Genomic DNA, 72,089 nt, shown 5'->3' on the forward strand with positions numbered 1-72,089 from the left:
AGAAGAACACGAAACATTGTTACTTGGACTCTTTTCAGTATTAACTTTGTGTTGTGCTACCGCTTTTTAAAAATGCAAACAATTCAATAACTGGATGCTTTTAACATTTTCGCTTCCAAAAATATGATATATCAGAATTAACTTCTTAAAGACTTTGTACGAACAATGAAATCACGCGCAAGTAAAGGGCCCTCCACCGAACAATGCTTCTGAAAAAAACAACACTTTATTGTGTATTAGATCATTTTTTAGGAATTAAATGTGATGTGTAAAAAAAAAAATAAAATTTCAAACGAAAACACCTGTTATATTTTTAGTTTTCTTGCAGATCATTGTTTAAAACATTGAATGAACTAAACGCGAATCTAAATATGTTTAGAATTGTGTTTTAACTCCCAACAAGTAAGTATTTAGGTTTAAAACACATTCCATTTTATGTATTGAAATTCGACAAGTGAAAAATTTAAATGCATTAAAAAAGTGAATGTGCTTAGAAATGTGTCTATCATCTATAATCACGTATTTACGGGGCAATCAAAACACAGGAAATCAATAAATATTTACATCCACTGAATATTTTTCCCTTTATTTCTTATGAATACCTTTGCAATTAATCAGTGCATGAACAACACTGAGCAAGCCAAGTGTGTAGTTTTCTTTAAACAATGGCTGTTCCATCAGTTTTACATGCAATGACATATTCATTTTAAAAAACAATAGTTAAGAAATTTAATTTTACTTTGAATGATTAATATATTTTGATACAGGTGTAAATATAAACAATAAAATGCTTTCTTTGGTTGTTAGTACGGAAATTACTCAGGAATGTCGTAGCTATTGCAGAAAAAAATACATAACCCGCGTAAGCATTTTATTTAAATAAATTCGCACCTGTCAGTCACTATTTTGTATCAGAAATTATACTGTGATCTTTGAATTCGCCCCATTTAAAACTCGCCCACCTTTGAGTAGGGCGAAGGGGGCGAAAATAAAAAGGGGAACGAAAATTTCCCTGTATACAGTATATAATAACAATATGTTTGTGTGTTTCTGAAAAAATTCCTATGATCTAGAAACTGTACTCACTGGTTACTAGTTATAAATAAATGACAATAATTTGAATATATGTAATGTACGTTTACAACTTTATTCAATTGTTACAAATAAATATGCTTCAATTGATTAAAAATCCTGAGAAGTGAGAGTGATAATGGTTTCCAGCAATGTGGGAAAACCCACTTCCTGTGGTTCTGAAATTCAGGTTTACTTTGTCTCCCTTTGAAAGCTCCAGTAACGTATTTTCCGATCTTTTGATCCATAAACCTTCAGTTCCGATGAACAGGTACCCGGAGATTTGGCCGTTCTTCATGATATTTATCCGTACGTAGTCCTTGCCATTTGCGGAGGATGGGGTTGGAATGCTTACAGTGACCACGAAGAAGTATGACCCGGGTACGGGGGCGGTAAAGATACCAGTCTTGCCGTTGTAGGCTCCTCCCTTATTGGTGAGAACTTTGTCAAAAATGAGAGTTCCAATGGTGGGTTTGATATTTTGTGAAGCAGTCGCCATAAATGCCACATGTTGAGCTAAAATAACAGACAAGTCATTTATACTGAATATTAAAATTATAATAACTTGCAAGTTTCGAGATTTTATAGTTCTTCAATGATAATACATAGAGGCAATTTAATGTTTTAAAAACACCTAAGATTATACATGTTTATAATGTCAAGAAGTGCTAATTTTGATGATTATATCTAGCTATACTTTGTTTGTTTGATACTTAAACAAAAGAACCGCCATAGTCTTTTTGATGAGGACGCTTACTTGATGGTACATTCCTTTTCTTAAATGTATGTAGATTCTTGAATTATTTTAAAGGAAAGTGTCTGTTTGTAAGAATACCTTTACTTTAGGAATCACTGTCTAGTTTCATGGGTGTGCCAGGCGCATCAAAGATAGTTGGAAATGCGGGATAATTTGCATATTGGGCGAAGCATTCAATAGTCCCCGCCCACTAACGTCAGAATGCACAAAATTAACATTTGGCCTTTCACATGGTGCAAATTTACATTCAGGTTTATTTATCAAGAAATCAACTTAATTTCAAAGAGTTATTACAGGAAAAAAAACTAGAAATGTAAATACATCTTCAAACTCGGTTAAAAAATATTTTCGAAATGATAAGTGTAAAAAAAAAAAGTTATGATAGACCGGCATTTCGATAATGTATCTTATCCAATATAAACTAGAGGTATTGTGAGCAATGAGCTCACTAAATGATACCCCCTGCCTCCGATCCCATATGGTTATAATGGCAAACTCCATGTTTTGCTGTGGCCGGGAAACCCAAAATATGTGTCGGATCAAAAAGTAAAATAGGAGGTCACAATGGCAATATGTAATAAGGATTTTGTGAAGGTTTCATTAATTTCACAAAGTGGTATAACAGGAGTTGCGGATAAGAGATGGGTACCCCAAAGCGTAATAGACAGACGGACGTACAGACGGACGGACGGACATACCGATTACTATATACCCTCCCACTTTACAAGCGGGGATATAATGAATGCCCATCCCCCTCCGTAACGTACTATAATCTCGAAACTTGCGTATAAGTGGTTTGCTTACTGAGTATATCATAAAAATGTAGAAAACTATGAGTAATAAAAGAATTAAACAAACTTACATGGTTGTGATCGCTCAGTGCACGTGGATGCGACTTTTGACTCCAAAACATTTAGTCTTTCTTTAAGACACAAATTATACCCCTTAAGTTCACTCAAGTCCGAAGAACCGCAGCATACCGTCACCACCAAAGCTAGACAAACACTAAGAAAAAAATTGATTTGAAGCATATTGTTTGGTAAGTAACACTTTGAAAAAAATCTAAAATCTTTGGCCTTAAATATATGACTATATTGCATGGCTTTTATAGGTACACTGTACATGTAATACTATATATAGTACATGTATATCATAATGATGGATTCTCGTGTTGAAACAACGAAACCTGATATCCAAAGTGCCACATCTAAACAAAGGTGACAATTTACATCACAAGAACGTTTAACGTTATTGTCCCCCGCTTTCGCGAAAGCGAGGGGACATTAAATCTCATTCGTCTGTCCGTCTGTCCGTCCGTCACAAAAACTTTAACCTTGCCCATATCTTTTGATTTAGTGGAGCTATGACTTTCATATCTCACAGGTGTATTCCTTGTGACAAGACCTTTCTTTGGGTACCACCAAATTTGACCTTTTGACCTTCACCTTGGAGTTTGACCCACTTTTACTCAAAAATTCCAAACTTTTACTTTGGCCATTTCTTTTGAATGGTAGGTACTAGGACTTTCATATTTCACATATGTATTCATTGTTTGCAAGACTTTTTATTGGATACCAACAACTTTGACCTTTTGACCTTGACCTTGGATATTTCCTTACTTATGAAAAAAACTTTAACCTTGACCATAACTTTTGACTGGTAAGTACTAGGGCTTTCATACTTCATACATATAATTCATGTGAGAAGACCTTTCATTGAATACCAAGAACTTTGCCCCTTGGACCTTGACCTTGGAGTTTGACCTACTTTTCAAAAACATTGACCTTGGCAACAACTTTTGAACAGTAAATACCAGGACTTTCATATTTCACATATGTATTTGTTGTGGCAAGACCTTTCATTTGATTCCAACAGCCTTGACCTTTTGACCTTGACCTTGGAAATTTTTTGTACTTATGAGAAAACTCTAACCTTGACCATAACTTTTGAATGGTAAGGGCTAGGGCTTTCATACTTCACATATGTAATCCTTCTGAGAAGACTTTTCATTGGATACTAAGAATGTAACCCTTTGACCTTGACCTTGGAGTTCAGTGATAATTTCTAAATAGATGACTTATGATAGCGCATTCATATTAGACACAAAATGTCATTAAAAAATGACATATCACCCAAAAAGACACCGAGAGCGGGGGACCACAATTCTTTGAATTTGCTTGTTTTTATAAAGTTTTCAACATTTCTTTTAGTGGCAAAATCATAATCAATTTCCATTTAGAAATATATGTATGTAGTGAATATATATAGAACCATGTAAATCATCAATCAGATTAAAATCAGATCTTTAACATGCACTATACAAATCGAAAAAAAAAATCTTCAAATCAGTGCCCAAAAGGTTGATCTTTCTTTAAAAATTAACTGTCCAAGACCCAAAGCCCATTTTCAAACATGATGAATAGAGACCTAATGCTTTCATATAGGCCTACGGTTTCCTCTGAGGACCAATGTATTGAAAAGCAGACTTAGTGAAAATGTTATGTTTTTGAATTTTAATTGAAGTAAATGGGAGTACTTGAGAACCTTCTGCAAGGAAATAAAATACGAGGCAACCACTCGACCCAAAAGTAAACAAAAAAACCTTGTTTATAATTTTTGTTCTGAAACAGTTCTTTCATTTTTTTAATTTAAATTGGGGTCTGTGCAAGGTTTTTGGTCATTTATAAAATGTTCAACTAAAACTGGGCAATTTACCTTTGTCAAAGGGCCCTAAGTGAAGCTTGTTCTTTTGCCTTGATGTTATTGACAATTTTCAAAAATTAAAATTTATCTGCAAAATGCTTTTAAAAAATCGGTAAGAGTTATCTATCTTATCAGAGAACCGGGATTTAAAATTCCGTACGTGTAAATTGGTAGAGTTAGCTCCCATAATCACTGCTAAACAACTTGCAGCGAACAAAATCGATTTTTCTGTGGAAAAAGAGACTGATATGTTATTTTACATTATGTAATATTATTCTCTCATTATAAATCATGTTACCATTATCGGACTTTCATTGGACTTCTTGTAAATTTCGGTCAATGTTATGAACAATGATGCCCGAATTATCTCCATCAGTAAACCGCCCACTATGAATTGGTGAATGGGTAAGTAAATTTAAATTAAAACAGCATAACCCACTAATGTAAAATTGCGTTTTAGAATAGATCTGTGTGTTGGGTTGCTGTTTTTATGTGCTGCTTCTGCTATATAATTAGGGGACATGCAGTTTATCGTGTATTGAACATCCTTATTTGCTTCTAAATATAGCTTTATTGCGGGAACTGGTGTTTCTATCACAAATTTCTGTAAGTTGCCTGTTGTTGACAAAAATATTATGAAAATATAAGGTTAATATTTGATATGTTATGAGAAGAATAAAATTGTTGTTGAATGAAATCCATGGAATGATGGACCTTTATCTTGTTTATCAAAATAATGATTATTTCTTTGTTATGCTTTCGAATATAGGTAAGCATCAAGGATGCCTCTTGGTGTGTTCATTGAAGCAAAATATAAAATAAGCCTTGCAGTTATTGAAATAGTCAGAATTTAATAGAAAACTCTTTATAAAAATAACAATATCGTTTTTATTCTGTAGGTAGATGATGATCAGTATATCGATGTCTCATCCAAAATGTATGTAACAGCTTCAGTTATGAGAAGTTCACCCAGACTATGATAAGAGGGGCCAGGCAGGGTAATCCAGTAGAATGTTGGTGACAGCTATCCTCTGCTCCTTCATCCTTGGCGTTGTGGTGACACTGATCGTTCAGTTCCTCATCTTCAAGTATCACCTGAGTCACACCCCAGTGGAACCAATCAAACATCGGCCACAGTTCACCGACTTCAAACTACCAAAGGTGCAGACTAACTATATAAAACTCACAATAAGATTAAAATACAATTGAATTTTAAAAATATTTAAGACATTTTACTAGATAGCTTGAGATTTAATATAGTCAAAAGTGATTAAAAGAGATATATTGGTGTAAAACAATATAATTTCTATGAATAAAAGTCTTACTTATGAGAGCGCATGTTAGACTTGATTAAAACATATTGCGTTCATCCACAAAAGGGAACTTGGTTACATGCTAAGCATGGTCATTCATTGCAAACAATTTTTTAAACAAAAGTTAAGTAATCTTGCAGTCAGGAGTGTTCATTTTAGAAATTGTAGGACATTTAAAGATACATTTATACATATATAAAAATATGTCAAATCATATAATAAAAAAATGTTTTTGTTTTAAGGAATTGTTGAATGCAGCAAATGAAAGTAAAAAGAAAGAGAAGAAAGAGAGTTGTCTGGCCTTTAATCTGATCATCAGTTTCTTGTTTAGAGAACTGAAGGATAAAAAACTAATGAGAAGGTAAGATTCTGGTTTTGTATATTATACATGTATGACTTATTTTTCAATTATGTGGTGCCTCATTTTGAACAAGGGTATAAAAAATGAAATAGTGCACTTATGTGGATTAGAAATTATTTAGACTGATTGAGTTTGATCTATGTTTTACTCTAGTAATTGCCTGTATCCAAAAATTATTCATTTTGAGAAATTAAGAATATATACTTAAAACATTCATAACATACTGTGTACCGTAAAGTGATACTTCAAAAGCTGAGATTAAATGATGTGACCTTAGAAGACTCTGAATGAGCAATGTGGAATTCAATATCTTTATGCAGAAACATTCAATGCTAGAGAGGAATTGTATTATAACTTGAAACTTTTAAAACAGATGGGTAATCAAGAAAATGAACGCAGAGTTTGCCGAACTGATGCAAAAAACAGCTGGTAGAATCCTGGAACAAATAACAGTAAGCCTGACTTTAATATGAAATTTCACCATAGCAACAATATGTAAATAAAGATATGCATATGAGGATAACAAAAAACTTTAATTCTATGAAAGTAAGAGGGATGATGAAACTTAAAGAGAACTTGAATGTCTTTATAATTGTAGCACATCTATCCTATTTTTTTTCTTTTTGTTATACGAATTATAAGAACCTTTTTTCATGTTTTTTTTTATTTGTCAAAACAGGTTCAAGAATTCAATTTGGGCCCTTCATTCCCAGTCATCAAGTCAGTAACTGTCAAAGATACCCAAATAGAAAATGATGCAATCGATGTAAGTTACCTTAATCACTGCCCATATAATTGTTAAATAAATATATCTGTTCACTGCTCTTTTCTTTTAATCAGCAAATGGATTTATAATTAGCCCTTTTTACTGGTTTACAGAAATTAGATGTAGAAGTTGACCTAGATTATAAAGGAGGATTCCAGTTAGCCCTGGGAATTGACCTAGTTCTTGGGAAGCATGTGTCTCTGTCGGTCACTGTTACAAACCTTCGGGGGCGGGCCAGACTACAGTTCTCGCACAAGCCGTACACTCACTGGTCCTTCTCCTTCTACGAGGAGCCCCAGATAGATTTCCAAGTGGAGTCCAAATATGGAGGGAGGGCCACCCCACAGCTTACTTCACTTATAATCACACAAGTAAGGGGTGAAATTTGCAGGATATATAGACATATTTAATTCATTGTAATTTTGTGAGAGTTAATAAAACTATTCGTAGACAGCATGGGTGTAATGAGTTCTCACTACTGGTATTTTAATATCGAAAAATAATTTCAGAAATTTGTAAGGTTAAATTATATGTCAAATGTAATGTGCTTATGAGTACAGTAAATCATAATTATCTCAATTCAATGGAACCAAGCATCAGCGGATTCGAAATATTAGGGTTTGAATACATGAAGAAAATGTAGTTTGGATTTCCAGTGGATTTTGACAAAAAATTAATAGTATTTGATATACTTGTAGCAATGTTTTAAATCCATTATAGTTCACTTAATTTTGCTGTTGGAAAGCTACTTGACAGTGTAATATAATAATATAATTTTCCTGAAATGCAGCCATACAGTATAATTTTTTCTGTAGATAAAAAGAACCATAAGGAAGAAGCACACTCTGCCTAACTACAAGTTTAGGATGAAGCCATTCTTCACTCCCCCACCACCCCGAGTGCCACAGAAGGACCTTTTTGTGAATGGCACAAAAATAGGTCAAGGGAAACTGACTGTGACCATCAAGAGCTGTTCACGGTTGATTGATGTTCCAGCAGACTCCATGCTCTACTGCACATTATCCATTGGTAAGGAAGGCGCTTTACTGCATGGCTATATAACAATGGTAGAATTGTAATTTGAACAGAATAAAACCTTGCTGTTTATAGTGACAACATGAATTTTATGGGGATTTTAAAGAACAATTATTCAATTTTGGGCAAGGGATAAGAACCATTAGTCATTTCAAAAGTTTAACATTAGGTTTAATATTCACACTATGACACATTAACATCATGTTTGCATCACATATGTTTCAAATTTACACACATATTATACATGTATGTTATTAGATAGCTGTCCATGGTTGGAGTTGCTTGAAAAGAAGAAGAAGATCTGGGTTATACAAGATGTAGAAATAATAAAGGGCTCAGCAGAATCAGCAGGACTCAGCTTAAAAGAGGTATGTATAAAAATAGGGCATGGAAAATATTCAGATCTCTCACTGAAACCTTCCTCAAAACATGCATTAATGAATTGTATTTCAAAATTAAAGTAATTTTTAGATCATGGGGAGTTTAGTATGTAACTGAAAGAGATGCTGCCAGGTCCTTTGTTGCTAATAGTGATATTAAAAGTGAAGTTACTAGAATATGTTAATATAAATCCAATTTTTTTTATCCTTACAACAATCAGGCTTGGTGATTATAATTTTACTCCTTAGTTGGCTAAATCATCATATTGACCTTGAAAACAGCAGTAATTGTATATTGTAAATCTGACTTTTCTGTTCTGGCCACAGGATTTTTTACTGGACAAGTATGAGGATGCTGTTTTGGTGGACTTTGTAACTCCTGGTTCTCCTGCTGACCAATCAGACATTAGAAAGGTAACAACCAATCAATTTATCAAACCAAACTGACCAATCAGACATTAGAAAGGTAACAGCCAATCATTTTATCAAACCAAACTGACCAATCAGATATTAGAAAGGTAATAACCAATTATTTTATCAAACCCTTCTGACCAATCAGACATTAGAGAGGTAACAACCAATCATTTTATCAAACCTTACTGACCAATCAGAAATTAGATAGGTAACAACCAATCAATTTATAATGTTTATGAGAAATGCGAAGAACATGTTGCTGTTATATTGCTTGATGCACCAGGCGATAAGCTGTACATAGCATATCAGCTGCATCATTCCATTCCACCAAGCTAAAACTAAGCTTTAACTTTGGCAGTAATAAGAGTCATTCCTACATTGACAATTTATATTAGAAACATACTGTCAAATAAGTGAGCATTAATGCTGTAATGAGACTTCAATTCTCCCATTTGATATTCGCTGGTACTCATTGTAATGAAAAATGGAATCATGTTTCCAACAAAGAATATATCTGAATACTTAATTGAATTATGATAATTTTTTTCCAGGGAGATGTTTTGACATTTGTTAACCATGTGAAGGTTACAACATCTAAGCAAGCTGCCAAACTATTCAAGAATGCTGGAGAGAGGTATCGTACAAAAACAGAGAATCAATTTTTCTTGTTTTCACATTGAAATGTTTTATTGTAAAAACCTAAACACATGTAGATATCAAAATTTAATAACTGAAAGTGATTCCATTTCTGTGAAAAGTTAATTTTATTTTTTAGGTTTCTGGTAAGAATAGAAAGAGCAAAGATGAAAAATCATCCACCTGTTGACCTTCAAATTATAGAAGATAATATTAGTCTTAAGGTCAGTTGAATTTTCTGTAATACTTAATTAATAAACTTTATTTTAAAACCCCACTGCCTTTGGTATTGCACAATTTGACATCTATCTTTATATAGAGCATTATGTATTCTAGATTCTTGCCAGTGTTTTAATTCTTGATATAATTTTGCCTTGATATTTTGCTTTGCAGTGTCATGTGACATATGTACATTAAAATTTAATATTTGGTTTCAGGATTTTCCCCAGAGTGAAAATCAGAAAACCTCTGAGAGCTCTGAAGACTTTGTCAACATCAGTATAAACCCTCACCAGGGAGAGAAGTCTTCATTCACCCTCCCCTCCCCTTCCAGCAGCCCACAGAAAAGAGTTCTAGACCTGGTAAACACCGGCCTGGGAAAAGGGAAGAATCTTCTGAGAGGGAGGCAGAAAAGTAACACAATTAATGAGGCCCCTGCCACCTTAAAGCCTGCACCACAAACCAGTCCTAAGCCAGTCAGGAGGAATGCATCGGATAAGAACCTGTCTGCTCTGGGAACATCCCCTTCTGGATCCTCCTTGTCTGAGGTGGTGGATCTAAAGGGGCGGAGTCAAAGTGATGCATCATCTTTGAGGGTATGTTTACAGTCTGATGGGGTTTTATTTGGGTAAACTGATAGGTTTGTTTAAAGTGTAAATTTAAAAAAAGTTTTTATATACAAAAAGAAATTGAAATTTAAGTAAGAGTGTTCATCTAACATTGTAGTGGTGGAAACACTATACTAATATTTAACAATTAACATGATTAAAAACCAGGACATTTTAAGCGGATTTTATTGATTGTATTGATACATACATGTATATTTCTTATAATGTTTTAAGTACATGTTTAGTGTGCCTTTCCGACTTCACAGGTTTGGGTCGTGTGTTTTCATTCTGTCACTGAACATAATTATGTCAAACTTTGTACAGTTAATTTGAAAACAAAATATTTTTCCATATAACTGTTTCTTTTACAGTCTCTGGAATCAGCTGATGTACAACTTAATGAAGACACTGAAGATGAAGATGACACTACTGATGTCATTCAAACAATAGAAATTCCCTCAAGCCAAGTAAGATTTGTGCTGTCATTTGAATAAATGGTCAGAAGCTTCAGTTTGCTCTATTTCACATCTAAAGTCCTACAAGAAAATGTTGGAAAGCAATTTAGATAACATATAAAGTAGAAGGCAATATTTATCAACTTCTTTGGAATTTTTCAAGGTATCATACATAATTAATGACAGTGGTATTGGTTTAATAAATAGAGATCATTTTATTAGTATGTTTTGTACATGTGTTAATCAAACAGTGAAAGTAACTGCTCATGTCTAAATGATTGACTATTGTTTTATAGATTATTGTTTAATGTTACAAATATTTTTTGTTATTATAGAATCCAGCTTGGAATGAAACATTCACTTTTAATGTTGGTGGGGGTCAATGTCTGTGTGTAAGTGTAAAGAAAAAGACAAAACAAAGTCATTAAACCCTCAAAGGTCTATCCCATAAAATTCTAAAAACTAAGAGAAAGTTTTATATAAAACTCCACCACTTAACATTGAAATTCTTCTTCAACTACACTGCAACGTGCCTGTTGAAAGTGGTTTTCGGGGGGTGAAATTTTCAATGTTACACTCAACTACATGTTTTATTATATTATATGATGTTTTATACAAATACATGTAACAGTTTGCATAAATTCTGCGCAGGGGAATATCACCCTCGTCATAGCAATGTTGAGTGTTGCTACACTGGAGGGCGCCATTATTCAGCAAGTAATAGTGTTCATGTCTAAATGATTCAACTAATTTTGTAAAATATTATAATATCCACTGGTTTAATGTTAGGGAAATATTTTTAGTTTATGATTAATTGGAATTTCCTTGTCTTGGATTCATAAAAAAAACAAATGAAACATTGAATGTTGGTGCTCATATGAGAAATTCATTAGAAATAATTTCTTTGAATGATGTGTGTCTTTAAGGAAAAACTATACCGAAAAAAAGGTGTGATATTACTGTGAACTAAAACATAAGTCATCAAACCCTCGAAAATTTTTAAATCTTCCATGTTTAAAATAATTCTTCAGATTAAATGTATTTTGCATTTATTTTTATCATGTTTCTTATAATTGCTTAGAATGACAATACATTGAGATAAGAACGGCAGTGCAATAAATTTTCGCAGCAGTAGGCTTCGTAGTAATCAGCATGAGGTCGTGTAATTCGGTTGTAAAAATTAGTGATATATCAACTTGATAGATTTTTTCGATGTTTTTTGTGAAACTATATGGATTATTTTAGTGAAAATTAGTACAGGTTAGTTGTGATGAAGCAGTGTACTATTTAAATAAATGAAATTAATCCAAACTGGCAAAAATATACTGCTATTGTTGGAGAAGTTAATTTTTTTTTATTGTATTTTCTGACATAAAATATGTTTACCTATGGAGAAAACTTATGTATCAAAACCAAATAAAAAATAAAATTTTATAAGTTTTAATGTAGTCACTTTAATCAATTATTCAGTGAATTTTGATTAATTTTCATTCTCTCACTCCTGGACATCTGAATAAAAATTTTAACATATTATTTTATAGCTAGACTTTATGAAATAAAAATTATTTTAAGTAACCCACAGAGGCCAGGGCTGGGGCTTTTGTGATTTGAAAAAATGGATAAAAAACCAGACATTTACAAACTCCAGCTGAAAAATTTCAAATCTCCAGTTGTGATTGTTATTTTGTACATGTATATATTTAATATGAATTGCTCAGTTGTAGTTGAATTCTGGTGTACTGGCCAAAACTGTGGAGATTAATTGTCAGATAATACAGTATGATTTTTTTATGGGCTAAGCAGAAAATTTGCATGTAGGCATTTTTACAAAGAAAAAATTTGTGATATCATGTAATTTACCTACATTAATTAATTTCACTGCAATTTTTAAGCTACATGATCTATGAAAATACAGTAAAATTCATTCAGTACGAACAAGGATATTGCGAATTCATGGAATAGCAAAGTTATTTGGATCCCCAGCTACATGTATATAAATTTGATGAATTCCTTATATGGATGTAATGAATTATGGTTCTAGTGAAGTAATTTCATAGGTCCTATTGACTTTGCTATAACCGAGTTTTACATGAAAATTAGTACAGTGTATTTCAATTTATTTATGATGCCAGGGTAATTTTAAAAAATCATATTATATTATTGATTAATCTTTAATAATGCTTTCATTTTGTCTGCCTCAAATAAGAATCAAATATGAGTAAAATAAAAAATAAAACTCCTTTTTCAGTCGGAACAAGTTCTCCTCCTATTCAGGTCACCCGGGATTTGACCCCAATCTGTGTTTTGGTGACATCACTCTGACCTTCTGTCACAGTCCAAATGATCTGAAGGAGAAAGACCTAAAACATTTAACTAGAAAGCTCCCAGAGGCAGTGCCAAAAAATCTGAGAAATGAGGGAAAATCGCCTGTGTGTAGAAAGGAAGGGATCCCAGCGAGTGGACTTAAAAAGTAAGGAAGATAATTCATCATTTGTGAGAGATAAGCAGGCTATCATACCTGTAAAAAGTGCATGGTGATGTTTTTCATGTTCTTTGACTGTACCATGATTTTAAAATTTTACTTTATTGTTGGTGTCCAAGTTCATGGGTTACTCATTGATACATGGTAGATTCAATGAACCAATATATTTACAAAATAAATGTTTGTTGGAATCTGAATTTGTGGGTAAGAGTAACCCAAAAATCCACAAATATTGGCCTTCCAAGAACATGATTCCACAGTAAATAATTGATTTTGTGATTTGAATTAAAATGCCCATGTAGTATGGAAGAAATTAAATATCTTGCATGAACATGATGTAGTAAGCTTAAACTAAAACCTCAAAGGTTGTACATGTATAATGGCAGTTATGTATAGGAAAAGTAACATTTGCTATGTTGCCTTATGTTCTTATTTGTATGCATGTATTTGAGCATTACAAAGTATCATATCTATATATGCAGGATTGAAAAAGGAAGACATGATTTAATACTCACAAACTTTGAAACAGCTACCTTTTGCAACTACTGTGGGAAGAAGGTAAAATCTTTTTACTGAGGACATGTGAAAAAAAATTATCAATATTTTAATATCTACAGTAGAATAAAATAATAGAATAATTTTTTTTTAGTTCGGATGTTGGATAAGCATAAATAATTCTTTTTCTTTTGTTAGATTTGGTTGAAACAAGCCTTTTTGTGTTCCCTCTGCAAAAGGAATTGTCACAAAAAATGTGCAGAAAAATATCAAATGGAGACAATTTGTACTGAGTAAGTTTATTAATTTAGCTCATTTGAGCCAAATAAAAGGCTCAATATGCAAAAAAGAAGGTAAAATGTGTAAGTTACCCTGAAAACATGACTGTATATACATATATATATCTTTACATTTATATGAGTGGTAAAAAGTTATTTTCATAATGTAAGGTCAGATAAAACATGGTAGAACATAAATGTTGTAAAAATGAATGAAAATTGAATCATTTACCGTTTCTATCTAGGACTGGACCAATGAAGCGATTGGATCCCAAGACAATCTGGAAACCTTTACAGATCAAGTCAGAGAGCAAAAAGAATGCCCCAGATAACAACCCCAAATTTCTCAGCAAATTTACACAGAAAAAGCCAAGTAAGATTTGCAGACCATTTCATTTTTACATTTACTATAACTAATTTTTTTGTTTAGGTTTATCAAATGTCTCTATTTTAATTAAATTTTTATTCATACAGAAAACAATCTTGAAAATTTATCTTTTACATGTATAAAAATATAATTTTAGATATTTTTTAAAATCCAATTTTGATTGAAAGTTCTTGATATTTAAATATTCTAGAATTTATAGATTGAATTTAAATTTTGGTAATCAATTACAAAATCAAAACTTCTTACCATCTATAGGACGAAGAAGAAATGAATCCTGGGTCCATGTCAGTCATCCACTAGTAATCAATTTTTGGCTTTTTCAGCATCTAAGCCACAGTCCTCCCCCCACAAACCAACCACCCCCACTCATCCCCTCCCCTTCACCTTGTCTCCAAGCAACAGTCCCACCTTTGCACGCAGACGCAATTCAGCGCCTAACACAGACCGTTTGACAAATGAGAGCACAGTTTCACAGTCTGGTGATTCCATCTCAATGACACAAACACAATCATCTGGGTCACTTAAGAGCTTTGTCACAAATTTACCCAATCGCCAATCTGATGAACTAAGCATAAAGGTAATTACTTATAAAATCTTAATGGGATATGATAAATGTTAGGTGGATCATTAAGGGCGAAACGATTACACGTGTAAACGGCGACGTTTCGATTATATGCTCTAAACGTTTACAGTTTGAGTAAACGTTTACACGAAGGTCATTATCAATGTCTATCAGAAATAAAGTTTAACACAAAAAAAATTGTTTTATTTCATAATTTACAAAAGAAACAATCAATGTGACTTTGCCCGAGCGAGAGTTGTCTGATTTTATTTAATTTTTGTAACCAGTAGAGGTCGCTAAACCGGCTATCAAGATGGCGACTTCCATGAAAATACATGTGAGAATTATTTTTTAAACAAAGATATGTGCGTTTTTTGTTCCTTATAAAGCAGACAGAGGTATTTTTTTGTAAAACCAGATAAAAGTAAAGGCGCAGCCTCTGACTTTTTAAAGAATACAATTTTCGAAGAGAATGTAAGCCAATGAAAAATGAGTTTTACTCGATTTGAAATTACAAAAATTAAATAGGAATTCTCGCTCGGGCAAAGTCTCGAGACATAGAAATAAAGAAACACCGTCTTTGGCCATTTGATAAGCAACAATTAAACCGGAAACATATTGAATGAAAATTTGTACGGGTAATATAATTAATTCCGATTTCCGAGTTGCTAATACTAGCGATGTTTTACGACACTTGGAATATAAAACTTGATATATTTTGATTAAATAAATATAATACATTTTTCACAAGTCTTTGAAAAGTTTCAATATGCTAAGGTCCTGTTTTACTTTTTTAATTAAAAGATCCATCTGTACAATTATGTTTTCTACGTCCGGTAACCAAATAAACCAAGCAAACAATTTAATGCGCCTCAAATTCTTACGGTTAAATCACAATGACCAACAATAAATTTGTAATAACAGCTCATACTTATATTAAAGTGAAAGAATTGATTATTAAATTCGAGTTTCATGAATGAGTAGCCATAAAAATCCAACATAGAATATTTCCCGTTTAAACGGTACCGTTTCGTTTACTGCTATCCGTTTAAACGTTTACAAAATTCAGTAAACGTTTCACCCTTATGGATCATTCATGCATGTAAGATATACTTTATCATTTGATCGGTTCATAACTGTCATTTGATCAGTTCATAACTATTAATATGGTCCGTATTTTAATCATTGTGATGAAATGAAATAAGCATCCTTTGCATTGGGACTGTTAATTTTCTTCTTATCCAAACTTTTTGAGGATTTTTTCGAATAACATGAAATTCTATTTTTAAACTTTTCAATGAGTTTTACTTGGTTATAAATGACCTACATTGACATAAAAATATCTAATTCTTTTGTTGACATATTTTACAGTAAGCTTTTAATTTGTGCTATTTTCCAATTGTGTTATATTTACACACTTAAAAGCCACTATATTTCATCTTCTCTTTTCATCCATGTGCTGAGCTTTAAAATTTCAACTTGGTTTAGTCTAAAAACAGAAAAACTCGCAAATACAACTATTGAACATTTGCATAGTTTGTGTATAGTCATAAGGTTTATGTATTACTTTGACATGCATTTAGATGGACGGACCATCAAGTTTGGTGTGATGAGCAATTAATCAGAAATATAAATATTTTTCTATGGAAAACCGAAATGGTGTGTCATGTCAGGCTACAGAAAGAAATTGATGAGGAATCTGAAAATAAAAATGAGTTAACAAAAGTATGCAGAACTCTCTTTGGACATCAAATTAAAAAAAAGAAAAAGCTGGAAGCCATGGTAATGTTGCTTACTGTCAGTATTCCAACCTAAAAAGAAAAGCAGAGAAAAAATACTTGTCATCTGTTTGATAAAGAGATGTGAATAATTTTCTAGGGAATGTTTTAACTGATACGTGATCTACAGGCAAAAATTATTTATTACAGGTATTTAAACTACAGAAAGAAATTGATGAGGAATCTGAAAATAAAAATGAGTTGACAAAAGTGCTAGAGGAATCCATTGACGCATCTCAGAAGGAATTGTTACGCCATCAAATCAAAAAATCGGACGTGAAAGTAGAAGCCATGATGATGGTGATGTTGCATTACTGTGCAGGACTGCAGTATTGCCTGGACCAAGAACAGGAAGAAAAGCAGAAAAAAGCCAGCACTGACTTGTCATCTGCTGGTCGTGATAAAGGGGATGATAAGAATCAGGTTGAGGGCAGTGGCTTGAAGCTTACTGAGGTCCTGAAAGCAGAGGGAGATAATTATAGTGAAAAAATTAATGGCATTTTAAAAAAATCTTCTTCTATATCAGTGGAAGTAGATGAAACTCATGTTCATCCACAGGTAGTGTAGATTCTAGTTTGAAAATGTGGCCAAAAGAAGTTTTACATGAATATATAGGAAAAACTTTAAAAATTTCCTGAGATGGAAGGTGACTCAGTGTTCATGGGAAATGCTTTTGGTTTGGAACAAGATTGTGGATGTTCTGTTCAAATGCAGGGGGAAGGCGTAGTAAAGACAACAAAAGCTGACACTGACAGTCCAAAAAGATTTACATATGAATATACTGGGAAAATCTTTATAAATCTTCTTGAAGCACTCAGAGGAATTTGTAGATGAGGAGGACATTCTAGCAGATGTCATTAATACTGTTACAGAAATCATTGAAAAATCTGAAGGGGAGACAGATTCTAGTGACTTTGAGGATACAATCAAACACTCCACTGATTAACTGAAATGGCAAGTATCGTAAGGTTAAAAAAAAGATTCTACTGATTTATACAATGCATTTTTTGTTGTTGATATGTTGGAAATGGTTATGTTTGAAGTCAAGTACATGTATATTCTAATTATGAAAGTTAGCTACATGTGCTCTGTGACACAAAGGGTAAAAAATAAGAAGACAACACTGAACACATCTTAAAAGTTAACTTCGTTCAAACAGTAGGAGTTCACTGTTGCTTTATAAAATCTCCATAATTTCTACAAATTAATACTTCATCATGTAAACAGCAGTGACAAATATGATGGCATAAAAATATGTGCACTGTATAAGTCTATTTGTTTTAAACGTGCATAAAATTAAACATTGATTTATTTGAATTTAAAGAGCATGTGAGAAATATCTGTGTTTTATTTCTTGTGATTTTGAAAGCTTATTGTGATATTGAGAATTGTGATTTGTTAACAGCCATAATGTAGCCTTTTGGAGTACCCCAAAGTTAAAATTGCTTTTTAATGCATATTTCTTGATATTTAGATTGTATTAAAATCTTCATGATTTTGATATATATTTACACAATAAACAATTTTAATTTAATGAAAGCCAATAATTTTTCATTTGCATACACACAATTTTAAGTTAAATTATTAAATTCTTTCAATTGTTTGGAACTAGATCAACAATCTTTTAGATTTTGTTTTGGGAAAACTTCAAAGTCCAGTATAAAGCTAATTTCACTTTTATTTTGTTATCAAAGAATTGCTATGATTGTCACTAGAAATTTTAAGACTGTTGCTTTTGATATTCAAACATTTATTAACAGATTGAGTTTCAATTAAAATGTGTGAAGTGATGGAACTCCAAGGCAAAATCATATCTACTTCAGTCACAGAAGCTCAGTATTATTTTTCTATATCATATAGATTATTTTGACATCACCAGCCAGTATAATTTTCATGAAGTACTTCAAATACTCACATTCCTTACAAATTTGTACAGTTACAGAACCTATAAGTTTGTACTTAAGTATATTTGTTATTGTTGAATTAATTTCTTCATGTTCTTACTATGTGTTCTATTTAAGGTTTCTTTTTATTGATAATCTACTGAATTTTGATTTAATAGTTCAAATATGGTTTCATAAGACAGCTTTTGTACACACTGCCCAATATTAGTCAGACAGAGAGTGCAATATACATGTACAATCAGATACATAGAACAAAGTCAAAATTTAATTTCTGAACCACGAAAAAAAGTTCAGTATTCAAAACAAGAATTTTTAATTATTTTTTTATCTACTGTACCAAAGATTCTGTACCCACCTGTCGTTTATAGGATGATAATTTAATTTTAAAGACTTTATTTGTTGATGCTGCTTGGAAATGGAAATTTTCAATTATTAGCTCACCTGAGCCGAAGGCTCAAGTGAGCTTTTCTGATCACATTTTGTCCGGCGTCCGTCTGTCTTTCTAGCTGTCTGTCTGTCTGTAAACTTTTCACATTTTTGACTTCTTCTCAAGAACCACTGAGCCAATTTCAACCAAACTTGCCACAAAGCATCCTTAGATGAAGGGGATTCAAGTTTGTTCAAATGAAGGGCCACGCCCTTATTCAAGGGGAGATAATTGGGAATTAATGAAAATTTGGTGGTATGTTTTAAAAATCTTCTTCTCAAGAACCACTATGCCAGGAAAGATGAAACTTATGGGGAAACATCCTCAGGTAGTGTAGATTCAAGTTTGTTCAAATCATGACCCCTGGTGGTAGGGCGGGGCCACAATGGCCGACCAAATTTTTACATAGAAATATATAGGAAAATTCTTTAAAAATCTTCTTCTCAAGAATAGCAAAGCCATAATTGATGATATTTATATGGAAGCATCCTCAGGTAATGTAGATTCAAATTTATTCAAATCATGACCTCCGGGGGTAGGGCGGAGCCACAATGGCCAACCAAAGTTTTACATAGACATATATAGGAAAATTCTTTCCGTCCGCCTGTCTGTCTGTCCATCTGTCTGTAAACAATTTTTCAAAACACTACTCCTCTGACAGTTTTGGTCTGATTTCAGTATAACTTGGCACACAAGTAGACTACACTAAGATACATAAAATAGTGCATTGGTTTTTGATTTCAATGAACGGTGTTGCCATGGTTACTAAAAATAGAATTTTCTGTGAAATTCCTTTAAAACACTACTCCTCCTACAGTTTTGATCTGATTTCAGTATAACTTGGCACACAAGTAGAATACACTAAGATACATAAAATAGTGCATCGGTTTTTTATTACGATGAACGGTGTTGCCATGGTTACTAAAAATAGAAATTTCTGTGAAATTCCTTTAAAACGCTACTCCTCCTATAGTTTTGATCTGATTTCAATATAACTTGGCACACAAGTAGACACTAAGATACATAAAATAGTGCATCAGTTTATGATTTCGATGAACAGTGTTGCCATGATTACTAAAAATAGAATTTTCTGTGAAATTCCTTTAAAACACTATTCCATCTATAGTTTTGGTCTGATGGCAATGGCTTCTTTTCTCATTCTTTGTTGTAAGTACAAACCAGTAGAGCTACAGTCTCGACAGAGACTTCTGGTTACTTTTTCCTAGCCACAGTGCTCAGGTGAGCGATGTGGCCCATGGGCCTCTTGTTAAATGAAAGTGTAGTTTATTCTAAGTAGACATATATTATGAGTGATGTACTATTTACCATATGAAAGTGCATTTTTACCTTTTTTTGTCCCTTTAGCCCCCACTTCTTATTGCACAACCGGGGGTAATTAAAAAATAAAGAGGTTAGAATGGACACAAATATTTGCAAGTGTGAAAGAGCGAAAACTATTTGTTTTGTTTTACATGTTCCATAGATACTTAAAAGAAAGAGTAATTAAAAGTGTTGGGTTTAGCTCTAGAGATGTTCATGGTTTACACTCATTGCTTTCCTGTCATTGATATTAAACTTTGTGCAATATAAATGATGTAATTAGTAAAGAAAATTATGTATATTTTTGTTTTTTTTTTCTGTTATGTTTATATACAAATTATTTAATTATACTTTTCTTGTTATAATGTTTTTAATATGTGTTTGGTTACTACAGTATGTGTGTAGGAGAGAAAATGTGCTTATTGATGTTATTATTTTTTTTGCCTCGTTTTCAGTGAAAAACAAATCATATTACTGGCATATTAATCAGAATTATTATATGACATTCCTTAATTTGACCTTTGATCTCTGTTGTGACAGTACATTTTATTCCTGTTTTTCATTTTGAATTAAATCTGTTAGAAATGTATGGATCTTTTTTCAATACAGGAAAACGCTGAATATCATTGAAATTGAATGCATTTACTTGTCTGTCTCACGTTTTAAAAGAAGTTAAAAATAAACAACTTTTAAGAACACTTGTTTTTTGTTGCATAGTTTTATTTATTCCACAAGAATGTTGGTCATTTAAGATATTAATAAACTATCATAGAGTTGAAGTTTGTATTAAGATATCATATCACACCCCAAACGTGTACCAAAGTCGGGAGACTACAACATGGTAAATTTTATTTTCCCGTTAAGGTTGTACTCTGATAAGAGAGATAACTCTTAATGACATAAGTATCTATTATTCCTTTACAGATTTAAAATTTGCCAGCCGAAGTGTCTTTTTTTGCCCAATTTTTGCCCCGCAAGCTATGTTTATGATTGTTTGTATTTTACTAAAAAAAAACAACATCTCTTTTGGAAAATATAAAGGTTCAAGCAACATTTTATATGAGTGAGCAGAGAGTTTATGAACCTTAAGTACCACAAATGTTATCTTAATAATTTAATTATAAATGTATGAGATTGTGTGAATATAACCATTTGAAGAGTAGCGAGGACTAGAAAACACAAGGGAGTGATAAAAAGCTGCTCACCCAGTTAAGCTGTAGAAAATCATAAAAAATAAATCTACTTTGTCCCAGAGGCTTTGATTTTAGCATGTATTTCTTCACCCTTGCACTATCTTGAATTACTATTCATTGCAATTACTACTACTTCTTGTGCTCAGGTTTGTAAGGGCTAAATGAAAAGAAATTTCAACGAGTATTCGAGTACTTGTATTCGACTTTCGCTCTGTCACTGAATCGTTGCTTTCTCACATTTCTACTCTGAATTTTTATACCCCCCGCTTGAAAAGTGGGAGGATATACTGTTATCGGTATGTCCGTCCGTCCGTCCGTCCGTCCGTCTGTCTGTTACGCTTTGGAGTACCCATCTCTTATCCGCAACTCCTCTTATACCACTGAGTGAAAGAACTATATGCGGTATATTGCATATATTTGCCCCCACAATAAATTGTATGAGAAATATAAATTAACAGAAAATATTATAGTGTCAAAGCAGTGTACTCACAATTTTTGTTTTTATGACGTCACAAACTAGTCTGATTTTATATCCTTTTTCAGAAAGAGGACAAAATGGACAAAATTTCAACAATTTTAGCTTTAAAATTTATAGAGCGCAAGTTTGTTCAGGAACAATATTGACATATTTCATTGATGTTATCATTCTACACATTATATCAAAATATTAATCCTGAACACACATGCGCTCGGTGACTTTTACTCAAAATATCGACGAAATATGTACATTTTTCTGTAAAATTCATAAAAAACTGAAATTTACGTCATGTTTGTGACGTCATTACGTGCATATGGCGTCATTACTTATGAAAATATTCAGTGCTTTGAAGTCAGCATATACTCCCCAGTTTAAGAACTAAATTAAATATATCTCCATCAAAGTTTGATTTGGGGGGCAAATATTGGTTATTACCGAATAAAGTTCTTTAATGAAACTTTCACAGAATCTTTATTATATATTGCCATTGTGCACCTCCTATTTTACTTTTGATCCGACACATATTTTGGGTTTCCCGGCCACAACAAAACATGGACTTTGCCATTATAACCATATGGGAGGTGGGGGGGGGGGTTATCATTTACATGTAGTGAGCTCAATGCTCACAGTACCTCTAGTCTGAATAATAATTTAATATTTTTCAATAATACACAACAAAATTTCTAATTTTTAAAAGTATATTAAGGATAAAGTTTACTTAATTCGAATTTATAAGGGAGGGGAACGTTACTCTGTCTAAGATGACAAGATTCATATCGAATCAGTATCTTAAAAATACGATGTTTATAAGAGAGAGAGCGAGAAACGTTCATCAAATGCCTTATTGTAACAAATAGTTTGAAACGTAGAGAAAGAAACGTTCCTCAAAGATCTAAAGATCACTAAAAAGTGAACTGACGGAGGCATTTTTCAGACCAAAATGACTTCAAATTTAAAAACTGGGTTAAAAAGGAATGTTGATTTTCTCTTTTTGATTTGAATTGTGTTCTTTGGAAAAGTGAAAAGATGTTATGGGGTTTATGTCTCTCGGTTGATTTGAAACGCAAGAACTCTACGTATTACTGAGTATCTAAAACGAGAGAGCTACAGCCTACTGACAAATACGTTGATGGTACAAGAACTCAATAATTAAGTTATTTTTTCTATGGTCGATAAACAGTTTATCTTCGGTATCTCGAACTCCGATATCTCGAATACAATGGACATGTCGAAGTGATTTGAAATTCCCAAACATATTCTTTAAGTATTCTACCCTTGATTTTATGGTACTGCAATTGCAATTTTGCAATGCACAGGCACGTAGCATCGTTTTTGAAAGTGGGGGGGGGCAACCTGAGAAAATTTTTTTTTACTTACCTGAAAAAGTTGACAAGCAAAGAAAAAAAAAACCAAAAAAAAAAAAAAACAAATATTAAAGTTGCCCAAAGTCGAAAATCCTATTTCGTCGGGGGGGGGGGGGGGGGGGGGTAGTGGCTAACTTTTTTCAAGACCAAGCCCCCCTGGCCCCCCCCTGATACTACGTGCCTGATGCAATCTATCGTATAAATCGAATGTTGACTGCTGTCTTTTAAATGTTCCGAGTTGCTATGCCATATACATTATTTTCAACTGACGTGTCCATGGTTTTTTACCAGATCATAGCAAAGTGCATTGGTAGGAATGACTTCTTAATGAGAGGACGCTCAATTGTTCATATATTGCACCTGATCCGACATAAATAAAACATCTGAGTTTGGTAGGCCTATCGTTTTGCTATGCTTCCTTTGTATCTGTTAATAATAGGATACTGGTAGCTTCGAACAAACATTAAAGAACAGGGGTGGGGGTTATTGCCTGACAGTTAAATTTTTTTGTATGGGTGATTAATTTTTAAAAGAAACAATAATTAACCTGACCTAAGTCGATAAAACATAAGTAGCAACTGTTCCTTTGCAATGCGCTCGGCACTATAAAGTGAAAATTGTGGGGTTTTTTGGACGACACATTAACGTTTGGGACCCGCCCTCAGCAGACGTTGGAACAAAAAGAACCTCACTGATTGTCCAGTGAAGGTATACGTTTGAAGCCATGCACCGGTACATTGTTACGTCTTTATATGAGTGAACATTTCTCAAACGCGATGTAAAACAACATATAGCACAAATAAATCATTTTTTAATCTGAATTAGTGAATATCTGGGATCAGATAATGTTTTGCATGTCGAGGGGCTTTGTTTCTTGCAACATATTAGATTTATAAATCAACCGATCAACATTAACAAAACGAACTAACAAACATTTTATGTATGTTTGCTAAGTACAATTAAAAAACTGAAAATCACATTGTAGGCACTGTTTAATGGGGCAAACCACATCACCATCGTGTAATATCAGGTATATGAAGGAAAGATAAAAAAGAACTTTACATAAAACTTATTCTTTTGCTGCTAAATTTGTCCATTCAACATTTCAAAATTTGACAAACCATTAGTAAACCATACATGTATTATAAAATCAAGATTTTCTTCTGCGTTGAATGCCTCTGTGTAATACGAAGTCTATAATTTCTATGATGGACAGAAAACTGGCTCCCAGAAACAGACCCATGGTTCCCCCGATGTCACCTTCAAAATAACGAAATAATGGAATATCTATAGACTGTCTAGTTTGAGATACCTAACAAACCACAAAATTAACAAAACGATTTCAGAGGGAATAGGTGATTCAACCGAAATTTAATAAAAGTGAAAATTGATTTTGGTCATAATTATACGGAATGTAAATAAACTCAATCAGTTATCTGGTAATTGAAATTGACAAAGATATTGATCATTAGAGATCTCCTGTGACGTAAGAGATACAGAAATTATTTGATAAATTTTTCTGACTAAAAGAATTTCTATCTCTGAAGACACATTTACCTCACTCTGATTCAAGATGATTTCATTTATCGTAATTAACAATACTAACATTAATAATTAAAATCCAAAGGGAATCAATCATGCAAGTTAAACCATCCGCTCGCGTGTTACAATGAACTTATACTAGATTGATTAAACGTTTTTAAAAGAGTTACAGAGATTTTGATTATGCAAAAATAATTCCAATCCGTTATAATTTAGAGTAGACAGGGAAAGACAAAAAGTTTTTAAAAAATGAATTGTAATAAATTTAAAGAAACTTAAAATAACAATATACACATTATATATATATATATATATATATATATATATATATATATATATATATATATATATATATATATATATATATTCCAGTTTAAGAGTAAAAAAGGACTGTGTAGCAGACACTAATACAGTCATGTAAACGACTTTAAAAATGAAACTGTCTCAATGTAAAGCCAACTTACACCAAAGTGAAAACATGTTGTAAGCAATCTGCTGATGTATTTTTTCATAACTCATCTCTCGATAGAAAATATTTATCTGCAAAAGGTTGTCCCTGTAAAATAATAACAAATTAATTTTTTTAAGAAGCCGCAAATTAAAACGAAAAACAACAATGGTTTGTGTTTCAAGTAGGATACCTGATAAAACTGCTATCGATCTTCAAAGACGTCTTAAATTCTCTCATATGAACTACGATGCTTTTGAATGTAGATAAGAGCTGGGCGTCTCTGCTTCCGATCACATCAGAAAATCTAACGGTGTCTAGAATTGACGTGAAGCTTTCATTCAAATCGGTGATAACTTCTGTAAAGTTGGTTAAATATTCAGTTTTATTGAGAAACTCGTAATATTCCCACGAATCTTCGTCGTATATAATATTCTCCCAAATATCTTTAGAAATAAACTGTAATCTGGTTATCCAATCCGTCAGGGATGTTTGTCTGTTTTTTAACATTTGAAAATAAAATTGGAATTCTGTTAGAATACTATCCGTTGTGTTAGAAAGAAACATTTGCGATACTTCCAGCTTTGTTGCATTTCCATTTAAGTAACGCTCCAAGTTACTGTTCATGTTTTCTATTGGTTTCAACATATCCTCATCAAAATCAGCGTTTTCAGAATGTATTGAGTATATACTTTGATTGAGGTTTTGAAACAGCAGCTGAAATTCATTCCACAAAACTTCAAAGTTTTCAAGTTTCTCTTCAAGTATCCTTTTAGGTCTATCTATAATTTCATAGTAAAATAAACTTCGTGCAAACACCCAGTTGCGCATGGAAAATCGAAAATCTTCAACACAAAGTCCCAATTCTGTCTCATTTACCACTCCACTGTAATAAGCGACTTCTGCTAAATCTTTACATAAATATAACGCTTTCACTGTGCTATTCAGATGTCTTTCATATCGTTCTGTTGATTGATTTGCATACAAATTGTGATTCAAAGAATCTTTCATTAATATTTTAGGGGCTGCATAATCATTATGATCCCGAGGTGTGTCCATAAATTGATAATTAAATATTTTCGCCCCTGTATTGTAAGCATTGTTTAAAGATGTATAGTTTACCATGACCCTTTCGATGATTTCAATTCTATTATCTATCTTATCTTTCAAGTTTTCATAGAGAAAAAGTCGAAAAGAATCATTCTGAAATTTTGGATCAGTGAGTTTTCGAATAGTTTTCTCGATTTCTAATATATACTCTGCATATGCTAGCGGAACAATGTGCATATGACGTTCTTCCATTGCATCACGTGCTCTCATAAAGTTTTTCTCCATTATGTAGATTTGATATTTGTATAGATAATCCTTAAAGTCAAAATGGCTTTTTATATCTGTGAACATCGTGTTTATCTTATTCAATAAATCATCCACCATTTTCACAAGCCTATTGTACACGTATGAAACTTGTTCAGTATTTGTTGTCAAGTTAAGGAAAAAATGTTTCACTTCTGATATTTTTGAATCTTCATATCTAGACGTGACTTCCCTGGCTTTTAAAAGATCCTCTGCCAAATTAACGGTGTCATTAGAAGATAAATATTTTCTGAGATTGTAGTCTGACGTTGTACCATATGATAAATCCGTTTCGAACACACGGAACTTACATGAAACGGGACAAGAACATAGTTTATGAAATAATGTTGGAAAGGTTTCTGAAAAGACAACAAACATAATCAAAATGTTAACATTTTTTCCTAATGAACAATATTTGATTAATTTATACGATCTGTAAAGAAAGCACAAAAACACTTACCTATGACGTTTTTAAGACACCCATAGTACTGATCTAGGTTGCACACAGGTGGTTCTCCTGAAATACAGCAAAATTAATGACCTTTTTAATTAGTCGTTTCAAAAAAAATTCCAAACACATGCAACAACTGTTTTAAAAGACACATGAATTTAAAATAGCTGATATAAAACTTCGGATATCATACCTTTAGTAACTACAATGTAAGCGCAATGAATAGTTACTTTGTTCAAGTTAGCAAAGCATTTCTGATTACCATTTTTGTGGGGCATGTACAAGGCCCGACATCCACAGATTTTCTTCGCTCTTTTCGTCAAACAGTCCAACCGGCAGGCATCCGTACTATAGAAATCTATGTACTCCAATGTCTTCTCTTGACAAGTACCGTGAGGTTCTGGAAGGTTCTCCAACTATAGCAACAAATAGTTCCTGTTGTTTATTATCTATTATCAAAAAGTCTTTCAGCTTCTTATCTTTCAATAATTATGAAGAAAACAAACGGTATTAAAGCTCAAAAGTCTATTAAATAATACAATTCGGGAGCAGAGTAAACATGGACCTATGAAAAAATCCGAGGTGGGGTCAGGTGCCATGGAGAAGTAAGCACCCCCTGTCCACTGGTCACGCCAGCGGTATGTTTAATGTTTAAGGACAGATGATACAAACAATTTTTTTCTTTGAAAAAGATTTAATATCATGTCACAAGTTTAGAAATGTGGATGATTCTTAGAAATTTTTCTCCTAAGAACTGGAATATTAAAAAGACTTGGAAAATATTAGTAATATTTCAATGAAAAAACAAATATAGACAAAACACATTCAGTAAAGGTTTACAGGTGAAAACAAATTTCAGAATATGTTAACATGGTGCTAAAAGTGTAATATAAACTTAAGAAAAATATACCAAGCCAGGTGAATTTTATTAGGAAAAGCTAAATGGTAAAAATCAGCCTATGTGATATTGCTAATTTTTTGTAATTTTGATCTTCCTCTTAAAATTCACCTGGCTTGGTATATTTTTCTCAAGTTTATATTACACTTTTAGCACCATGTTAACATATTCTGAAATTTGTTTTCACCTGTAAACCTTTACTGAATGTGATCTGTCTATATATGAAATATTACTAATATTTTCCAGGTCTATTTCATTTTCCAGTTCTTTGGAGAATAAATTTAAAAACTTTTCTAAACTTGTGACATGATATTAAATCTTTTTCAAAGAAAAAATTTGTTTGTATCATCTGTCCTTAATGTCAATGAAACCCTTACAAAATAGACCGTTTAATCACATTAGGTAACAACAATATGTTCTATACATATAATTATTAAGGAAACATACTATATATATGTAATTATTTAAAAATTTATACGTTAATATTCATCTTTTGATTCATTGAAAAAGTTTTCGGAAGCTATCTTTGTCGAGAAATCTACACTAAATTTAATGTTTACTATTTATATACAACTACAATAAAAAAATTATTGTTTTACTTATTTAGCCTCCTCGACACCGGACCCTCTTTTTGGAATTACCAAGGTACAGTGTTTTTGCCCATTAAAAAAAGTGTATTATTGTTGTTTTTTTAATCGGGTACTGTTCGTTATCTTCATCACCTTTTACGTACATTGTAAGTATTCAAAGAAACAAGATACATTTATTAATTAATTCACATGCAGTTAAAATGTGTTTTCTTTGAAGCATTTACCTCTATGACTTTCATTCCCACAAAGACCCTAGATCCAGGTGAAATGGCCTGACCAAGAGCGTGTACCATTGGGATATCCTTATGGTCGTGTATGAGCATTTTTATCCCTGCGGCGTCGTGGGGGCCCGGCATGTACTCATACTGCTCAATGTTTAGCGTCAGACGTAGACCATTCTCAATACCTGATCGGATACAGGTAAGACAATTAGATGTAATAAGAATGTCAAATGTAATGTTAGGAAAGTAAAGATACAGAATTAGGAGACCTATTGACAAAGAGTGTAACAAGGATGGATTTCTGAATGCAATTTTTATACAATTGTTGCTCTATTTACTAATTAAACACCAGAATTTGCTCTTTTTAATATTTGAAAAATATTCATGTTTGTACGGTATGGCATTAATCAGAATCATTTTTGAAAAATCTGACAGTGAATAAATTCCTCCATGCTTGAGTTACTATATCCCTCATTTGAAAATATCAAATGCATATGAATTGAATTAAGAGGAAGAAATCTTAATTCAAAAATATATTGGAAGGACCATCTTTAAAAGCCATATCATAAAAGCTTAACAAAATCCTTAAGATTATTACCTGGTGAGGACACCTTATCCTCGCTGCTTTTAAAAGTATAACAGACGCCATGATCTGTGACGTATTGTTCAAAGTCGTCTGCTGTCAATGTTTGACCCATCCAAACTATCCTTTAAAATAAAAAGAATAGTATTGTCCACCCCTTTTACTTTCCTTCTGACAAAATTAGAAATTTGTCTCTGTTGAAATTTGTCCTACAGACATCTATTTTACAAGGCAGGGGGTCGTAACATAAAGGCTACGTAAATCTAAGACCGTGCTTAAGTAGGACTTAAGTACAGTCTAAAACTTAAGACCATAACTAGAAGCGTGCTAAGATTTGGCAATCTTAGCAAAACTTAGGCGGCCAGTAGAGGTGACTTAAATATATATGTTAAATTTCTTTTACATATATTTGGAATTATTTAATGTTGACTTTCGATGTTAAAACAGTCCTCCTCTATTCATATTATGCGTTATAGAAAACAATTATCTATATTTGATGCCGATTTAAGAATTTTAGTTTTTCGTCGGGGGGGGGGGGATTAGTGGGGCCTAGGTTATAGAAAAAAATTGAACACAGTAATAAATCATGGATCATTCTGTTCACTTTGAAAATATGAGATGAAATAATTTTTTTAAAAGAGAAAAGAAAGAGGATGATGACCAAAACAGTGATAAAAAGTATATGTAAAGTAGAATAAATGTAGAACATGATAAGCGCGGATTTAGACAGGGCTCACTATAGTTCCAGAGAGGGGGGAGGGAGAGAGAGGGAGGGAGAGAGTTCATAAGTGGAGACATACGAAAAATATCCCCCGAATTTTTTTTTGCAGCCTTGATTAAATTGCAAATGAGTAGATCATAAAACTTATGCAGTCTTTGCTACTGAAATGCATGGCCTGATACATAAAGGGGGGGCAAAATGTTTTGAACCTTTTTAGAGTTTCAATTTCAAGTAGATATACGGTCGATTATCTTGTTATGTTTGCGAGCATAACGAAACAAGTGAACATTTGTCAAAACAAAAGAGTAACAAAAAGTAAACTGAAAACATCTCAAGTGATCGATAAAACAATATAGTCGTACATTTACGATGAACCACGAATAGCCACGGTGTGACCGTGCAGTATATTTGTTTTCAAATATTCCGAATGATTTATAACAGAATCATCATTTTAATACGAGATCTAATCTAACATAACTAAATCCGATATGTAAAGACGTCAACTTTAATATACATGTATATTTAATTTAAACCCTAACTGGATCACTTTTAACAATATATCTACATAAAATGAAAAACCATAGGTTGACTCGTATGAAATATTTTTAACATACGTTTGACTTAGCTAAGACATAGCTAAGTTCGCTTTATGTTACGGTTTAAGACATACTTAAGTAGTACTTAGACAGGTCCTAAGATTGTGCCTAAAACGTACTTACGACCACTTAAAACTTAGCAAGCTTTATGTTACGAGCCCCAGATGACCCTGTTAAGTCTTCTTCCCGTTTGCATCACTGTTTGTTAGCTTCAACTTTTCATTTTCATCCCCTGATATGTAATGTAGTGGAAAGGGCAAAGACATAAACATATTTTTCTTTATACAACAAGTTAAATTTGATTAAAAAAAATTTACCCTATGCAATTTCAAAGTTAAGCCACAATCAACAACATAACTACAATGTTCATACATGCAGCTTTGTAATATATAATACTCCCTTTCTCTTCCTTACTTGAACAAGAAATCCTTGCGTTTATGTGCGCCTTGTAAATAGAGATCCTTTAGAGTTGTATTCCCAGCAGAGTATTTTTTAAGACTCTCTGAATTAAAATTTTCAGGTTCAGTAAACATATCTTCGATCAATTTATACCGACCTGCTTCAGCTGCTAAAGTCGCCCTGTAAGGAACAAAAAGCAAGCTTTGTAAGCAGTGTTTCCTGGTTTTTAAGAGTCATTCTCTGTAAAAACCAAAGAATCCAAGGGGGCCGAAAAAACGAATGTCTCCGAAATACGTAATTTTTTGTATTTAGAGTGTACTCAGGTGTCTAACTGAGAAAACCACCTTAGTTCATGTTTCGGGGTGTCCGTTGCCATGGCAACCGTAACTAACACAAATATGGCCATTTTGACAGGTTCTATTTCATGAAATATAGCATTTTTAACCCCCATATTTCCTTTAAACACGAAAAATATGACCACTTTCAATTATATAATTTATTTTATGCATTCTTATATAATTAAAATAATTAGGAATTAAATCTTTTGCCTGAGGCGTTTCAAGCTGATAGAAGGCTAAAAATATCAAATTTCATGATTTTTTCAAAATGCAGAAAAACCCATTTTACCCTCTATTTCAATTACATTTATCTTTAAATTCCAAGATAGGTTTTTAAAATGTCTTATTTATTCAAAATATCTGTACTATGGTCTGTCATTTCATCTAGTTTTCAAACGTGTGTTTTTCAGATAACTCAAGTAATATCAAATTGAAAATGCCCCCTAATCCCAAATTTCCTCAAATACAGACTGGAAAGCTGTTACATATACATTAAGATGGTGTTAGTTTTTTTTTCTCTTTTGAAGACATTTATATAAAAAAAAAAACAACCTTATGATAGAATTTAATGATAGAAATGAATAGAAATGAACCATTTCAGGAGAGGATAGCAACGAAGATGTGGTTACCATGGTAACCATTCTCAGAAATAAATAAAAGTTATGTTTTTTTAAATCAAAATTAATGACACTGGTGTATAATATTTTATCAATCATTCTTCTTACCCATTTCAAAAATGAATAGAAGATAGTGTTAACATAAAAGTAATAAATAAATGTAAGTAATGGATATTTAACCCCCCCCCTTTTACACCCCCTAATCGAAGATTCGAGGCTATCTAGTTTTTGTCCTGCACGTCCATCTGTCTGTTGCAAAAACTATAACTTTGATCGTAACTTTTTAGTGGTTGGGGCTATGGCTTTCATATCCCACAGGTGTGTAGATAGTTTTCAGTAGGCCAAAATTAATAAGTTATTTGCCGTTGGTCGCCATAGTTGGGGTCAAACTAGATATATTCCTTCATTATTCAATCAACTTTAACTTTTTATACTGGCATTGTTTTTCTTAAAAAATATACATTTGTTAGAGCTTCCATAATTTCATAATATTTATTCCATAAAGATTTTCCCCCTTATAATTCTGTAACAACCTATTACATTTAATTGGTACAATAACGGAAAAATTTCCAGTTTGACCATAGGCACTTGGGGTATGGACCCCCCCCCCCTTTTCCATTTTTTTTCTTTTTTTGAAATCAGAATTCAAGTCATCCTTTTCCTCTTTTTCTATTCTAATATGCACTATATGTTATCAAAAATGCAACTCTTTTGTCTCTACAAGCTGTTTTTAAAAATACCGTTTTCCACTGATACATATCTTTATATGTATCAGTGGAAAACGGCTTTTTTAAAAACAGCTTGTAGAGACAAAAGAGTTGCATTTTTGATAACATATAGTGCATATTAGAATAGAAAAAGAGGAAAAAGATTACTTGAATCCTGATTTAAAAAGAAAAAAAATGGAAAAGGGGGGGGGGGGGGAGGTCCATACCCCAAGTGCCTATGAGTTTGACCACCATCTTGGCGGCCAACGGGAAATAACTTTTTTTAATTTAGGTCTACCGAAATCTATCAATTCCTTGTGACAAGACCTTTCTGTGGGTACCATCCAATTTGACCTCTTGAACTTGATATTTGACCCACTTTTACAAAAAATTATCACACTTTAACCTTTGCCATAACATTTGAACAGTTGGTGCTAGGGCTTTTATTCTTCATATGTGTATTCATTGTGACATGAACTTTCAATGGACATAAATATTAGACATTTTTACCTTGACCTTAGAGCTTAAACCACTTTAACTTTAACCATAGCCAAAGTCATAACTTTTTCACAGTTAGAACTAGTCTATGTGTTCCTTGTGAAAAGACCTATTCTTGGAGTTTGTTATGCATTTGAAAATTCAAGTTATTCAACCATCAATATTACCTGCCATAGGGGGATCAGTGTTTCACAAACATATTTAGCTGTTAATGAAAAAAAGACTAGGGGTTAACAACTGTTTGATGACTCATATTTTCAGGAATTTAAGCCATAATAATACAAGTAAAGTCACATTAACATCAACTTTCATTTTTCTGTCAGTTTTATGAAAATTCAACATGCAATTGATAATGTGTGACACACAGGAATAAGATGAACATATACATTCAATGAGATGAACTTTATACACAAATTATATTTTATTTAAGATACTACATTATTGAAATACTGTAAAAAATGATTTGATCATTTGAAGAGTATTGAAAGCAATGCACTATACGAAAATCAAACATGATTTTGTTTCTTCATATACACTTTTGATGTAGAGAAATGATTTTTAAAGAAAGTGAATTTAACAGTTGTACAATATGAAAGTGAAGTATTCAAAATATAGACTATTACATAGTAAACAAATATAATTCATATAAATATTTCAATCTGCATTACTGTGAAATCACAAATTTTCATGGGGGTTTCATTTTTGTTTTTGAGACTCACAAAATCATGTCCATCACCAAATGTTAAATGATACATACAAACAAAAGTACTTGATAATTCTTAATCCATGAAATACAGCATACAAATCAGTTACCATGATGAAAACAAATCTTATTTTGTTTGATGAATTATTCATCAATAATCTTCCCTCTGATTTTACTTATTTCAGTTTCTTTTTTGGCTTCCCAATCATCATTTTCTGTTATCTTGTTTTTCCTGCTCATTCTGGAGAAAAAAGATGTTATTTGCTGCACGGAGAGAATCTCTTCATACGAAAAGCGCCTTGTACCATCTGCTCTTCTTTCATACATCATAGACTCAGAAAGTAGAAAGGGATCCTCCTTTTTTCCAGTTTGGAGTCCAACATTAAATTTTTGGAGCAAAAACTCTCGCTGATTTTCATTAAATCTCTTTGAACATCTCTCTTCTTTCAGAGCCCAACCTAAAGTCAAATCACTCTCTGAGGTCCGTATCTCTGTGTCTGCAGTCAAAGATAATTTCAAGCTTAGCTGTTCAGAACTGGTTATTTTCTTGATGTATTTTGTTTTGGTAATATCAGATATGGAGCTGGAACTCAGTTCCAATTCAAGGCTACATTTTCCAATTAAGAGGTGGTTGGATAACTCATCTGTTGAATTAAACGCTGCAACACATCCCTCATTTGGACACTGAAAGGTCTCTGGCTTTGGGGTTATGCTGTTGGTTTTTACAATATGAAAACCGACATCCTCTGGTTTCTCCAAAGTTGTTAAAGGCATTGGAGTAATTCTGGGAATGGCAGCATTTGGGACTAATAAGCCTACAATTAAAGAATAATACATGTACAAGAAGAATTTTTAGTGACTCCTCCCTATTTTTGTCTTTTCTTGGTTATCTCCCCTTGGGAAGAGACTTGCCCCTTCATTTTAACAAATTAAAATTCCCTTTTAATCAAGGATGCTTTGTATCAAGTTTGGTTAAAATTGGCACATTAGTTCTTAAATCTTGAGTAGAAGCAGAAAATAAGAAAAGATATGTAATCATTTACATGAAATGTTCCTATAATTTCAAATTCATGCATCAATGATAAAATTTTAAACATTTACTGTTGATGATTTGTTTATGAGAAGCGTTATATTTACAATGTTTACCTGAGCCAATACCATATGCTTTCCAAACACGTAAGCCCCCTTCCTCAAATGCAAAGTTGGAATAAGAGCTAATGGCAGGTATGGGCTTGAATGATGTCTTCTGTGAAGCAATTTCTGAAACACTAACCCTGTACTTCACATTCTTCGCCGTTTTCTCAATTGCCTAAAATGAATAAATGATTTTAGTTTTCTCTTTTTGAGGTTACTTAAATATTTGAATGGTAATAATTTTTAAGTATCATGAATTTCAGCAAAGAAATTATCTTATTAGAAAATCATTGAGATTTCTAACCTCTTTCATTGAATGTGCTGTTAGAACATCATGTCCCTGATTTACAAAGCGGCGGATAGCTGCCTTCAAAGTTGCTCCAGTCCTGTCACAGGGGCCCTTGCCGTTTTGTGCTTCGCAGAAGTTGAAGGAGCGGACCTTGCCATAAGACTTGAGGACAGCCATCATCTCTGTAGACTTATAGCAGCCTGCATTGTCAGACCAGAGATGGAAAGATGAAATTGATGCATCAATTGACTGAATGTTGTCCATTACATCAATGATGATGGCTGCTGTTGTCATGCTGTCCTGTGATATCTGGCTCTGAAATATATGAACAAAGCCTACACTCTCAATGCAAGTTTCTGTCTTGTGGAAAGCCATTGTTATGTGCCAAGGTAGACCCCTTTTCCCGAACCAATCACTCTGGTCTTCCCTGTATTTTCTTGGTAAATATTTCATTGACCAATCACATATCAAAAGCACTTCATTGGACTGCATTGTGTTAAAGAGATCAGACTTTGCTACATCCTGGTTTCTGCACCGAATAAGATGGCGTTTCAGGTTTGTGATACTTCGAGTAGCATTTTGGAGTTTGAAAAGTAAATCACTCAGAAAATCCATCAAGCCATGATTGTTGGAACACTGGATGGTCTTCATCAAAGAAGAAATTGCATCCTTCATTTGTTCACAGGTCACACAAACTAGATCATGTGGATGTTGGCAGGTGGCAGCAAATTCAGGATGAAGTGGATCACTGAGGGCATAGGTCTGGCAATGGTCCGCAACTTTGCTGTCTGGGGAGATGTGTGTCTAAAATGAAAATAAATCCTTTAAAAAACTGAATTTCTGTAAATCACTGAGCTTAACACATTTTGTCTAGTTTAACAGACCAACATATGCACACTACATGTAATCATCTATGATATCCTATCTTTATTTTTGATTACTTATATAATACCTTGAAATCTGCACGTAGATACTGTTTACATTGGAGAAATAAGGCACTGAAGTCTTTTTTCTCATGTTGGTTTAGTAGCTGGTATTTCAGGAGGTCCTCCAAAGTGTCCAAAATAGTACGAAATGCTCGACCTCCCTCAGCAATGAAGTAGTCAACGCCCTCAAGACTGGTTCTTATTTGTGCTCCACACTCAGACAGTATCCTATACATTGTGCTGTCACCTAAAAATGTCAAAATATTGCATTATTTGCAAGATATATAATTTTGTGCGAAGCATATTTTGCACATTTAGTTTTAGTAAACATATATATATATATATACACTTATGTAATTAGTATCTATATTATTTTTGAAGAAAGTAGTAAATCTTCAAATAATATAATGTATAACAATTTTTAAAAAAATATGTATCTTTACTAACCAAGAGGTGAAATGTTATTTTCAGAGCAATATCCTTTATACTGTTGAATAACATCACTGGATCCCATGCAACGAATCACATTTGGCATTTCATAAGTTGTTCCATCTGATAATTTGATTTTTCTTTCTCCATACGGTAGATCACAAATAACATGAGGGGAGGTGATAAAATCAAGGAAGCTGTCCAACTTCACAGGATCCATTCTTTTTCTTGTAGAAGTGATATTCACCGGAAGACCAGGGCCAACACTCTTTGCATGATTCTTTGCAGCATAATACTTTGATTCTGTTACATCTGGTAAAAGGGATTTGGCCTCTTTGAATGATAATGTTTGCGTAAAAAAAGAGAGAATTTGTCGTCTGTGGCGCCATGTTTCTGAAGTTTGATATGCATGGATAAGTGGTCCAAAACTACCCTCAGGTATAATGCTGGGTGAAACATTTGGATTCTCGTCAGACACAGTGAGACTCTTTACTATTTCCTCGGTGTTCTTCGGAAAAATAACAGCAATCACTTTGGCAATTATATTTCTAAATCGTTTGATGTAATATGATTTCGCTGACTTGGTGTAAAAGTCCCACTGGTATTTCCTATCCTCTGAAAATTCCCTTTCACCAATTCTCCTCAAATATGCATTCAGGTGTTGAATTTCATGACTTAAGGTGAAACTCTGGCTTGAGTTCTGTAAAAGACAATGTATGTATTTAGATTTTAATAATACGAGACTTCATTTAAAAGTTACAATTTTGGTAAAGGACTCAATGCTTATGCCAAATGTCTGACTGCTTGATGTCCAAGAGTAAAAGAGAATTTTTAAAGATTGCATTAATTTAGTGGTTTTAGACCCACCCCTCATACCTTAGGGTGAAAAGGGGCAGGGACCATGAAATGCACAATTTTTATTCCCCTTGACCCATGGATGCTTCATCCAATATAAAAAAAGTGAGCAAGCTCACATACCCCACTCTCCCCAAAAAGTCAAAATGCTGAAATTCTCAGAAAATTAAGGAATCTGAATTTCCTGGAAATATGCACATCTACACATTGTGTCCTAGTAATATCTGTAAAGTTTGCTGATACATGTATTGTGTGTAGCAAATTATGAGGAGCTAACAAAAAAACAGGACTGACTGACTGATGGACAGATCAACAAGAGGCCCATGGGCCATATCCCCCACATGAGCACTGTGGCTGGGAAAAAGTAGAAATTGGTTTATTATTGAATAGTTTATATCCAAAGGTAGTCCCATCACCAATCATTGCTTTGCTATTCTTGATAAGAAGATTTTAAAAGAATTTTTTATTATATGTCTATATAAAAATTTGATTGGTCATTGTGGCCTCACCATACCCCCCGGGGGTCAGGATTTGAACAATCTTGAATCTACACCACCTGAAGATGCTTCCATATAAATATGATCAATTATGGCTTTGTTATTCTTGATAAGCTGATTTTTAAAGAACTTTCCTCTATATTTCTATGTAAAACCTTGGTCGGCCATTTTGTTCTGCCCTACCCCCCGGGGTCATGATTTGAACATACTTGAATTTAAACTACCTAAGGTTGTTTCCCCATAAGTTTCCTCTTTCCTGTCACAGTGGTTCTTAAGAAGATTTTTAAAAGATACCACTAAATTTTCATGAATTCCCAATTATCTCCATTGAAAGCAGGCTTGCCCTTCATTTGAACAAACTTAAATCCCCTTCATCCAAGGATGCTTTGCGGCAAGTTTGGTTGAAATTGACCAAGTGGTTCTTGAAAAGTGTACAACGACAAGAATGTCAAAAACAACAACAACGACATACAATGGACAAATTGTTATCAGAAAAGCTCAGGTGAGCTAAAATATTATTGGGTATAAAAATTGGATGAGTTTTGCTGAGAAGAAGCTATAATAATGATCAAATGCTAATGCACAAATTGCATGACAATTGACAAAAACAGATAGCAAAAGGTCACCTGAGGTGACCTAAAAATATATATTATACTAACCTGAGAAAGGCATCCCATGTCACTTTCAATGGAACTCTGAGTCATGCTACTTTCCAAGGAAGTCTGAGTGAGGATATCTTCCATAACCTGAATTCAAATTATTAGATTTATATACATGTACTATATAATTATGAATATCAAAAATGCTTTCGTAAAGATGTTAATATTATTATTTACAAGAGGCCAATGGACCACATCGCTTACCTGAGCACCAAGGGTAGGACTAGCATAAAATGGATTTTTATTGTAAAGTTTAAATCCAAAAGTAGTCCCATGACCGATCATGGATTTGCTATTTTTTTTAAAAATGATTGAGAAGAAGATTTTTTAAGAATTTTCCAACATATTTCTATGTAAAACTTTGGTTGGCCATTTTGGCCCTGCCCTACCCCCTGGGGTCATGATTTGAACAAACTTAAATCTACACTACCTGAGCATGTTTCCATACAAATATGATGAATTATGGCTTTGTCATTCTTGAGAAGAAGATTTCTAAAGAATTTTCCTATCTATTTCTATGTAAAACTTTGGTCCGCCATTTTGGCCCCGCCCTACCCCCCGGGGGTCATGATTTGAACATACTTGAATTTAAACTACCTGAAGATGTTTCCCCATAAGTTTCATCTTTCCTGGCACAGTGGTTCTTGAGAAGAAGATTTTTAAAATATACCACTAAATTTTCATTAATTCCCAATTATCTTCCCTTGAATAAGGGTGTGGCCCTTCATTTGAAGAAACTTGAATCCCCTTTACCCAAGGATACTTTGTGGCAAGTTTGGTTGAAATTGGCCCAGCAGTTCTTGAGAAGAGGTCAAAAATGTGAAAAGTTTACAGACAGACGGACAGACAGCAAGACAGACAGCTAGACAGACAGACAGACGCCGGACAAAATGTGATCAGAAAGCTCACTTGAGCCTTCGGCTCAGGAGAGCTAAAAATAGAAAAACGATTAAAAAAATATTTTTCATCGGATAAGATTTTTTTGAAAATGAATTTGATTAAAAACAAACAGGGATTACTTGTCAAGGACAGGTCAAAGTAAGAGATAAGGGCAAGTTGAGACATGAAGAGTAATGTATACATGTACTGAGTATTTAGCCAATATGCATCTGTCAAGCATTCAGATTCAATTAATCTGAGGCTATTATGGATTAGATCTATACATGTATCTTTAAGATTTAGTCAATTGCTCACAATTATCAAATGCAAGACTTACTGTTTCAGGTGTCTCTTTACATCCTGAATGGAATAAGGGATCCTGTAAATACATTAACAGTCTACAAATAAGCAACGAACAAAAGAGTTGTTTCGGGTTTTTTTTCCATTTAAAGTTTAGAATTTTTTTTTTTTTTAAGATTCCTTATGTTTCCTCTGCTTGTAAAAGTAGATTGGTACAATTTCAAATACATTTATATGTGCAATGTCATGACATTAAATTTAGGGTGCAAAATTGGGGTTTTCTTTAACATATTGTTGCTAGATTTCTTCAAAGATTTATCAATGCTTATATTTAAAACTAAAAAAACATTTCCTCATTCAAAGTCAACATCTTTATGATATGAAAAATCTGATATTTTATGCACATACATGTATTGATTTATTAATAGTTTTAAATATAATCCCTAGGTATAATGCTCTCAAGATGCAGATTTTTACAGAATATATCCAATCATTTAGTGAGGGGCATGCTCTTGAACCTTCTCACTGAATGCCATGCAATCAATTCATGAAAAGGAAGGGTTGTTCTTTAGACTTGGGGTGGGGAATTTCGGCACCTATAATAAATTGATGTAATCCCACAATCATTTTGGTCTTGCTTCTAGTGTCCTTATTGGAAGAGCAATCCCAAATCCTGGTTCTTCTACTTTTATCCCAGGTACTATTTCAACTCTTAGGGGCAACATAATCCGAGATTCCTCTGACTCTAACCCCTGCTTTTATATTGTGACTTGTGCAGGGGAGATCTCCCCTGCACAAGTCACAATATAAAAGCAGGGGTTAGAGTCAGAGGAATCTCGGATTAGGGGCAACACTGAGATGCAGTCAAATAATTTGCAAGATAAATCCCTGTAGTTACCTTATCACTTGGTTGCTCCCTTGTTTCTGAATGGAAACACCCGTGCATGTTAATGCTGGTCTCATCTTCTATCTTTTCATGTACTTGCATTCGTAGCTGTAAATTCATAAACATGTCAGTAAAAATATGATACATGAATGAAAATTAAATAATAATTCAAAATACTATTTTATAATTGCTGTGTAATTTTTTTACATGTTAAAACAAGATGTGTTTGTGAAACACTATGCGCCCGGCGGCAACAAAGTTCAAAAAATCTATATTTTTAGCATATTGGTCACAGTCAAGGTCACAAGGTCATTGACCGTGGTGTCGTTTGAAAGAACTTAATCAGTGGAGTACGCATCCCAAATATGAAGTCCCTATCTCCTATAGTTTAAAAGTTATGGCAAAAAGTGTAAAAAGCTATTTTTAGCATATAGGTCACAGTCAAGGTCATTGACCATGGTGTCATTAAAAGAACTTAATCAGTGGAGTATGCAACCCAAATATGAAGTTCTTATCTCCTATGGTTCAAAAGTGATGGCAAAAAGTGCAAAAAGCTATTTTTAGCATATAGGTCACAGTCAAGGTCACAAGGTCATTGGCCATGGTGTCATTTGAAAGAACTGAATCAGTGGAGTATGCATCCCAAATATGAAGATCCTATCTCCTATGGTTTAAAAGTTATGGCAAAAAGTGTAAAAAGCTTTTTTTAGCATATAGGTCACAGTCAAGGTCACAAGATCATTGACCTTGTTGTCAACTGAAAGGGCTTTATTAGTGGAGTATGCATACCAAATATGAAGTCCCTATCTCTTATGCTTTAAAAGTTATGACAAACAGTGGAAAAAGCTATTTTTAGCATATAGGTCACAGTCAAGGTCACAAAGTCATTGACCTTGATGTCATTTGAAAGGACTTTATTAGTGGAGTATGCATACCAAATATGAAGTCTCTATCTCTTATTGTTCAAAAGTTATGGCCAAGGTTAAAGTTGACAACAGACAAACAGATAAACAGACAAACAGACAAACAGACAGGACAAAAACAACATACGCCCGGGATCTATCGATCCGGGCGCATAAAAATTGTTGATAACCTAAATTGCAAGGTAAAAAGGTACATATAGCACACTTAGTTTTGAAAATATTTCATTGACAATATGTCAAAAGGATTTGACTTAAATTCCATAAGCATGCAATGACAATGTAGATAGACCTCTGAGTCCCATAACAGAGATGGACATGACCTATACAATATAGTGCAGTTACAATGATCACTATTTTCTAGTGATGGCAGTTTGTAACCAGTTAATCTATTACTCGGTGAGATCAGCGATGGAAATTGGTATAAAATTTGTAATGGGTTACTCAAAAAAACCAAAATACATGTACATGTATATGTAAAATTGAACACAATGATCTCCAAATTCATTTTTAGAAAATATGTTTCTGCACATATACAGGGTTATGATAATTAACCATATACAGCCGCTGATTTGGAGGTAGCTATATATGGCTTTCCGGATAGAGACCATGGGGTAATTGGTCAGTTTTGATTAAAGTGTTAATTACGGTGAAAACATTCATGTTGTTACAATGTACCCTGATAGTACTGCAGTTTTTTAATACATGTTATTACAAATGAATCCCTCTAAGCTCTGTAAATTGGTATGTTAGTGGTTTTCAGATATTTATCCTATCAAATCATTAAAAAATGTTATTTGAATCAAGGGTGCTTTTGTGACAACACAGAATAAACTTGTGTGACATCGACTTTAAGAGAATTATCAATGATTTTCTTAGACCTAATGTTTTTTTTTTTTTTTTTTTTTTTTTTTTTTTTTTTTTTTTTTTTTTTTTTTTAATTCTTGTCCACTGAAATTTAAATAAAAATATGCACCCTTAGTTTTCTGATCTGAGGAAGTAAAATATTAAAAATCCCTGTCATTTTCAATTTTTCACTCTTTTTGTGTTCACAGATAGAGCTACTTAAAAACAAATGGGTATGCAGTGAAGCTATTAAATCTATATTCCTTAATTATCAGGCAAAATGCTGGGAAAAGGTGCTATACATGTACCTTCTTGTAAATTTATTTATAATGAACCTAAGTTACCTTGTCCTTGACTGATGCTGAACACTCCTTGTTGGACAAATGATCTTCCCCTTCTTCGTGTTCTTCTCTTATTTTCTTTAAACACATGGTGCAGCATGCTACAATAAATTGTTTATTTTTTTTAACAATTCAATTTTTTAAGCACATTAAACAAAAATGAGTTGTTAAAGCCATTTAAGCGTATAATTTAACAGTGCGTACATGTTACTATATTTTGTATGTAATTGACAGGTCTAAAAGACTATTAACTTAAACAATAATTGGATAAACTCTTAAAAGATATTTGATTTAAAATCATAAACATATTATGACTAAGCAATCCAAATTGTGCCAATTCATACAGTACTGTACACACCACTAACATTAATAATTTATTAATATGGTATGAATCTATTGATTTCTTTTTTATCACTTGAGAGTGATTATATATACAGAGAATTCAGAAACATATTGATACACCTTATAAAATCTTGTTTTAATCCATCGATCTACTCTAACTTTGAAGAACAAATATAATATCACATACAGTATTAACCCTATGTAGGTATATTACTTACGCGTATTTACAGGTAGTGTTATACCAGCTTGACCAGTCAAATGAATGATATCGCTCTCCTTTAAACCCCTGCTGGCACATTTCATATGTGTTCTACTTGAGAGAGATCTAAGTCCATCTTCACTGGTGTGATCAATATGTGGATGGGAACTAAGAAGGCTGGGGATTTGGCAAAGCTTCCTTCTTGATCTCTTCGTATTTAATTTCAGATAAAAGTTAAAATGACTAGTGCATATTCGGTAGTCATTGTATTTAGCAAATGCAATGCACGGCTTAAGACCCACTTCTGACAAAATAACATGAACTTGTTCAATACTGAAATTCACAAGTTCATTAATGTCTTCAGAACAATCAATTTCACCTCTCCCAAGAAAGCTGCACTGCATGATATTGTGTCAAAAGACATAAAGTTAACCATGTTAAATCTTGAAAATACTGTAAAAATGAACTCCAGCCGACATGTTTACAAGTAATATTGTTTTCACCTCCTTTCACTGTTGCTACTAGAGAGTCTTACAAAGGGCAATAACTCCTTTGTCAAATACCCCTTTTTTTTAATTTTTCAAATGCATTTTATTTCTTTATATCGAAAAACACACATCCAAAATAATCATAAATGAATAAACAAGTATGTTTGCTTTTACAATATTGTCAATATTTTAAAAACCTATCTTGGGATATTTCATAAAATGGCACTAAAATCTTGGATATTTAGTCGTTTTGATAGAAGTTAAAAAGGGGGGTAACTAATTTTTTTTTATCGTAAAAACAAACATTAAGAATGAAGCAACATATTTTTTTCCTTATACTTCACATATGGTTCTTACAATTTAATGCATTTAATTCAATGGTAGGGCATTACATATACTGAGCATTTGAAGTCAAATTTTGAGAAAATTGGTCATGTCAAACATGGAGAATGGACACAAAATGTGTTAGGGGGCCATATCCTGGAGTATATGTCACAACCCAAATTTTTTAATATATATAATTAATCTCATACACATTCTTAATTTTTCAATATATGTTTTATTAAAATCTGTGATATTCGTTTGAACGGCGTCCGAGGTCCTTACAGAGAATGACTCTTAAAATGTATACGAAATGTGCATTTTACTTTTTCCGTTCTGCGTTTTTATTTACTTATTATGTACTTATACATGTTATAATAAACATTATTTGAATGACATTTTTTATACAAATATATTTAATTTGAACTACTTTGATACAGTACATGACAATGTTCATATTTGGTTCAATTACAGCATATTGCTCATGTCTGTATATCGTGTAATAAATTTCTCCAAAAGATATTCGCATCTTCATCAAACGCTTTCACCTGCACACAAGATATATTTGGATAGTTCAAATATTACTGCATTCCAAAATCAGTGTGAACTTTTTTTTCAATTTGGTTCGTTGTTTGGCAAATTTACTCTTTTTTACGTAAAAGGATTCTACAGCAATCTTACACATAAAGTTTGTTGCTGGTCTATTTCTTCTAAGACGATACCCATAGGTAATCTTTAAAAATGTTTGATTGCCCTCATCCTACCGACTGGCTAAAATGGCCCAACTGAAAACAGTTTTTATCCTCCAAGAAGCAATTTAAAAAGTTATCACCTATCTACGAATACCGACCCAATATTGCCAGACTGTGTCAAAAGAGGGCAATCAAACATTATTCTAAAGTTGACCAGCAAACATTATCTTAAGGTTGGCCTTACTTGAAAGCGTTTTGGTTACATATTGTCACTGCAGGGAAGATGAGTGAACTGTTATAGTTGACCTGGACGTTTACTGTGACAGGGTTACTGATGAAATAGCAGACACGGTCTATTATCTGGTACACGAGTACTCCAAGACACACCAAAAGCAACAGCAACCAAAACAGCCTGAAATATCAAATTAAAAATACACTGTTTATATCGTAAAACTTTTTTATTGGAGAAATATTGTTTTTTTTTTCTCCGTAGAAAAAGAAATGAAATGTTTTGTTTTTGTCTGCAATGAAATCTTAGATAAGAAGTTTCGATTAATTGTACTCATATACTTTAATAATTTTAGGCTGTTTAAAATTAAAACTACGTTTAACGTCACCCGCGCGCGTAGGTTTATGAGAAATTCGTCTTTGAAAAAACAAACAATTCGGAATTCAGTATGTCCGTTCCGGTTTGGTTCTTCAATTAGCGACTGAATTCTGCTACCCGTAGTAACAGAAAATGTGCTTTGAAAGCCGCAGTTAAGGCAGTTGGTGTCTTATGAAAGAAAACTAGAGAATTAAAGACTTTGGGACCATAAATGTAAGTAAAAAATAAATTATTTTATGATTATATTAATGACAAAGTCTTGTTTGTTGATTTTTTTGTCAGTCTTCGAATCATACGTGCAGACTGACAGTGACAGACTCTCATTTCGTGATTCTATTGGCTGAACTTTTCATTGTATTTTGGAGAGAATCGAAAAACTTTTCTTACTGAGTGGAAACTGTGTCAGAAACCAAGATTTATATACAGTGAAAAGCATCATTTAAATCTTACTAATATCTTTCATATTAAAAATATTTCATATTAAAAAATCGAAAGGAACAGTAATGAGTAAAGTAATTGATTTCTTCATAATTTATGTACCTACAAATAGCTACAATTTTTGGGAAAGATAATATACTTGTCATAACCATTTGAGCAGGGAGAAGCTTACCGAAGATAGGGCCTTTCAAGTGAAGGAGAGTAAGGAAAGTGGTTGGGGTATTCCAAGATGTGAAGAATCCTGTCTTTTGTGTGGAATTCAAGGTATTCATTTTAATAAATATAATTTAACAGCTATCAGTATGGTCAAAATATTAGTATTCACGCTTTCAAAACTTAATGCTAGTAGATCTAGTACTAAGAAAAAATACGACATAATTCAATTTGAGGATATTTCAACATGAACACTTTTAAATATTGTCATCAATAATTTTGACTGTAGATATTGATCAACTTTTCCCACAAGAAGAAGCATTTGCCTCCAGGGTACCATGGACGTGTGACAATATAAATCCAAAGGACAACTGAGGCCTAGTTAAAAGCCACTTTCCTGCACATTCAGTCTTAGACTACATTGTTTGCTAACAATAGGACTCAAACTGATTTACATACTAAGGAAAAACTCTGCAAGGGAAATTAATCTTAGGTGTCATATCAATTAAATGCTCTTATTACTTAATTGTAATGTTTTTAATGTACTGAATAGGTTAATTTAAATAAATTCACAATTGTTTGAAAATTTTGTTTGTTTATTTTTTTCCTCCCTCCCTCGTAGGTTTTGAACTTTAGATGTGACGTTAAACGTAGAATTAACTTTAAACAGCCTTACAGGAAACAAATACATAAGTAAAAGATCAAAATTAATTTTTAATAGCGAAGTTTAACAATTATTGGAGGAAATGTGATCCCTGGATTCCGATGAGAATATAATTATCACAGCATTTCCATTAAAACAAACAGATTGTAAAAAACCTATTTAACAGTTTTGAATTTTTTCTTTCTATTGCTTAATTTTTATTTACATGAGAGGTATGTTATTGTGTAAACACAATTCAACAATGACGTTAGTTACTGAATTAAGAAAAAACAAAATCAACTGATGGAATTTTCGTTGCACGCATTCTGCCATCAACTAAGTAAATCTGTTTTGAAAAGAATAATGTTTACTTATGACATGCACGACAGACTTGTTAATGGAACATTTGATTTGGTAAATCTCCTGAGAAAGGTCGGAAGAGGACAATGAACGACGGACTACAAGAACAATACTAAATTATTTAGATTATTTTAAATACTCATATAGCAGTCTAAACTGCGACGTTCAAGACTAACTTCAGCTTAATTTTATTTACCGTATTCCTTAATTAATTTTTTTTGTGCAGTCATGCAAAACTATATCAAAAAGATTTTCCCCTAAAACCCTCATAAAAATGTAAATTCAAAATTTTATTGTAGGAAATTGGAATTATGTTATTTCATTTGTAATTTGTAACAGCAGTAAAAACCGCCTAAATATCCATCCAAAACATAAAAAGAATGTATACAATGGTTCTAAACATGTACGTTTTGAAGATGTGAGCCTCATTCAATGCTGATCACGTGTAAATGCATAGGAGGAGTTGTGAATAAGTGATGGGTACCCCAATGTCAGAGAAAAATGATAATTTTCAAGTTTTGTATTTTGAAACTCCAAATATCTGTCCGATCAAAAGAGGTTCAGACTGGAAATATTAAATATTGTAGTAAGGATAGAATAAAAGACTCAATTAAATTTATTCATTTGTATAGAAGGAGTTCTAGATAAGAGAGTGGCTCCCTCTATGATAAAGACATACGGATGGACACCCCATCAGTCTTTAACTCCAGCATGTCAAGCGGGGTTGAAAAAAAAAATGTTTACTTCATGCCCTTTTAACATTATTTTTTAGTTCTTTTTCCTTTATGTAAAGAAGAAAATCGATTAGTAAACAATACAATTTATTCATCAATTTTAATTAAAATGTCAATAGCAATATGTAATTGTAAATCATGTGTTAAAATTCTCTGAATCTCTTCATTCTTAAATCATTTGAGAGCATACATTGCAATAGTTAGAAAACACACAAAGCAATATATGAATTAGGGAGATAACGAACAATATTCAAGCTCAAAATCCCTTGAAGGATGGAAGCAGAGCAAACGCGGACCTCCAAAAACATCAGAGTGGATCATTTACGTATTTTTCATGAAGATAGAAAAAACTGAATGTAGCAAATGATTGAAAGATACTAGACATTGATAATAATCAGCCATTATTGGAAGGTGTCTCTACTTGATGGGGTTTTGCAATGGATCTACATAGTCGGACACTTAGATTTGCATTTTTCCGTTGACTTAATTGCTAAGAGCTTCTCCAGTTCTTTGATACCAATTTTAATTCTCTAAAGCATGTCGATATAAATGTTCTGTTATGAGCAGGAGATTGTCAGACTTCAGTTAGCATCCGTAATGTAAGCTGTTATTTACATGTTAATGGCAAAGGCAGGAATCAATTCATTGTATGATAGTGAAAAAACAGGGCTTAATTGGATAAAAGCTGGAATTATTTAGGCTAAATTTAATAGTCATTTATAAAACACTGCATCCAGTCCATTATGTGTATGTTAATTAAAAGGAACAAAACTCTTGAAAAAATTTCTTTCTTTCTTAAAATATTAGTTTACTGTACTTGAAATATTACTGATAAATTTGACTCAAAGAAATCCAAGTTCCTTTAATCTAGTCTTAGATACCGATGTTTCTTTGGTATGATACATGTAATGAGAGCTGATTCATTGTGATTGCAATGATAGGAAACGCTTCATTCATTTTGCGAAAGAACATTATAAAGATAGTTTTAAAAAAACTTTAGTACCAAATAAAAATCATGCTATTTTTTTTTTTAATTCCCGAATAACTATAGTTTGATATCAAAAATACATCAGTAAGTCATTCCCTTTATCATACGGTTAACTTTCATGATGAAGTTAATTTGAAGTACCTTGGCTAAATGAAATAACTTGAAGAATCCAGATAAAATATTTTTGAGCATTTTTTAGTATTATCCATTAACAGATTTTAATAACATAATGTATAGGAAGTGTCAAACAATAACATCAAAAGCATTTTTTAATGAAAACTCTCTTTTCTATTGAATTGTTATTTCTAGTGACATAATAATTGTTCTATGTCATTCTGGACTAGGATATTTTTTTCCCCTTAAATATATAACATGTGAATGAATTATCTAAATTTACATGAAGATAAAATTTCATTTATCTTCGTCAAATGTGATCAAAACATGCAAAAACATGCAAAAGTTTCTGCGGTTTCTGCAGCTTGTTATTGAGTTGTTTACCGTCTGTAGAGTAATGTTAGATCAATAGGACGATTATCTGATGTAAAGTGTTCCTAAAACTGGAAACGGTTTGAAGGAAAAGATTTAGAGAGGCGTCTTGTTTAAAGTTTTTACCTGTAATTAGTACTTGAAAACGTACTTGAACAATTCCAGAATAGGTACTTATATTATTGAGATATATTCATTTTGTTTAAAACATTGTATTTAAGTTCAATAGAAATACTTCAAATTTTGAACACTTTCTTTTCATTTTCTCCATAGGCATTTAAATGAAGGTCAGATAATGTTTTATTTCTAACTTTAAAAAAAAGTACATTTTATCGGAATTCCAAAACAATAATATCTTCTACTTTGATACAATAGTATAGCTTATGCAACTGTATTTTGAATACGTCAATGGCGCATATTTTATTTGGATGAAACACTAAAAACTAAGTACCAGTAAAATTATTTTGATGAGGAGAATACTTAGACTCAAGGTCATATCCAATTTCAGAAACGTAAAATTTAGGTCATTCACATTAGAACAAATGTAAATGTTTTGTGTAAGGTTGCTCTAAATGAAAGTCTTGTTTTGTAGAAAATTGCTTTTATCAATGACTTAAAAAATCGTTAAACTTCAATTAAAAGTTATATAATTACATTAAATAACTTAATTATAGATATCAAACATTTAAACACGATAATATGCATGTGACTGAAATTATTGATGCTTTTTCTTTTAGAGAAAAGGTACACGCCACTACTGAAAAAGTGATTTTGAAATCTCATTCTTTTCTACGTACGAAACTCTGATTGCGAGATATTTCGAATGTTCAATAAAAAGTTATTTTTAAAAAAGGAGCAGATATATTGTGAATATTGCTTTATCAAGAAAAAAAGAGTGTAGAAACAGCTTTAGACAAATTCGTCCTGAAACATGTAGCGTAACTTTCTAAATATTTTGAAATATTATGGCATAAGATGTGGTCTTCAGCTTAAAATGTGCATTTTTATATAGGGAATTTTTACGGAGGAAACTTGTGGGTTCTTAACCCAACAATCCGTTTGAATTGAGGTGTTTATTATTTTCTCTATCTTGTAAGCACTACTCCAAGCGAGACGAAAGATAAAATAAGTGAGCACGTGGCTTTTAATGTTAGGGTCAGGGAAGGATTTTTATTGATTCCTGTCATTACTTTTGCCAAAAATAAGATATCTGTGGGTATGACCTGAAAGTCAAGTCTGGTTAATGCTGAAAGAAAAAAAGAAATGACTTTCCTAGAAATATCTGTTATCTTTAATGAATTCTTCAATGGAAAATATTTAAGAAGTTGGAAAAGCGAAAGGCTTATAAAGGTTTATGGGAAGGATTGATATTTCAAATAATTTTTCTATTTTGTTCCAACTAATTTTATATCATATTATTAGTAATTTTTTGTAGTCTGTTTAGACATGTCATATGCAAGTAATTTGCAGCGGAGATTCTCATTTCTTTTCATCCGTCAAAAATATCAATTAAATAAATTAAATACACATATATATTGCAAGCTTGCAAATCTTTAAATAATAAATCTAGAGGAGTATTAAAGAGATTTTCTAGATCTCCAAAAATCTTATTTTTAAATTTGTACACCCTCAAAATTAAACAGTTTTCATAAGTTGAAAGGGTAAAAGGAAATTGTTTAAATTCACTTGGTTGTGTTTTGTAGATGAATATATGAAGGAATCGTGCATATAATTTTCTAAAAGGGAAAATTTCAGTAACGTACCGCCTAAAACAACCTGAAGATGGTTCCGTCACATATTTGATCCCGTGAACTGAGCTGGTATCTCCGAACAGATAAAATTCCTCACAGAGTGAATTCTTGTCTCTCTTTATCTGTTGCTGTTCCATTTTGGCACTGGAGTCTAACATATTGATCATCTCCTCCCGTATAGCACCATTAGTCCCGGTGTGATCGTGGCGAACACTGGACATCTACGTTGCAATTGAGCTTCTTATATACATTTTTTACATGCAGCGATGGATTAGGATAGCTTAAGTATCGAGACATTTAAACAACTTTCAACAATATTGTTATTTAATATAACATCTACGTAGATGCAATTACATAATGATATTTAAAATCATAAAAGCTTAAAATAAAAGAAATATTATATACACATTTTTTAGAAACGAAACGAAACGAAACGAACTGAAACATGAAACAAAACTTTCAGAATGTTTAAGCGGAAGGATGGAGGCTTTTCCAACAAAAAAGGTAAAGGATTTTCAATGCCTATATAATAAGTATATATCTTTGCAAAAAAATTGTGTGTGTGGGGGGGGACATTTAAACAACTTTCAACAATATTGTTATTTAATATAATTCATTTGTATTCGTTTCGAGAGACTTTTCTTGTCAGTTAAATCGTTTTAGATTTCTCAGCTCTTTATTGCAAACCAGAAAATTACCTCGATAAAAATGTACCTGATTGCTATGTACATAAATGATATTTAAAATCATAAAAGAATAGAGTAAAATAAAAGAAATATCTGAAAATAAGAGTAAGATATAAAAATTATTGAAAAAGTCTCGTGTTTTGCAGCTGGCAAACATGTTCATAAATATCACTAGGCAACACTTGAACTATATAAAATCAGTGCAATTACACACATATATATGTACCTTGATTTGCAAAAAAAAACAAAACATTTTGATAGTTTTGTTTCGTTTCGTTTCGGCAGGTTTCCGATTAATTGTATTTGACTATGAGTCATCAAAGTAATTTTACAATGTACATATAATTTTCAATTTTTTTTTTCAAAGAAAAAATCCCATTCTACATTTAAGGTCAGAATTAAAACGGTCAAAATGGAAACTTGACAGCTTCTTAAAAAGAAAACTTGAAGGGTCGCCCGCGTAGCGCAGTGGTTAAAAGAAAGTTGGGTCTGGCGCTAGTGCCCACATGCACATACATTTAAGGAAATACTTTCCTGATCATGATGACAAGGAGCTCACGGTGTATGTGACGGGTCAGCAGGGATGCTCACTCCTCCAAAGTACCTGATCTTATCTCTGATGTTTTAGAGGTTTGTGTTTCCTCAGCTCCTGATTTGCGTAGCTTGAATGGACTTTTGAGTTTGAATTCTGTTCATTGTCTTCATGTAGGGTTTTGAATAGCTTAGAAATACAAGTATGTGCAATTTTAGAGATGTGATTTGTCCTTTGTGCCAAATTACACTTTCCCACCTTACGTAGAGTATAGTTTTAGAAGTCAATTTGTGATTTATTATTCTAACATAACCCTCCTATTTAACAGTGCGAGTATTTGTGGTCTAGCTATTAACAATTAACGAATTTATTTTTTGAAAAGTAGTACAAATATTTTCAAAACTTAATATAGCGTAATAACCTTATAATTTCCTATTTTACATACTTTCATAATGATGGCTAATATGTCAGTCAGCCAATTTTGTTATTCGAATTCATAATTCTTTTTGTTACATAAATAAAGTAGAAAGTAGAAATAAAGTAGGACGGAAAACAAGTTTCAATTCATATAGTATAGATAGTATTAATGTACATTGAAAATGATAGCTATGAAATATGAAGTTAACAAACAAAAACCATGCTCAAACGTCTATTTAACCAACACAAATTGTGGTAGAGCCCACACAGTCCTCTAGAAACATAGGTAGGATGAAGTGCCATGGAGGCATAAACATCCCTTGTCGGCCGGTTAAACATGTCGTGTGCTCTCTGTCATCATCGGAAAATAATGGCCTCACAGTTACAATGTGTAAAAAATAACGTTATAGTCATCATTTTAACGATCACCCAATTGTATTTTCTATCTAGGTCATTGTGTCGACCAGAGAATTTGGTTAAAGTTACTTCAAACGAATTGTTATCTATGTATTATCAACCTATTTGATCTTAGCTTGTGACGTTTTCGAAAGTGGTAACTTGTACGCATGATCGTGCAAAGAGAAATCAAGTCCAAATTCAGATACATTTAGTTGTGGTGCTATATGTAATGTTCTAAAGGGAAAAAAAACTATAAAATATTCATTCACTATCTATCATAATGGTTAGGGTAAATATATATAGAATATAACTAAAGAATAAATACTGTAGGTCAAAAAACAAATACTATGTTGTGAATTAAGGGCTAGTTGTTTGCTCATAAGGAGTATTTAATCAATATTCTGTACGTTTATATGACGAATTTTAATCTTCAATATTTATATATTTGACCGATTTGAAGTCAAATATAATCTATATATTGTTGTATCACATTTATCATTGAAATCGAAGCAGTTATTTTTTACCTATTATTTTAAAACAACTACAAATCCGCCAAGGAACTATGATCATTTAATATTCACTTTAAAATTAATTTCTTGAAAATTAATTTATGCATATATTGATGTACATTAATTCATGTTTCATCTTCTTTTATTTTTTAATAAACCACTTGTGTGTGTAAAAAGTTTGGAATGTCATATATATTTCCAGTTGAATATACGAAGAAAATTACACTGAATGTAAGTAATTGTATCATTTCACACAGTCAAGGTTTATTCATCCGTAAATCGGGAGTGTTAAATTAGATGTATATTGATTTATACACAATCAACAACCTATGAGTTAAAGGTTTAATAATAATCGGTTAATCTCTTATTTGTGTTTGTTTATATAAAAAAAAACAATATGTGTTTCTCTTAATTTATACTTGCCATTATTGGTGCTGAACTTTCTTTAGAAACCATACATACTGTAATGCTGAAATGGAAATAAAAATTTATTTTATGAAAGAAAGAAAAAGTGCATTTCCACTCATTTTAAATAAAATCAAAGTCAATAAGTTATGTTAAGATGGGATTGAAGATAGATGTCATAAGGTATTATGTTTGCTCCAACCCCCTTCTTACAAGCAAAACTAAAAGTCATTTTTTTATCCAATAAGCAACAGCAGGATGTAAGTCCTAATGCTGTAATACAGTTATTTAAAGAAATATAATAGCACATTCTAGCCAGTGATGAAAATGTAAAGATGCACTTTTTAGGATAACATAAAACTAAGGTTGATTCTGTTTAACTTTTTACAAATATGTACATTGAATTCCATATAATAAGTCAAAAGCTTTTAAGAGTATAAATTGTAGGGCAAAAGTTAATATATACGTAAGTAAAAAAAAAAATGCAGATTTTAAGATTTAAAAAAACCTGCCACCAGCTTAAACTTTTTGAGTCTTTTATTATTTCTAAAAATTGTATCTTTTACAATATCAATACCCATTACATGTATTTGACTTAATAAGGCCATAAAAATTAAAAGCAAATGATAATTTTGATTTTAGAAATTAGGAATGTTCTTATTGTCTAAATACTCACATGAACTTTATTGCAACATCCGAAATTACTCCAGTTTAGGCTGTTCTTGATGATCCTTAGACTTTTATTCACAACCCTAGAATGGTGCAATTGAATATCTCTAGCTTCTCAAAAAAATTTGATGTTAGGCAAAAAAAGGTTTTAGGTATTAAATTTGGCTTGTATAACAGATTGTTTATATACATGATATACTTGCCTAGTAAAACACAACTAATATTGTAACATCTTAATTTCTGTCGATACAGATATTGTCTGTATCTTCTAAATATGTGAGCATCTATTCAGAATGTTTGACGGCTTAATGATGCCATTAGACCAATCCATTGTTCGATGCACTTGACGTAATAATATGTCCTTTATGAACTTAAAATCGATTACTCGACCAAAAAGTACTAACTTGTAGCTTTCATTAACAATAAACTAAACTACATGTATCTTATAACAGTGTTATTGGGTCATATTCCAGTTTCCACTGAACTATAATCCAACTAATAAACCATAACTTGCAAGGTCAGATAATGGGCTCTTCGAGATTACTTGTCAAAATCCCTCACTTGGATGAAGAATAAAATGAATTTGGTTTTTACAGTAAGATATGTGAATTCATTCATGAATGCTACAGGGGTTTTCTTAGGAGTGGGGGTGGGGGGGGGGGGTTAAAGTTCATGATTTATTTCGCAAGTGTGAAATGTAAAACATTGACTTTCTCTTTTTTACAATTTCTTTAACTTTCCATGTCCTTTTAGCAGTTGTATGACGTCAAAACTTACACATTTGAATAAAGTCGAGTTTGATGGGCTTAATATTAAAATCTTTCAAAATGGATGGAGCATTTTAAAATCGTATTAAAAAGAGCAGAATACGATTTATCTATCCTTCCGTACTAGGTTGACCGAAAGTGATAAAAATAATTATGAATTCACCAGTTCAAACGAACATAAAAATAAATAAAAACTCAAAACACCAATATATGGTTGCGCGAGTGCAACAGCTTTTTAATTTTACAATCGTTATAACATTAAATAAATCAATACATCACTACAAAAGAGAAACATAAGTTAATGAACACATTCATGAAAAGAAAAACCATACAAAATAATATACTTGTTTTTTAGGCCGAAATCGAATGACTTAAAAAACCCTTAATACAACCCAATATTTATATTAGCATGATTTTATGAACCGCGAATCTTAAACCAATTCTTATACAGCGTACGCCCCCAAATTCCGTAAACAAACCAACGTGTTTACCGTAACTTTTATAAATATATAAATACTACAGAAAAATTATGATTTGGTTCCCGCAGACTATTCATAATAACTGCATTTTGGATGAACTTGTTTTTGATCCAAATCCTGTTATCTAGCTTATAATCATATTCATATGAAGCAGAGTTTGTGCAAAATCTTATGCGTGAAAAGAAGAAAACTTTGGCCTTCAACTCGACGTTTAGGTATATCGACGACGTATTGTCAATTAACAATGGTAATTTCCATTCCTACGTCGATACGATATATCCTGGTGAGCTTGAGATAAAAGATACTAAAGAGTCTGACACATCTGTTTCATACTTGGATATTTTACTTGAAAAAGACGTAAAAGGTAATCTAACAACCAAGCTATATGATAAACGTGATGACTTAACTTTTCTATTGTCAACTTCCCTTACTTATGCAGCAATATACCTTCATCACCGGCATACGGAGTATATATATCTCAGTTGATTCGATACGCAAGAGCATGCTCTATACGTATGAACAATTTCTAAAACGAGGTAAATTATTAAAATATAACAAGCAAGTTGATGAAACAAGAATATCAGCAGTCTCGCTTAAAGTCATCATTTCGTAAGTTCTATGGTCGATATAATGATCTTGTCAGCAAATACAATTTATCATTGAGTCAAATGCTGACTGACGTTTTTCATACTAATTGTTAGTCCATTATTATACACTGAATTGACGACGGATTTTCTCGTTATTTCCCGATCATGAGAAGGAGCAAACGGCGGGTGTGATCGGCAGGGGATGTTCACTCCTTTATGGCACCTGATCCCACCTCTGATGATATGGAGGTCCGTGTTTGCTCTGCTCCTATCTTGTATTGTTTTATGAACTTTGATATTGAATACGTACTGTTCATTATCTCCATTCCCTTCATGTACACTATGTAGATGTTATAAACAGTAGTTATAATGGAATTGAAAATCCTTATAAATAATGATATTTTCCAGGGTCCAGAATTTTTTCAGCCAATCCCACTTCCTTATGCCTAGGTCACATTTAAGCCGATGGTCGGACGACTAAATTTTTCTGGTCTTGTCGGCTGAAAGAACATGATCGGCCGACACAAGTATCGGGCGACACGGAGCAGTCACATTAATTCCTAGGAACACCGATGACTTAAATAAATAACACATAAATTTTTTTTTTCTTTAGAAATCAGCAATATTTTACCATAAATCTATATTCTGATAGGTTATGTGAGTAATGTTTGCCAGGCAAAATGGCAGAATTTTATAAAATTGTGACTCAAGTGTTGAACATGTGTGCAAAATTGGTATAAAATTGCATGAAAACGACAAATGGTGCATATCTAAGCAGCACAGAATACTTAAGATTATTTTTATATCTAACGGATAATTTTTTTATGTTATTTCCGTTCAAAAAATATATATAAATCCATGCATCAAAATTTGTTCGTGTTATATATTCTTAATAGGTTAAATATTCACAAGTCGGCCAATCGTCGTCCGATCATCGAGCTCTGAGCTACAGTTTGATTTTAACGGTTGGCCGAAATTTTGGATACCCTTACTGTCAAACGACGGACGACTGATTTTATAAACTGACTTCCGATGGTCGGACGATGATCGAAGGTTGGTCGACGGATAACTTCAATTGAAGAAATCGGCCACCGATGCAGAAAAAATTATAACTTGGACCGATAGACAAAAAATTGGTCGGCCGACAAAAATAGAGGTCAAAATCGGCCAAGACAACGGCCAATGAACTGACGACTGTCACCCGACGAATCCCATTTTTGCTTCAAAACCCGTCGGCCGTTGGTCGTTTTTGGAAATGTGACTGGGGTTTTACTCCCAACAAGACTATTGATTCTGAAAAGGAGAAATTCAGACAAACTGTACTTAAAAAAGTGATGCAAATATTATGCGGATTATAAAAAATGATGAACGTGACAAAACCTCATTTACTTTTCCATTCAATTTGTGTAGCAATTGACATTGATCACCTGCATATGAAGTAAAGGTATTCCATTTGATTTGCAAATATTAAGAGCATGCTCTACTGAAACAAAACAAGCTACTGACAGTTAGTTAATGGAAAATCAACGATTTCAATTTAAGTAAGCAAAACAAGTTCTTTTGTCATTAAAATGACCTTGTCAATAAATACAGTCTATCATTATACCCCCGCTTGAAAAGTGGGAGGGTATATAATCAACGATTCCGTCTGATTGGGGTAAGTAAGCAACTCCTCTCATACCACTGAAGGAAATTTAATGAAACTTTACAATCTTCATTACTGCCATTGTGCACCTCCTATTTTCATTATATAATTTTGACAAAACTTGTGCCATTATATTCATATGGGAAATACAATATATCAAGTACCTCTAGTTTAGTCGAATGTTGACGAACGTTTTCCATACAAATTGTTACGTCATTATTTGTAAGAATTTTCCCTTAACCTGATCATGACAAGGAGCACACGACAGAGGTAGCCGGTCGACAGGAGATGCTTTTTTTCTACATAACAACTTATCCCTCTCGACGTTTCAGAGGCCGTGTTTGATCCGCTCCTAACCTGTCTTGTTTGAATGGAGTTTTGAGCATGATTGCTGTTTGTTATCTTCATTTTTATTTTCGTTACAATACCTTGTAAAGCATTTTCCTACGTCCTAATTATGTATTCCATACAAAAAATTTAGAATAACAGATATATATTACAGAAAGTTTAAAAATGTTTTCCTTAAACGATGGATAAACAACACCAAGAGAGGAGAAGAATATTGATACCTTTCGTCAGTAGATCTATAGACATGAGAATTTTTTCGGTACAGAAGCTGGCTATGAAAACGGAGATAATTATTATAAACTCGAACATATTTTCCTGCTTAAGAAAACATTGAAAGAAGCACGATTCCTGTGCATTTATCGATAAACTTCTCCGGCTAATTGGGTAGAAAATTAAAAAAATAGAATAATTTATATCTTTATCAATTATCTCAAAACACACGAATCAATCTCATTTACAGTATTTAATTAGTGCATGTTTGAATGCATGGAGAAATTGAGATTATTTTTAATCAATTATAGTGTACTTTTATCTTCTAAGCTTAGCAAATATATTGTTCTATTGATATGAAAAAGCTTTTTCCTATGCATCGAGCGATTATCAATGTGTAATCGCATCATTATCTGCGCTGTATTTTCTATGCATTTTCAATAAAGAAACGCATCTATTAAAACATTCCAAACATTAAATTTAGTTAATGAAAAGAGAATTCCCTATGTTGATACTCCTTGATTAATAAAAATTTAAACTTACTTTATTTTGAACAATATCTTTCATTTTAATTTAATAGATTCACAGATTTAATTACAGATGAAATTTTAATGGACGAATCATTTTGGTACAAGAAAATTGAAAATATGCATAGTAGAGGTATTTAGAATAATATTTTGAGGAGGTGAGATTTCAAATAATTCCTATTTTTTTTCAATTTTCAATAATTATTAAAGATACGTACACTGAAGAAAATAAAGTCGTTTCAGTCATTATTGATAGTCACGTATAATGTATTTGATTTTTGTTTGTAAAAAGTGAAAGGAGTCGTACTTGTTCAATATATTCAAAATATTTTTTTTCTTTTGATGAATGGAAAGGAAAAAAGTATCAAAGAGTGTTGTGATATTATTGCAGGTTATAATAATGGTTCATTAATATATGTATACAGCTATGTTATAATTGATATCTTCATTGATCATATGGATGCAAAAAAGTCTTAATTGTTTTATTAGAAACACATTTTATGTTTCATTCACAGGATATTCATCTTTCCCCTCTTTGTTTGTACAATTGTATGATATTTTGGTTTTATTCAAATAGCGCTTAATTGTTTACGCCACTTTCACTCTTTTTATACAAACATCAAAGTATGTTAAAGAGTTTAAATATTGCTTGTTTTAGATTCAGCAATAGATTAGATTTAAAGTGTTCATGTGTACAGGGAGTTTTCAAGAGGGTGCCAAAGTTCAATATTTTACGGAATTTTCTTAATTCTGGTGGAATTTCATCAAATATGAGATGCTTTTCACTACAGGAAACAGAGCAAAAGCTTTCCTATCCAAGGTTTTTACACACAAAAAAGCATCTGAAATAGTAATATGGAAATTAGAAATTTAGGTAAGCTGGTACTATATGTGTTTTTGATTAGCCAAAAAAATGGAACGAACATTAAAGAAAGAAATTGTATGATGGAAAAAAGGATTGAAGAATTCATTCATTCATTTATAATAATTGCTTTTTTATGAAATTATTAATTTGTCTAGATCAGTTTTTTAATGATAAAAACTCTTCAATTAGCTAATAAACTTCGGGAAAAATTAATTAGGTGATTAATCTTTCTGTAGGGAATAACAATCTCAGTAAATTGATTTGCTAAAAGGCATATCAAATTAATTTTTCTGGGTTGATTCTCGGGAGTCTTTTTTTATTGAATACTTAAGAAAATATTGTTTTATGTATATCAAAATGATGAAAATGCGTAAAATTCATATATGAACTTACTAAACGAGGGAATTAAACCGCACAAATATACAAATAAAGCTAACAAAACTGATTTAAAAAATTCAAAAACAGAGATAATTATTTTGAAAAGAACAAATTCAAGTTACAACAGACATTAAGCAAAAAGTAAGCTTTCTCAAGAGTGAGAAATATATAAGGAAAATATGACCGTATAAGCGCAATTTTTATCGATGATTTAATTTTGACATTTTAGTGAGGGTGCTAAGATCGCTGAAATTGAATATCGCTAAAATCACCAATTGTAAAGGAAAAATATCTTAATTTGTGCCTCGCTCAAATTTCCACCTATACAGTAGCAATCACATTGTCTGCTTTGCCAACATTATTTTTTTTGGCAGAAGAAAAAAATGTCATGCTTATACAAATGCAGATATCAAACAAAAGAAGGATATGGAGACAACGAACAATATTCAATATCAAAGTCCATGAAACAATAAAAAAAAATAGGAGCAGAGAAAACACGAACCTCCGAAACATCAGAGGTGGGATCAGGTGCCATGAAGGAGTAAGCATCCCCTGCTGACCGGTCATACCCGCCGTGTGCTCCTTGTCATGATCGGGAAATAACGGAAAAATTCATCGTCAATTCAGTGTATAAATAATTTACTAACAATTAGTATGAAAAACGTCAGTCAGCATTTGACTTAATGATAAATTGTATTTGCTGACAAGGTCATTGTATCGACCATAGAACTTGCGAAATGATGACTTTAAACGAGACTGCTGATATTCCTGTTTCATCAACTTGCTTGTCAATAATTTACCTCGTTTTAGAAATTGTTCATACGTAGAGCATGCTCTTGCGTATCGAATCAACTGAGATATATACACTTTGTATGCAGGTGATGAAGGTATATTGCTGCATAAGTAAGGGAAGTTGACAATTAATTGTAAATTTAAAGTCATCATGTTTTTTCTCATAGAGCTAGGTTCTTAGAATACCATTAACGTCTTTTTCAAGTAAAATATCCATTTATTGAAAAAGCAGATGTGTCAGAATGATATCAAAAAGCTCTCCAGGATATATAATTCATCGTAGGGAATGGAAATTGTGTATAAAGTTGAAAAGTCGTTAAGTTTTTAAGCTGTTGATTTTGGTAAAATCTTGTGATTTCAAAAATTGTCCTAATAAAGTTCTTTGGAATTTTTGAAGACCTGGTCTCCAAAAACCACCTAGATATTTCACACCACTTTTTGATGTCAATATATGTGTGTGCACATGTGTTTTAACAAAGTTTTTCAAATGTAAAATGACTAGGAATAAAAACATTTTTATTGAAAAATAGTATCAATTGTAATTCATTAACTTTCTTCAAAGGGAATGGTTTTGAAGTCGTAAGTTTTCAAACTGTTGAAATAATCATTTCAAAGAGTTTTGGAAAGTAAAAAATGATTCACACCACTTCTGTAATATAGTGCAGTAGAATAAACTGGAGTATCAATTGTAATTCATTAACTTTCTTCAAAACTACGGTTTTGAATCATGGAAAGAAATAATCATTCAAAGAGTTTTGTAAAGAGAGAGAGAGAGAGAGAGAGAGAGAGAGAGAGAGAGAGAGAGAGAGAGAGAGAGAGAGAGAGAGATGTAAACTTGAGGTATGTTCGAAGATGAACTCATTGCTTGATTGCAAAACAGCTCAGTTTATCATGCAAATCATCTCGCTTGCTGTCATGGCGTGTTGTAAATGACACTATGGACAAATTAGACATGGTCAATAAGTCACTAACAATAAGTCTTGTCCTCCAAAGTCATAAGTGAAATATTTACTGAAATATTTATAAAGATATATACCGTAATAGAACAATGTGTTATCTGCTCTATCTAATATTGAGGACATTGATTGTAACTTATTTTGGACTCGGTTTAATCCGTAAAGATCAATGTTCGTGCAAAAACAAAAACAAATGCTCACGGAGACGTAATTTCTTCGGAAACTCCCGTAACTCATATACAGAAAATTTGACAAATAAATATCTTAGAAAAAAATCGTACGTGGGGACGTATATTTTTGGATAAGGGTGAAACACAATATCCATGAAGATTGATCCCCCACGAACAATGATGATTCAATAGTAATACCTGCATTCGTACATGCGTTGTTATACAGATTAAAATGTGAAATTTAAATAAATTATGTTTAAATATTTAAATAAATGACTTTTACATTTCAATCTAGATCAAATTTGGTTTTCGTGAGACCCTGGAAACTGATTATGTAAATTTTGAATAAAATAACCTACCTTGTGCTTTGTCGTCTAGAGTATTCAAGTGCAGAGGGTGTGATTTTATTTAAAAATGTTCATTTTAGAAGAGTTACACAATAGGAACTAACTCTCTGATAAAAGGGAATGCAATTAAGTTTGTTATATTTGAGACAATTGATAAAGGAAACCCGTTTTTATGGGTCAATTTATGAGTTCTATTCATATCTGATATTCGATTAACTTTTTTCGTTATACAAATGGAAATATAATGTGGTTGGCAAATACCGGTATGATTTCAGAATATAAATAAACAAAAAGGTACAAAGCAGACCCACATTAAGATAAATATACTAGTACTAAATCAGCATTTGTATAAATTCATTGATTTTTTACTCGAACGGAATAGAAGGTCATTATAATTACATATTACAAAATCTTCATGCTACAATAGGTACTATGAATGAAACAATTTTAACAATCTTTTTAAATCTTAAGCACATTTTATTTTCATGTGTTTTTAAAATTGCGTAAATTTGTTTCTATTTACGTGATTGCATGGAAAAATGCATTTACGAGGGTTGATAAATACTGAAATGGTCAGGACATGATGAAAATCTTGGAAAACTTGTCATATTTTCAATCTTTCATTGATGGATCTAACCTTTAAGTCAAAGCCTCGATGTACACTTAAAACAATGAGCGGCATTATACTTTGTATGGTAGATCTGTTTTTCTGCGAGGGTTTCCATCACTCCTCGGGATGAAATGACACAGTGACTGAGATGACGAAATCTTTGTAATATTGGGTTAAGCTATAAAGCTATGAGAAAAAAAAAACTCGAGAGGGGCGTTTAACAACAAACAAAATTCAAACAATTTGATCATCTGGTGAAATGAAAAACTATTATAAAAAAAAATTATGTCTCTTGGTTCAGTACGTAAACTTACTTATGAAAATCAGACCAAAACTCTTCGAGGAGCAGCATTTTGAAGGATTGCCAAGGAATTTTCCAATGTTAGTAACCCAGTGAACACCATTTATCGTTTATCAAAATCAAACACTATTCAATTGAATATCTATTATATGAAGTCAAATTGTACTCTTTGTACTGTCTTGAAATCAGCTTACCCAGAAACAGGAATTTTTTTTAAAACAAATTTTTTTGTTGTAATTGCAGACCGAAACAGGAATAACTTTAAAGACGCCTGTAGAAGTCATGCCAACACTGATCATTGAGATCAAACTTTTTTTTAAATAGAAGAATATATTTTATTGTTATGAAAACTGAATGAATTTCTTAAACTTATCTATGTAGCTAACCATGGTAATATTATTTGTCACCCCTAAAAAGGTGCACCACCTTTAAACAAATTTAAATCACATTCACTCAGGAAACTTTGGGGTAAATTTTGTTTGAATTCGCAAAAAAAGTTCTTGAGATGATATGTTTTAAAAACTTACGACGAAGACAACAGCGACGGGCGATGATAAATTTGATCGAGGGGAAAAAAAACTCTTTTGAGCCTTTATTTTTTTATCGAGTGAGCTTGTTTAAGATCTTGATTGCCTAAATATGTAATATACTACATTAAGGAATAATAAGCACTTTTGTGTGGATATTACTGTCTGTCGACAGAATCTAGCTAAATTAAATTTAATGTATCAAACTGAGCATAAAATTAAACATTATAAGATGAAACTATCAATTGGAAAACTTCGTTTTTCTATATTTACAACCTTATTCGCCTTCAAGGGTGAAACTTAATTAAAATACATGGAGATAACGAACAGTCTTCAAGCCCAAAAGTCCATAAAACAATACAAAATAGGAGCAAAGCAAACACGAACCTCCCAAAACATCAGAGATGGGATCTGGTGCCATTGGGGAGTGAGCATCCCCTTTCAAGCGTTCACACTCACCGTGTGCTCCTTCACAAATTCAAAAAAAAAACTTAATGCACATCTACAACTAACTATTTTGTAAAGGTGAATAAAGTGCAAAAGGCCATTTAGGAACCTTAGTTTTTTGCTTTTTAAGGTGTTTATAGACTCTATTTAAGTCTTTGTTCCTGTACCAATTGCAAATCTTAAAGACGCCACCTTTTATATTCCAAACGATAAAGTGGAAAATGCTCAAATTGGAGTAGAAATTCCGGGAAAAAGAAAGTATGTAAGGCAAACGAGAAGATCAGATTAAAACAATACAATCGAACTTTTAGAATATATTAATACATTATATTATAATAATTATCTCTGGCATTTCTTTTTATTTACGTACTCAAAGCAATCTTAAAATAAAAAAGACAATAAAAGAAAATGCAGAAAATATTTAATCAAGGACATCTTAGCTTATAAAACATCAGTATTTAATGTATCCTATTTCAAAGTGTACATATTCACTTAAGAATAACGGTTACTCAGACGACGAGAAAAAAAAAACAACTGATAATCACGAAAACAATCTATTGCACGTAATGTATGCCTATGTTTCTTGTGTCACACGTACATTTCAATTTCAAAAAACTGGGCCAATGACCTACTTTTCATGCTAGTTGCCCCTGAGTGTTTCTCTGAACATACCTCAATTTTTCACACTTATGACCAGTTTTTATCCTTTCCTTTTATCACAAAATATTACAAGCAACAAAGACCTTTAAAATAATGTTATATAAAAGTAATGGATCAGCGTTGCTTCAGAGACCTAAATGATTAGAGTTTGAGTCATAAACTTATTGATTATAACAATCTGAATTTCCTCTGTCAGATTCCAATTTTCTCCCCTATTTTAATCTAAATGACGAAAATCTGAATGATAAGAACTTTAAACCATTTATAGCCCGATTTTACTTTTGGGTGCCATTATTCTAACTGTATTAATATCATATGAGACCAATGAACAAATTAATGAGATATAATCGAGATATGTTGTCAAAATATTTTTGTTCAAATTTTTGAATCTCTTATTTCATGGCATTCAATTATTTGAAATAATTATAGCGCTTTAACATATATAATACTAGTAAAATGAAGTTTAAAAATATATGTAACCAAAGTGATATTGGAAGAAATGAAAATTTTTGATAACAAAATGAAATTTTAAAAATTTAGTCCGAATTTTCTCCGCATTTCCAAATATTGGCTTTTGTTCTTGCATATTTTCTTAAAATAATCAGCTATCAAACTTTTAAACTGATATCGAGTTAAAACAGTTATCTAATCCATTTCAATTAATTTTTCATTTAACAATATTGTACTTTCTAAAATTTCCTTTCTGTCTTGTAAAACCTTAGTAAGCTTAAGTCCTGAAAATACAGTATTTACAAATTTAATTTTTAACAAGATAATAAGGTTAAAAACGAGCAGCGATAAGAAATTATAAAATATAATAAAATGTATCTCGCCTTTTACAGTCTGTACAGTAAAAATTCAGCTAATAAAAAATATTGATGCTCTCCAAAAGGACTGTTATTCCGATAAACCCCCATACAGTAAGCTGCAGACATTTTAGACTTGGAAAAACATATATTTTGTATATGTAAAATGTATGATTTCACATTTTCATTTAAACTATATTGAATTTGTTAGACACTCATTATAATCATTGGATATACATGTTTATTATACTTACAAAAAACTGTTAAAATATTTTATATATAAATTATATATGAGGTAAAATGACTTTGTTAGCATTTTTGCAATTTTTATAATAATAAAAAATTTCCATAGCATCATGTAAAGTGAATACCCCGTAAATAACTTGAGACTATTTTTTTTGCTAGATCCATTATGAAGATAATCAATTTCAATTTTTGCCGCCAATTTTTATTTCCAGCGATAAATGTAATTCAATTTGAAATCATATGAAAAGTAAACTGCAATATAAATTTGATATGATTTAAAGAAGAATAAAACATACTTATCCGTTTTCTGAGAGACTGTAGGCAATCTGGGTACATTTCCTTTGCCGAATATCGAAAAAAACCCATTCATGACTGCTTTTCTTAATATTTCATTGGAAATGACAGTTAAAAATATGATTTTTCACCTTGTTTACATAAAAATTATGCCCTGAAACACCTTATTTGACCAAGCTAAAGTTATAAAGCATTAATAATGGAATTTCTCAAATTTGATAAATCCAGTGACCTTTCATTTAAGTGTATAATATAAGATACATGACTATAGAAGTAGATATTTGGTTTGTTTCTACAGGAACTGTTTTCTGACTACTTTGTCCTTGTTTCCTTTCTTTTGGTATGTCGTGTGGGTAAGTATAAAGTCTACAATTTCTACAACAGACAGGAAACTTGCTCCCAGAAAAAGCCCCATAGTTCCTCCGATGTCACCTGAAGAAGAAAAAGATAGAAACTCCTGAAGACCTTATTTTCGTAGAAAGAATACCCTTACAATTGTTCTCATTGTCAATGATTTTAATTTCTATCAAGTTTATTTTCTATTGTTTTGATATAATCTCAATTTAAAAAAGAATGTTCAATAAACTTATCAGTATTCGGCAAGTCATTTTGGTTCTTCCACGACTTGTTACAAAGGTACCAATCATGGTGGTTTTAATTTCAGCACTTACACCAAAGAGAGAACATATCGTAGGCTTCTTGCTGATGAATTTCTTCGTAACTCATCTGGCGATAAAAAATGTCTACCTGTAGAAAATTATCTCTGGAAGTGGAAGAAAAAAAATTAAACTAAAAAATTTACATATTGCTTATTTTATTCAATTTTACAGTATATGTATACAAATGACAACGATTATGACACTCTATATTGTAAATGCGTATATTTTTATAAAGAAAACCTGTTATCTCGGTAAAACAAAAAAGCAATTCTCACTTGATAAAACTGCTGTCAATCTTTAGTGATTCTTTATAAGACGTCATTTCATCCACGAAATCGTGTAATGTCGACAGTAATATAGAATCACTTCCGTTCACACAGACAGAAAACTGCATTGTTTCAGCTACTGAAGTATAATTTTCTATCAAGTTACTCCCAATGTCCGAAATATTACCCAAATAATCTGTCCGTCCTGTAAAATTGTAATATTCCCAAGAGTCCTCATCAGAAACTATCACTCTTAAAATGCCATACGCATCATTCTGCATCTGGCTTAACCAATCATATAAGGATTTTTCCCTGGAACGTATTTGTTGAAAAAATAAATCTAACTTTGTGACCAAATGTTGAAAACTGACAGCTGTGAAGATTTCCGAGATATGAAGTTTTGTCAATGTATCATTCAGATAGGCCTCTATAGAATCTCGTATATGTTCGATACTTGTAAATGTATCCCTTTCAAAAACTTGTATGTCGGTCTTCAGAGAAGTTAAACTTTGATTCAGATTTTCGAACACGGTTTTTAATTCGTTCCACTGCTCGTCAAATCTTTGCTGACGTTCTTCTATCTGCCTCAGAGGCCAGTCTATGGTATCAAAATAAAACACACTTCTTGCAAACACCCAATTTCTCATTAAATATCGAAATTTTTCACGACACTCTGTCATATTTGCTTCGTCCATTGTCATATTAAAATAGGCTTCGTCCAATACTTCTTGACAAAACTTAAGAATAGTAATCGTTCTTTCAAGATAAGACCCAAATCGTTTTCCATACTTTCTTGCGTAGCTGTTATGAACTCTTGATTCCTTGATGAGTAATTTTGGTGCAGCAGGAATATTATGAGAACGTGGTGTAGAAAAGAATCTGTAATTGAATATTTGTATTCCAGTATCGTATGCCTCTATCAGGGATGTGAAATTTATCAATGCAATCTCTATTATCCTTTCCCTGTTTGTCAACATGTCTGATGTGTCCTGATACCATAGTTGCCTCGTAGCTCTATCTGTAAAATTTTCATTGGATAATTCTCGAATTCTACTTTCTATAGTCATTATGTATTCAGCATACCCTAGTGCCACTATATGGAAAGTGCGTTCTTCATATGCATCGCGAGGACGCATGAAATTTTTTTGCAGAATATAAGCTTGATATCTGTATAAGTATTCCTTCCAAATATAATGGTCTTTGATTTCTTGATATCTTTTGTTAGCCCCAACAAGGGCTTCATTGACAATTTGCTTCAAGTTAACAAGGACCCTTTTCTGTACCGTTATCATGTCATTTATCAAGCGGTTGTACAGATACTGAACCTTTGAAAATTGAGTTTCCTCATAACGTGACGTAACTTCCGCTCCTTCTAACACACTTTGAGACAAGTTCTTTTTATCGTTGTCATTTAAAAATTTGTTCAAACTGTAGGCTGAAGTGCTGGCATATGATATATCTGTTTCATAAAGTCTGAATTGACATGGAACTGGACAGTCACAGAGTTTTTCAGATATTGTCGGAAATTCGTCTGGAAAAAATCTTTCTTGCATACATATAAATGTATCTAGTATTTCTATACAGACTATAACTAATTACATGTATTGTTCAAAATAAATATTATGGTTACCTAAAATAAATATGATAATCATTAAATGTACATGTATGCTTTAAATTACATGTAGCTGTAAGTATATTCAAAATACACTGAACTTAACTTTATCAGAACAAATGCATACAATAAATAATTTCTTTAATTCATGGTTAATAGATGTAGCTGTAAATTTAAGTATTTTACAAACTACAAAATGTTGTTTATCTCTTTAGATACATCATGATCCTTTAGACATGTACCCATAGAATTCATCCAGCGTGCAGATTGGAGGATATCCTGAAAAAAATTAAATTTAAAGAGATTAAGGCTCTGTCTCCTTTTAATAATTGTTCATTTTCTTGTAAGGACACTTTGTCTCGAAGACTTAGTAGGTTTTTTTTTTTCAAGCTTTTTTATTATTTGGCTGAAAATCCAATAAAATTGTGTTAATTTTTTAAGTAATACCAATTTAAAACTGAAATAAAATTGAATAAACTCAAAGAAAAATTATCTTAATGGTCATTTTGCTAATGTTTTTTTTGTTTTTTAGTGAAATCAGTTTTCAAAATGTGATAATGATCACACTTCAAAGAAATAATATTTTAAATGCTTTATGTAATAATATCAGGAAAACAGTTGTATAGTTAAATATGTTTTCATATTAATGTTATCTTGTGCTTGACAACATTCAAATGAACTTTTTTCAGAATGAATTAAAACATAAGGAAAATTGATGTGCCATACCTTGAAGCTCTATTCTTTTTAGGAAAACATAAAATGCATTCTTTTTAAAGGACAAATATATACAAACCCTCTTTTTCAGGCATAAACAATGACCGACATCCACAGACGGTTGCCGCCCTTTTGGTGAGGCAGTCTAACTGACAAGCTTCTGTCGTATACACATCTACGTACTCCAGGGTTTTATCCTGACAGGTTCCATGGGGAGGTGGGAGATTCGATACCTGTATCAGACAAATACTGCGAAATCACTTATATTCGTTGGGTTTTAATTTTCGTGGTATAAAGAAACCCACGAAGTTATGTGTACCACAAAATGCAATTTTTGTATTCATCAACCACAATATTAAATCCCCATGAATCAATCTATTTTTTCCTCAATCCACGAAAATTTTACCCCTCGGGTTGTTTTGCAAAAGTAAATCTGGACTGGTGATTGTATATACCTTGTGTTAACTCTTAATTAAGAATAATAAATGTATTGAGAATACATTTCAGTATATATCACGGATACGTTGTGAAAAATGTCATTAAAATAATGAGAATACATTTATTGTTCTCAATTTGTAACATGTAAGGCATGAGGAACCAAATCATCTTCCTACCTCTACAATTTTTACACCAACAAACACGTGGGCCCCTGGCGGTATAGCTTGACCGAGTGCGTGGACGCGGGGAATTTCATTTCGATCATGAAGAAGCATCTTTATTCCTGCTGCATCATGAGGTCCTGGCATGTACTCGTATTGTTCAATGTTCAGTGTCAAACGCAACCCATTTTCAACTCCTAAATTATATGACGTCAGTCAAATTAACAAACAAGTCAGATATATTCATGAAGACTGGGAAAATTATGTTTCGATTTTATGTTTTCCCATTGTCATTTAAATTTTTTAGATAAGAGAAATTAATGTACATGATTTGCATGTAAGCATTACCTGGGGATGTAACAAAATCATCAAGTCCGTAGTTTTTGAAAGTGTAACAAACTCCGTGGTCGGTAGCCATCTTATGTATGTCTTCCTCATCAACGACTTGGCCTTTCCAAATACGTCTGTAAAATTATAAATTCACATACTAAGTAAGAAAATCTGAATGCGTTCTAATTTTACAAAAACATTTAACACAGAGGTTATTAAAAAAATATATAAGTGGACTTTTGTCACAACTTTTCATTATACCATCATTTATAGGAAAATTCATGTATGTATATTTAAAAGGTATGGAACTCATGACGATTTTTTGAAGTATTATTAAGATAAAATAATCATTATTATGTGCTTCGAATATTTCATCGTTTGCTCCAATTTTCACATATAATAAAGTAGTAAAATAAAAATTCAAATTTAAATCAAAATTATTTGACTAGCTACAATAAAATAGCCTTTTTTTCTCTGCAGATTATATCAAACTCGGAAAAAATCGGAAAAGGTCACATTATTACAAAAATCGGGAAAGTCACATTTTGCAACTAGGTTTAACCGTTTACAAAATGGATTTTTTAAAACTAATATTTGCTCATAATTTTTAATTAAATTCGAAGCTTTCAAAAGCTACCAATAACGGAGTTTGTATGAAAAATTACACTCATTTGAGATTTCTTAAAACTCTATATCATAATATTTTTATAATATTTTTTTTAAAAATCTTTAATTGTTTATATTTCTAAAATTTTAGTCCATTTATTTGGATTTTAGCTATAAATATAAATTTGTTTAGTTATAGGTTGTAATTTTTTTTTTAACCCTATGCATTCTTCTGTATTAATTTTGAGAAACAGAAAGGAGATATTTTCCTACACCGTCATTCTGTCTAAACTATAATCCATTGCTAAATTCTTAACTCAGTGTACCATTTCTAGCTAAAGTTGAATATATCAGCAAATCTGCTAGAATATTTCATTTTCTTCGTACTCTTACACCACACAGAAAAACCCTTTCTTTCTTCTATTAAGTTTTTTTGTGTGACTCTAGTGCTGTTTGATATCATTTACTTTGTATCTTCAAATAATAAAGAAAATGTTTGGGCCAAGTAA

At 32.1% G+C, this 72,089-nt stretch overlaps 5 protein-coding genes and 1 long non-coding RNA gene across 6 annotated transcripts in view; 2 read left to right on the forward strand and 4 right to left on the reverse strand.

The window, feature by feature from the left end:
* Positions 1 to 1,174: 1,174 nt before the first annotated feature.
* LOC134256025 (cerebellin-3-like) lies at positions 1,175 to 2,883 on the reverse strand. Its single transcript, XM_062738622.1, has 2 exons — positions 2,691 to 2,883; positions 1,175 to 1,587 (listed from the first exon to the last, which is right to left on the reverse strand). The coding sequence occupies exons 1-2, from the start codon at positions 2,857 to 2,859 to the stop codon at positions 1,175 to 1,177; spliced, it is 582 nt and encodes a 193-aa protein (XP_062594606.1). The 5' UTR covers positions 2,860 to 2,883.
* A 1,817-nt stretch (positions 2,884 to 4,700) lies between these two features.
* LOC134256033 (PDZ domain-containing protein 8-like) lies at positions 4,701 to 19,034 on the forward strand. The gene is made up of 22 exons (XM_062738629.1): positions 4,701 to 4,936; positions 5,431 to 5,692; positions 6,087 to 6,205; positions 6,579 to 6,657; positions 6,885 to 6,971; positions 7,085 to 7,342; positions 7,787 to 8,000; positions 8,265 to 8,374; positions 8,714 to 8,800; positions 9,352 to 9,434; positions 9,576 to 9,660; positions 9,874 to 10,251; positions 10,635 to 10,730; positions 11,054 to 11,110; positions 12,443 to 12,495; positions 12,967 to 13,188; positions 13,683 to 13,758; positions 13,894 to 13,988; positions 14,219 to 14,346; positions 14,685 to 14,938; positions 16,852 to 17,259; positions 17,513 to 19,034. The coding sequence occupies exons 2-22, from the start codon at positions 5,543 to 5,545 to the stop codon at positions 17,645 to 17,647; spliced, it is 3,174 nt and encodes a 1,057-aa protein (XP_062594613.1). The 5' UTR covers positions 4,701 to 4,936; positions 5,431 to 5,542; the 3' UTR covers positions 17,648 to 19,034.
* Positions 19,035 to 24,452: 5,418 nt separating this feature from the next.
* On the reverse strand, positions 24,453 to 51,500 carry LOC134256061 (uncharacterized). The gene is made up of 10 exons (XM_062738657.1): positions 51,228 to 51,500; positions 45,300 to 45,467; positions 31,205 to 31,369; positions 29,489 to 29,598; positions 28,894 to 29,075; positions 27,444 to 27,597; positions 27,191 to 27,247; positions 25,571 to 27,089; positions 25,394 to 25,485; positions 24,453 to 24,647 (listed from the first exon to the last, which is right to left on the reverse strand). The coding sequence occupies exons 1-10, from the start codon at positions 51,434 to 51,436 to the stop codon at positions 24,538 to 24,540; spliced, it is 2,766 nt and encodes a 921-aa protein (XP_062594641.1). The 5' UTR covers positions 51,437 to 51,500; the 3' UTR covers positions 24,453 to 24,537.
* LOC134256054 (uncharacterized) lies at positions 33,128 to 44,150 on the reverse strand. The gene is made up of 10 exons (XM_062738645.1): positions 43,574 to 44,150; positions 43,017 to 43,114; positions 40,919 to 41,014; positions 40,058 to 40,099; positions 38,842 to 38,928; positions 36,849 to 37,530; positions 36,428 to 36,648; positions 35,491 to 36,279; positions 35,199 to 35,361; positions 33,128 to 34,867 (listed from the first exon to the last, which is right to left on the reverse strand). Exons 1-10 carry the CDS (start codon positions 43,956 to 43,958, stop codon positions 34,197 to 34,199), a joined length of 3,234 nt encoding a protein of 1,077 aa, XP_062594629.1. The 5' UTR covers positions 43,959 to 44,150; the 3' UTR covers positions 33,128 to 34,196.
* Positions 45,837 to 46,839, forward strand: LOC134256008 (uncharacterized). Its single transcript, XR_009989648.1, has 3 exons — positions 45,837 to 45,875; positions 46,261 to 46,364; positions 46,543 to 46,839. It is a non-coding gene; the product is annotated as an uncharacterized LOC134256008 (long non-coding RNA).
* A 15,579-nt stretch (positions 51,501 to 67,079) lies between the features above and the next one.
* Positions 67,080 to 72,089, reverse strand: part of LOC134256016 (uncharacterized) — a 10,173-nt gene continuing 5,163 nt past the window's right edge. Inside the window, exons 4-9 of the mRNA XM_062738611.1 lie at positions 70,993 to 71,108; positions 70,660 to 70,841; positions 70,125 to 70,278; positions 67,729 to 69,250; positions 67,466 to 67,557; positions 67,080 to 67,226 (exon numbers count right to left, since the gene is read on the reverse strand). Coding sequence (XP_062594595.1) covers positions 67,087 to 67,226; positions 67,466 to 67,557; positions 67,729 to 69,250; positions 70,125 to 70,278; positions 70,660 to 70,841; positions 70,993 to 71,108 — 2,206 coding nt within the window. The 3' untranslated portion in view covers positions 67,080 to 67,086. The remainder of the gene's footprint in view (positions 67,227 to 67,465; positions 67,558 to 67,728; positions 69,251 to 70,124; positions 70,279 to 70,659; positions 70,842 to 70,992; positions 71,109 to 72,089) is intronic.

The sequence above is a fragment of the Saccostrea cucullata genome, unplaced genomic scaffold (genome assembly GCF_032062105.1).
Source record: "Saccostrea cucullata isolate Sc308-1 unplaced genomic scaffold, CSIRO_AGI_Scuc_v1 ctg1086, whole genome shotgun sequence".
Lineage (NCBI taxonomy): Eukaryota > Metazoa > Mollusca > Bivalvia > Ostreida > Ostreidae > Saccostrea > Saccostrea cuccullata.

Coding starts and splice junctions, on each gene's coding strand:
- LOC134256061 (XM_062738657.1), bottom strand. CDS start 51,436: ATGTCCAGTGTTCGCCACGATCACACCGGGACTAATGGTGCTATACGG. Junction 29,599..31,204: donor CGCAAGGATTTCTTGTTCAA/GTAAGGAAGAGA, acceptor TTTATTTTAAAG/GATAGTTTGGATGGGTCAAA. Junction 24,648..25,393: donor CAACATGTTTTCACTTTGGT/GTAAGTTGGCTT, acceptor GTTATTTTGAAG/GTGACATCGGGGGAACCATG.
- LOC134256054 (XM_062738645.1), bottom strand. CDS start 43,958: ATGCAGTGCAGCTTTCTTGGGAGAGGTGAAATTGATTGTTCTGAAGAC. Junction 37,531..38,841: donor ACATGGGATGCCTTTCTCAG/GTTAGTATAATA, acceptor TGTCTTTTACAG/AACTCAAGCCAGAGTTTCAC. Junction 36,280..36,427: donor ATCTACGTGCAGATTTCAAG/GTATTATATAAG, acceptor TTTTCATTTTAG/ACACACATCTCCCCAGACAG.
- LOC134256025 (XM_062738622.1), bottom strand. CDS start 2,859: ATGCTTCAAATCAATTTTTTTCTTAGTGTTTGTCTAGCTTTGGTGGTG. Junction 1,588..2,690: donor CACTGAGCGATCACAACCAT/GTAAGTTTGTTT, acceptor CTGTTATTTTAG/CTCAACATGTGGCATTTATG.
- LOC134256033 (XM_062738629.1), top strand. CDS start 5,543: ATGTTGGTGACAGCTATCCTCTGCTCCTTCATCCTTGGCGTTGTGGTG. Junction 6,972..7,084: donor TAGAAAATGATGCAATCGAT/GTAAGTTACCTT, acceptor ACTGGTTTACAG/AAATTAGATGTAGAAGTTGA. Junction 9,435..9,575: donor TTCAAGAATGCTGGAGAGAG/GTATCGTACAAA, acceptor TTTATTTTTTAG/GTTTCTGGTAAGAATAGAAA.